General features: G+C 39.6%; 4 protein-coding genes across 7 annotated transcripts; 1 reads left to right on the top strand and 3 right to left on the bottom strand.

Moving 5' to 3' along the window:
- The first annotated feature begins 36,578 nt into the window (after positions 1 to 36,578).
- Positions 36,579 to 41,162, top strand: LOC121799269. 4 transcript variants are annotated; one of them, XR_006050230.1, is made up of 5 exons: positions 36,579 to 36,710; positions 36,853 to 38,543; positions 38,816 to 39,807; positions 40,422 to 40,530; positions 40,850 to 41,162. XR_006050230.1 is itself a non-coding variant. In XM_042198589.1 (4 exons), exons 2-4 carry the CDS (start codon positions 37,053 to 37,055, stop codon positions 40,965 to 40,967), a joined length of 2,601 nt encoding a protein of 866 aa, XP_042054523.1. In that variant the 5' UTR covers positions 36,579 to 36,710; positions 36,853 to 37,052; the 3' UTR covers positions 40,968 to 41,162. The 4 variants fall into 4 exon arrangements, 2 of the variants coding, with proteins under 2 accessions (XP_042054523.1, XP_042054524.1); XR_006050231.1 differs by lacking the exon at positions 40,850 to 41,162 and adding an exon at positions 40,134 to 40,351; XM_042198589.1 differs by lacking the exon at positions 40,422 to 40,530.
- A 679-nt stretch (positions 41,163 to 41,841) lies between these two features.
- LOC121799270 (CBL-interacting protein kinase 2-like) lies at positions 41,842 to 44,180 on the bottom strand. The gene is made up of 2 exons (XM_042198591.1): positions 44,041 to 44,180; positions 41,842 to 43,658 (listed from the first exon to the last, which is right to left on the bottom strand). The coding sequence occupies exon 2, from the start codon at positions 43,332 to 43,334 to the stop codon at positions 41,982 to 41,984; it is 1,353 nt and encodes a 450-aa protein (XP_042054525.1). The 5' UTR covers positions 43,335 to 43,658; positions 44,041 to 44,180; the 3' UTR covers positions 41,842 to 41,981.
- Positions 44,181 to 50,963: 6,783 nt separating this feature from the next.
- Positions 50,964 to 53,255, bottom strand: LOC121798002 (WEB family protein At2g38370-like). The gene is made up of 2 exons (XM_042196811.1): positions 53,006 to 53,255; positions 50,964 to 52,623 (listed from the first exon to the last, which is right to left on the bottom strand). The coding sequence occupies exons 1-2, from the start codon at positions 53,153 to 53,155 to the stop codon at positions 51,187 to 51,189; spliced, it is 1,587 nt and encodes a 528-aa protein (XP_042052745.1). The 5' UTR covers positions 53,156 to 53,255; the 3' UTR covers positions 50,964 to 51,186.
- Positions 53,256 to 62,657: 9,402 nt separating this feature from the next.
- On the bottom strand, positions 62,658 to 63,563 carry LOC121800904. Its single transcript, XM_042200393.1, has 2 exons — positions 63,077 to 63,563; positions 62,658 to 62,980 (listed from the first exon to the last, which is right to left on the bottom strand). Exons 1-2 carry the CDS (start codon positions 63,561 to 63,563, stop codon positions 62,658 to 62,660), a joined length of 810 nt encoding a protein of 269 aa, XP_042056327.1.
- Positions 63,564 to 72,089: the final 8,526 nt, after the last annotated feature.

Here is a 72,089-nt window from a genome sequence, read left to right as displayed (position 1 = left end):
CAACATAATGACATGAAAATCTCAACACAAGTATCAAAAAATATCAATACAGATTTATTGATATTGTACATGCATTATATAGAGATTGTTTAATGCATTTATTGATATAAAATCTGATTATCAACATATACGAAAATTGAAACAAAAATTATAAAATTTCATCATCCAATTATCTTCGGAACATATGCAATTGAGATATCGTTAGAATCCTTATGAAATTACCTTTAATTTGATATATTTTTTACGAAAAATTAATTTAAATCGAATGAGCTATGTAAATTTCATATTTTAAGATGATTTTGGGGAGAAAGAAAGTGCTTAATTTAACTATCATATATAAGAAATTAAGACCAAATCTTAGTCATTAGATTAAGATATATAGTGGTTGAAATAATATGACGTGGATTATATTTTAAATTAAAAAAAATTATTAAATAAACTTAAAGGTTATTAATGTCAATTTTTATATGGTAGTTAAAATTAATCACTTTCTCTCTCCCTCAAAATAATCTTAAAATTTTAAATTTACATAACTCTCTTGATTTAAATTATTTTTTCATAAAAAAATATATCAAATTAAAGGTAATTTCACAGGTATTCTAACGAGATCCCAATTGCATATGTTCCGGCGATGATCGGATGATGAAATTTTATAATTTTTATTTCGTATATGTTGAGAAGCAAATTTTATATCAATAAATGCATCAAACATTCTCAATATAATGCATGTATAATATCAACAAACATGTGTTGATATTTTCTGGTATTTGTATTGAGATTATCATGTCACTGTTATTTGTAATATACTATATTGATATAAAAAAATCATAAAAATTATTATGTTATAACAGATTGACTGTTTCACCATTTTGTTGATATTTTATCTACTATTTATTGAAATACGTGAGCCAATAAAATTGTTGAATGTCATGTACTCCCTCCGTTCCGGCTAAGATGACACATTTCTTGGTCGGCACGGGATTTTAGGAGTTATTGGTTAAAGTGTTTAATTGGAGAGAGAAAAAGTGTGTGTAAGTATTAAAATAGAGAGAGAAAGAAAGATGAATATTTTAATAGGAGTGAGAAAATGTAACACCCCGAGTTTTCGTACACGGATTCGGAGTATAAAAAAAATGGATGAAGAGACGATTGGATTAAGGTGTAAGGAATTTCAAATTTAAGAACTACAATTGTTGGAAAATAGAAATTCCATGTAATCAAATGGAGTACTTTTGTTCATGATACAAAGGAGATATGTTACAACTTGTCAAATCTAAGGAGTACATAATCTAGGATTTGACTCTAGCTAGAAATAGTAATGAGATCTAGGAATGCCTTGGAGCATGATCTCTTCCCCTCTTCTCCTCTCGGTTGGGCAGCAACAGCAGCTGTAGGATTCATCTCCAAACCTGCAAGGAAAATTCACACACCACAAATAGGAATGAGAACAAAAAGGACCAAAGATCTTCTTCCCTATCTCTTTCTCCTTTCTCTTCCTCGTTTCCACAGCCGCAAAACTCCAAACCGCCAACCGAGACGCCTTGGACAGCCACCCCTGTGAAAGGAAATTTACACAAAATTAGAATGAGTTAAAGTACAAAAGGAAAGTCATGAGAGAAGGAGATATGATGAAAGAAGGCAAGGTCTTGAAGTAAGCAACACATAAGCTGCCAAAGGGACGATTTGGGGGCTGCCAAGGATCTCACCAAATGGGAATATAACCTTTTTGCACAAAGTCTCATGACCTCAGCAACAAGCACAATTTTTTCCACAAAGTCTCATGACCTCAGCAACAAGCACAAATAGAGGAACTGTTTGTCCCTTCACAAGAGCCGAGGAAGTAAGGGATTTTGCCAAGGGAGCAGCCCCAGAACTTACACCATTTTGGAGTAAACCACAATATCACAAAGCTTGGAAGCAAGCAAAGATCTTAGCCCAAAATAGGAAGCACAATTTACAAGGAGTAGGTCCTCCAAGGATTTCACCAATTTAGCATGATCACCTTTTTCATCAAACACAAAAGAGGGGATAACCTTTAGCTCAAAATAGAGCTCCAATGTCTGCCAAGAAATGCCACAAGGAGCCAAGGGCTCGGCTATAAATACCAGCCCACCACCACCTCCTTCCTCACACCTCTCTAAATTCACAAATCACAAGAAGTGCAGCAAGAGAGGAAGGAGTGGCAGCGAGCTTTAAGGGCAGTCCGGCGTTCGAAGGAATCATCAAGAAAGAGGTAAAACACTAGCACACCCTCTGCTTATGTTTCGGACATCATACTAGGCCCAAGAACTTAGAATCATAGGCGGCATGCTCACGTAGGGAAAATCATAGCAATAGAATCAACGAATAATCAGTTATCATAGCTACTGCCTTCAAGTAGAACGATAAAATCGGAATAATTAAAGGGAAAAGGGGAAGGAGGACTTAGCTTTAGGTTGAAGGGCTGTCCGACGAAGAGCTCGACGGAAGGAGTTGACGCGGGTGCCGACGTCGATAAGAGTCCGTCGCAGAAGAAGGGCGACGGCACGGGCTGCGAACGCAAGACAACGGAGGGAGCGAGCGAAGAACGACGAGGGGCGCACGGCGGAGGGAGCTGTTGCGCGGAGTAGAGTTCGGCACAAGAGCTGGCTCAGTACCTCGACCACTCCGCCGGCGGAATTGAACGGATGAGAGGATTTTGGCGGAGAAGGAACCTCTGCTGTTCTCGATCGATTTAGGGATTTTTGGATTTGAAAAAAAAGGGGGGGCGAGCTCCAGCGACGCCGGAGAGATAGCGAACTCGCCGGAGAAGAATTTGAGGGGCAAGAGAGAGATGGCCGAGAGCCTTGCTGCTGTTCTTCAATTAAGAATGGAAGAGAATTTGGGGAAGAATTTTACGATGGATGAAGAGGAGTATAATTTGAGGGGATGACTTTTATTTGGGTCATTTTATTTAATTAAAAGGAATTGGGCCTAGAATTGAATTAAGGGAACAAATGGGCTGACTCATTTAATTGATGAAATGGACCATGGGGTCATTTACTTAATTGAGATTTGGGCCGAGAGATTTTGTTGGATTGGGCTACTTAATTAAACTAGTAGACTTGGAAATTAAATATTGTTGGAGTGGAATTAATTTAAGGAATTGAGCTTGGAGCTTAATTATATTAATTCCCGAATAAATTATTGAGTTTCCGAAGATGGAAAATATTAAAGTTGAGACGTGAAGGGCTGACCGGCGTCGCCCCGCGACGCCATGGGCAACCTTAAGAAAAATCCGAAGAAGATGGAATTTAAGGAGGATTTTAAGAATCCACATTTTATTTAAGAGATAATAGAATTTCTCCAAGATAAGTAAAGCGAACAATTAAGTACTGCCGCACAATAAAGCTTAGTTAGGATTTAAGGAAAAATCCTATGAGCCGAGACTAAGAGGTAGATGCGACCCCATAGGATACATGCATTTTTTTTTCAGAAAAATAGTTCGAGTACTAATTAGTGCGTTACGCTGTTTTTGTTAAAAAAGCTATTTTTGGCTAGGAGGCCGACGGGAGAATTTTAATTGGAGATGAGCATACCAGGTGGGCTTTCTTTTAATATCCAGCACTATAGTATGGATATAAAGCAAATATTTTGAAGTTATGAAATACCATTTTTTCTCAAAAATGGAGGTGTGATTTATTTTAAAGCTGTTGTCATGCCATAAAATGTTTGTTTTCGAGACCTGTCTGTGAGGGCAATATGCCGAAAGTTTGGCGATGCCAACAATTTGGTATCGAGTTTGGTTCCCAATAGGACCGCAAATCCTATTCGGAGTTTCGTGCGCGAGCGCTGTGAGCCATCTTAGAGAGAGGTTGGCCGGCGAGGGTGCTTGTGAAGGCGGCCACCTTCCCGGCACACTGGATTCTCAGACATGGAGGAATACATCAAGAACTTAGACTGCAGTCGGACTTTTAAGATCACAAAAGAATTTAGTATGCTCGGGCCTTTTAAGAAAACTCCTATGTGATACTGTTGATGAATGACAACTTATATTTGTATGTTTTATTTTTGGCACGTGTCCACTGAGTACTCATGTACTCAGCCCTGCATGTATTTATAAATGTGCAGATTAAGCAATAGGGTGGAGGCGTGTTGATCAGAGTCGATGCTACTTAAGTAAATAAGGTGGATCTCTCGACGCTTCGTGTCTTCATATGCGAGGTTGTTCTTTGGACTTTTCCGCTGCACTTTGTTAAGAGAGTATAGTGAACTCTCATCATCGAAACTCTGATTCATTTTGATGAAATGTCATTGTTATTCAAATCCTTGTAATCGAATACTTGGATCTTATCTATCATATTGTTTGACTTTTCAATGTGCAAATTCTATCTTCATTTCTTTCATATTTCTTTAAATCCTTTTATTAGTCGCGATTTATCCGCTTTTGCTATCCTTGGCAAAGTGCGGTCGTGACAGAAAAAGTGGTTTGGTGTATTAATTATAGAGAGAAAGTTTCCAAAAAATGAAATATGTCATCTTTGTTGGGACAAACTAAAAAGGAAAACGTGTCATCCTAGGCGGGACGGAGGGAGTATATAAGTAAGGCTTCCTTAGAAGCGCTTTTGTTTGGGGTTCAATTGTTTGTAAGATTATTGAATTGCTTTGTAGTTGTTACAATTCTCTATCTTACATGTTTATGTTTTATTTATTCTCAGCCGTACTTCGATAGTTAGCTTCTACTTGGGATATTGGTTATATTATTCTAAATGGGAGAAGGTGTGAATGTGAATATTTGTAATTTGTGGAATGAAAAATTAATATGGATCCATGGTTGAAAACATCATTGTGACTTTAGTCACTAGATGCTCTATAAAATGTCTATATTACACTTGGGGCAATCTTACGGAAGTTATTATTTCAGTGAGAGCCTTTATTTATTCCTTCCGTCCATAAAAAAATAGTCTCATTTGTGGATGACATGAATTTTAATGAGAAATTGGTAGTGTGAGAGAGAAGAGAAGACCAGGTGGGTAAAGTAATAGAGAGTGTGTGTGAGAGAGAGAAAGTGGGTAGAGTATGAGGGAGAAATTTTCCATTTTTCGAAATGAGACTTTTTTTATGGACATCCAAAAATGGAAAAATGAGACAATTTTTCGTGGATGGGAGGACTATTTTATGTGTTGAAGTGATTTGATGTTTTTAAATCATGTTTTGATAACACGTGCTTTGATTGTGGAATTTTATTCAAATTTCTAGTTATCAAATTTATTAGTACAGTTTTAGAATATCAATATCATTTGATAATGCTTGCATTTTTTAAAAATGAAATTAGAATATTGACTCACTAAAGAAACTACCCATAAGTGTACATGATATTGCAGTGATGACAAGTAATAGTATCGTATCCCACTTAGACTAATTGTATCAACTTAACTTACATAAACCAATTTTAACTACTATCTAGACAATTTAAAAGGAGTTATAGTTGTTAGAAGTAATCGCCAAGTTGATCAAGCTGCGGATGTTAGAAGTAATCGCCAAGTTAATCAAGCTGCGGATGTTGGAAGTCCATCGATGCATGAGAAGAAGATTGGCTTGATCAAGCCATCGATGCATGAGAAGGAGATTAGCATGATCAAGCTATCGATCCAGCCATCAGTGCATGAGAAGGAGATTGGCTTGATCAAGTAATTGATCAAGCCATCGATGCATGAGAAGAAGATTGGTTTGATCAAGCCATCGGCCGATGACTTGATCAAGCGTGTTGAAGGAGGTGGCTTGATCAACCAAGCCTTGTTGCGTGGTTTAAAGAGGAAACATGCTTTGCAGAGTTAGTTTGATTAAGAGTGTAAAAGCATGATTAACATTGTACTATGAAGATTAAGGAGAGATTCTAGATCATTCCAACATTGGACTATATGTAATTGAATCTCGCTGTAAGTTCGATCAATCAATGAATATTCTCTGAGCATTCTCCATAACCCTCGTTTTCGATATGAGCTCGTTTATTCTTCTTCTTGGTTTATTGCAAGTTTTCATGGTATCAGAGCGGGATTAATCTGATCCGGTCTCTCCTACCTCTTGATTTTTTTTTAGTTTGATTTAGAAATGGCATAAGCCAATGAAATGATACCAGTGGTGTCACGACTGTAAAAATCATGGATTAAATATGCCCGGTCAATGGATTTTGACCAAATAATAAATGTGACGAGACATTTAATTTTGTGAAATTAAATGATATAGCGTTGATCTACATTTTACGTAGATAAATGTAGTATATTCACTTTCTCAAATCCGATTTCTGGTGAGTGAGAAATAGTGGATTAAAGTTGGGCATAATTAGCTTTTAATTAAAGCTTGGAGTTTGAGCTTAGGGAATAATTAACTAGTGTTAATTATCCCACATTGGAGAAGTAACACATCTTTTAATGTGTTTAAATTAAGTGACTTTATGCTACTTAATAATTATAGTGGACCAAGATGGGTGAAAGAGCCCACACGCGCGCGCCGCCGCCGCCCGCCCGCCCTAGCCCGACCTCGTGCTCGCGGTCGCGGTCTCGGGCCCGTGCCCGGTCCCGATCTCGATCTCGGACTTGGACTTGGACTTGGATCTTGGTCTTTGGGTGGTCTTTGGGCTTGGGTCTGGACCATTACTAACGATTTTCAAATAAATAGGTAAAAATGCATGCATCCTAAGCGAAGTTATTTATCTCGGTTTTCGATTATTCGGCGGCCGCTTACGCCCCTAATTCCTCCGTTAGCTCCTAGTATCGAAATAAAATCCCCAAAATTATAAAAGTGTGCAATTAAATTACCGCAAGCATTTTCCCCTCGAACTATATTTATTTCGGACTTAGGATATAGTTATTCATTCGTTGAAATATTCTGGAATTAATTAAATAATTCGCCACTATTAATTATCGGCCCAAAGATTTATTCAAAAGCCTCAAGTTTAATTATTTCCCCACCTTATATCTCCAATTTAATTAAGAAGCCCTAACAAATTAAATGAGAGCCCAAAACATCCAATTTTAATTGTTAAGGCCCAATTTCTTTCCTTAAAAAGACACAAGCTCAAACTTAAATTAAATCCCCCAAAATTATAAGGCCCGACTTCTATTAAAGAACAAAAGCCCAAAGATTGAAAAACTACTCCCCACCCCACGTCTGTCACACACTATCTCTCTCTCTCTTCTTCTCTTCTCTCTCGCCCAAATTGTAGACAAATTCTCCATCCGTCGTCGCCTCTACGGTTCACCCCCTCTTCGCCGGCCGCCGCTGCTGTCGGAATCGCGTCGCCGATGCTCCGTCATCGCCGCTACTGTCGCCGTTCGATCCAGCCGGGGGATGCCGCCGCCGGTGGTCGTGCAGCCGTCGCCGGGAGGAGCCGCTGCTGTCGCATACCCGCCGTCGCTGTCGGGAGGTGCCGCCTCCGGTCAATCCCCGATTCCACCCCGATGGTAAGTCCTTTATTTGATTTCGTGAATTAAAATTTGTTTCTTTAGTTTAGTTTGCTTCGATTCATTCGATTAGGAGATATATCGCAGATTGTGGCAACAGTAGGGTGAAATATATATGGATGCAGTAGTATGACATTGGAAATTTGGATGGGAGAGGGGTATACCTTCGATTTGCAGACGGATTTTGAAAGAGTAGATGATGAATCTTTTCCCGATTATAGTTCTGGTTGTTTGTAGAGAAGAGTGAATGAGTTGATTTCAGAGCATGCAGAATAGAGAGAAAAATTCTGCAGAGTTTACCTTGAATTGAAGTTGTGAAGAAGAAGGCTTGGTTTTCTTGTTGCAGAGGGCGTGTAGAATAGGCAGAATGAATTGATTTGGTGATTAAATTAGAGGGATGGGTGGTTTGGATGTGGGAGAGATTTAAGGGAGTGGGGAGAGAGGGGAGAACGGTTTTGACGTGTGTTAAGGGGATGAAGGATTCGAAATTCCCCTTTCTTTTTCTTCTTTGAATTAATTTGAATTTATTTGGTATTTATTTGCAGATCACGGAGGAGGAATATCTTCTCACAGAGGGGGAATATCTTTACAGAATCTTTAATTAAATAAAATTACACCTGATTGATGATCAAATCAACTAGGAAAATAATTCACGGTCCTTTATATTTTATTTTAAATTGTGCAGTCCGTAATTTATTTATCACAGACTGGATTTTTATAATATTTATTTAATTTATCGGATCCAACACGGAATTGAGTCCAATAAATATTCCTCACGGACAAGAATTAATTAAATTCGCGCAGTCATTTATTTCACAAATCTCTAGCTCTAATAATAAATTATCAATTATTCACAAACATTTAATTTCACCCCACATCAATTATTCAAAGCAGCCACGTCACATATTCAACAAAGTTGACCCAGTCAAAATTCCAACTCAAAATTAGGTCACGAAAAGTATCCCACAACAATTCCACTCGACAATTAATCCCCGGACTTCGCGAGATTAAAAGCATTAAATTCAAGTACTTTAGGGTTCGAAATTTAGGGTTCCGAAAAACGGGGCGTTACATCCTACAACCCTTAATAGAAATTTCGTCCCGAAATTTGTTACCCTCAAGTAAAGAGTCTTGGGTACAATTCCATCATTTTATCCTCATTCTCCCACGTGGCTTCTTCATGCCCATGATTTTCCCAAAGTACTTTCACACAAGCAACAGGTTTATTTCTCACATTCTGGATCTTTCGGTCCAAAATAGATTGGGGTCTCTCCTCGTAGCTCAAGTCGAGATTCAACGCGACTTCTTCGAAATGGATCACGTGTTTTGGGTCGAACACGTATTTTCGTAACTGCGACACATGGAAAACGTTGTGCACATTTCCAAGGCTTGGTGGCAGCGCCAATCGGTATGCAACGGGGCCACTCCTTCAAGAATTTCGTAAGGCCCAATAAATCGCGGCTTCAATTTGCCCTTGACGCCAAATCGTGTTATCCCTTTTGACGGGGATACTTTCAGGAAAACTTTGTCGCCATCAGTTCGTCGGACATCCGCGTTTGATTTCTGTCTGTCTTGAGCTTCTTTTATCCTTCCACGAATTTGCCGCACGATTCCCACCATCTCTTCAACCGCATCGGGTCCAAGTATTCTTCTCTCGCCAACTTCGTCCCAGTAGAGCGACGATCTACACTTTCTTCCATATAATGCGTCGTACGGACCCATGTTTATCGTTGCCTGAAAACTGTTGTTGTAGGCGAACTCAATTAGTGGTAGTGCTGCCTTCCAACTTCCTCCTCGGTCGAGTACCACAACCCTGAACATATCCTCGAGAGTTTGGATCGTTCTCTCGGACTGTCCATCGGTTTGTGGGTGAAACGCTGTACTGAAGTTCAATTTGGTTCCAAGCTCTTTTTGTAGACTTACCCAAAATCTTGAGGTGAATTTCGAGTCACGATCAGACGTGATAGTCACTGGAACTCCATGCAATCAAACTATCTCCCTTATGTATATTTGAGCTAGTTTGTTGGACCCATAGCTTATGAGAATCGGTATGAAATTGCACTCTTGGTAAGTCGATCTATAATTACCCAAATGGCGGTGTTCCCTCTCAGAGTCCTTGGCAAACCTGTCACAAAATCCATGGCTATGTGCTCCCATTTCCACTCAGGAATTTCTAGTGGTTGTAACTTTCCATACGGTCGTTGATGTAGAATCTTCACTTGCTGGAAGACTAAACATCTCTCGACGAACGACGCTATATCTCTCTTCATACCATTCCACCAAAAGGATTTCTTCAGATCTTGATACATTTTCGTACTTCCTGGGTGAGCGGTATAAGGAGTCTCATGTGCTTCACTCATAACCTCGTTTTTGAGCCCCTCGTTATCCGGCATGTATAATCTTCCTTCGAAAGTAAGGGCATTGTCACCTTCTTCACTAAAATTCCCTGATTCGCCAGTTCGCACTTCTATACGAATTTCCTCCAATTTAGCATCCATCCGTTGTGCTTCAATAATCCTCGACCTTAGATCAGGTTCGACAGCTAGAGTGGCGATTCGTGCATCCACTGTTTCAGGTGCCCTCACCACATCCAAACGCATCTTGCTGAACTCGCGAATCAGGCTTTCCTCTTTGGTGAGAAAAGTGGCCAGTTGGGAATGGTCCTTCCGGCTCAATGCATCTGCCACCACATTTGCTTTGCCGGGGTGATAATTGATGCCACAATCGTAGTCCTTTACCAACTCGAGCCATCTTCGTTGCCGCATGTTCAAATCTTTCTGCTTGAAGAAATACTTCAGGCTTTTGTGATTCTTGAAGATCTCACATCGGACTCCGTAGAGATGATGTCTCCAAATCTTTAAGGCGTGTACTACCGCTGCTAGCTCCAAGTAGTGGGTTGGGTAGTTCAACTCGTGTGGGCTCAATTATCGTGACGCGTAAGCAATCACCTTGTTATTTTGCATCAATACGCATCCAAGTCCCACCTTCGAAGCGTTAGTGTATACCACGTAGTTCACTCCAGGCTCTGGCACAACTAGAATCGGTGCACTGGTTAGCTTTTCCTTCAACAGTTGAAAACTTGCATCACACTCTGGGGTCCAATTAGCTTTTACCCCCTTCTTGAGTTGTTGGGTCATGGGTCTCGCTATCTTGGAGAATCCCTCTATAAACCTTCGGTAGTATCCTGCCAGGCCTAGGAAACTCCGAATCTCGTTTGGTGTTGAGGGTGCTTTCCATTGCTGTACCGCCTCAACCTTGGCGGGGTCCACTCGGATTCCCCCTGCTGACACAATGTGACCAAGGAAGTTCACCTCCTTAAGCCAAAACTCGCACTTGCTGAATTTGGCATACAGTTTCTCATTCCTCAACGTCTCCAAAGTGGTTCGCAGGTGCTCCTCGTGTTCCTTCTCATTCCTCGAATAGACGAGTACATCATCTATGAATACCAAAACGAATTTATCCAAGTATGGGTGAAATACTCGGTTCATCAAATCCATAATACTGCAGGTGCATTCGTAAATCCAAATGGCATTACCACAAACTCATAGTGTCCATATCTCGTGCGAAAGGCAGTCTTCGGTATGTCTTCTCGTCGGACTCTCAACTGATGGTATCCGGACCTTAAGTCCATCTTTGAGAACACACCAGCTCCTCGAAGTTGATCGAATAGGTCATCTATTCTCGGCAGTGGATATTTGTTCTTGAGAGTCATCTTATTCAACTCTCTATAATCGATACACATTCTCATCGATCCATCATTCTTCTTCACAAAAAGCACAGGCGCGCCCCACGGTGAAACACTGGGTCTAATGAAACCCAAGTCCATTAGCTCCTGTAGTTGTATCTTGAGTTCTTCCAACTCTTTAGGGGCCATTCGATATGGGGCATTGGACACCGGTGCCGACCCCGGCTCTAGGTCGATTGTGAACTCCAACTGTCGATCTGGCGGTGGACCCAGTAACGCTTCAGGAAAGACATCCGGAAATTGTCGTACCACGGCGACATCCTCCACTTTCCTTTCCTCCTTCTCATCTCCTTGTAGATAGACCAGATAGGCAGGACGCCCTTTACTCAACATCGTAGTGGCTTGGAGTGCAGAGATGATAGACGTTTTTCTGTTCATCGTGATTCCATGATACACGATTGGTTCATTTCCAGGGGCTTGTAATGATATTTATCTCTCCTTACATAGAATCGTAGCAAAATTAGCAGTCAACCAATCCATTCCCAAGATTACATCAACATCCTTCATGGCTAAAACTTGTAAGTCGTGCGCGACTAGCCTAAGTTCTCCCATAACAATTTCTACGTTCGAGCATAGTCGAGAAATCTCTACTACCCCTCCCACTGGTGAGGTCACCATCATCTTATGTTCAGATTGAGTAACTGGAAAACTTAATGTGTCCACACATAGTTCTGATATGAAAGAATGCGATGCACCCGTATCAAATAACACAACAATAGGGTATCGAGGAGTTTGCCCATACCTGCCAAATTCCCGTTCTCGTGACTCCCTTGTTAATTAAATAAAATTACAGCTGATTGATGATCAAATCAACTGGGAAAATAATTCACGGTCCTTTATATTTTATTTTAAATTGTGCAGTCCGCAATTTATTTATCACGGACTGGATTTTTATAATATTTATTTAATTTATCGGATCCAACACGGAATTGAGTCCAATAAATATTCCTCACGGACAGGAATTAATTAAATCGCAATCATTTATTTCACAAATCTCTAGCTCTAATAATAAATTATCAATTATTCACAAACATTTAATTTCACCCCACATCAATTATTCAAAGCAGCCACGTCACATATTCAACAAAGTTGACCTAGTCAAAATTCCGACTCAAAATTAGGTCACGAAAAGTATCCAACAACAATTGCACTCGACAATTAATCCACGTACTTCGCGACATTAAAAGCATTAAATGCACTTTAGGGTTCGAAATTTAGGGTTCCGAAAAACGGGGCGTTACAAGTGGCAACACTGCCACCTATTTTCTCTCAACTGCCTCCAATCTCAGTCAAACTAACTGATGTGAACTTCCTCATGTGGCAGCAACAAGTTGATGTTGCAGTTTATGGCTACGGCCTAGAAGGCATTGTCACAGGAGAATCTGAACCTCCACCACAGTTCATCCCAGATAGGGATGGAGAAGCAATGGTGTCAAATCCAGCCTATATAACTTGGCAAAGACAGGATAGGAGAGTGGCCGGTTAACTGTTGTCCTCACTATCAGAAAATGCTCTAACATTGGCTGTAGGGCTCAGATCTGCAAGAGACATTTGGAGTGCGCTAGAAACCAACTTTGCAAGCCGCTTCACATATAAAGTAATGCAATATCGCCAGCAAATGCAGAATCTGAAGAAGGAGGCTTTGTCCATGACTGACTATTTAGGAAGAATGAGAACCTATTTTGATCTGCTGGGGTCTGTAGGTTGTAGAATATAGGAGGCTGAGCAAGTCCTTCAAATCCTGGGAGAACTTGGCCAAGATTATGACCCTGCGGTGTGTGCAGTCACATCTAGATCAGATCCATGGAGCATTGGAGATGTTAGTGCTTTCTTTCTTAGTTTTAAGTCAAGGATGGAAACAACCAGGAGTCACTCCATTAGCTCAGATGGATCTCAACCTTCACTGAATCTGGTCCAGCAGCAGCATGGACAGAAAAGAGAGCAGCCAAACTTCAACAACAACAGATCAAATTTTGGAAGTGGAAGAGGCTTTGGAGGAAGATCTGGTAGAGGAGGCAGAGGAGGAAGAAGTTATGATAGAGGAAACAATATGATTATCTGCCAACTCTGTGAGAAGCCAGGGCATTCTGCTGCTAAGTGTTGGCACAGATTTGAGCAAAACTTTACACTACCTCAAATTCAGTTTAGAAGGAGTGGATTACAACATCAGAATCAAAGATTCTTCAACCCATCAGCTCATTTGACTTAGTTGGTGACCAAGTCTCCATCAGGATCTTTCTCAACTGGAACACCATCAGAGTTCAGTTATGCTTCAAATCCTTCGACAAGCTGGTATCCAGATTCAGGGGCAACTCACCATGTGTCTAATGACCTAAGTGATAAGTCGTATTCTAGGCCTTGGTTACTGGTCAGTATGATGTGCATATTTGAACTTTATCTGCAAAACAAGTTGCTTAAGCGTGCAGGTTGAGTGTTCTAGCCAGTAGGCAAAGCTTCAGATACTTCAGGTGAAAAGGGCGTCAGGACGATTACGTACTGACCAGTATACATGCAAAAATGGCTCGAGATGGAGAAGAAGGATAGCTGGGACTGATCAATCACAATTAAGGGCAAAGAAGTCATCTCACCACAAGGTTTTACCATAAAATCAAGGGTAAGCCTCCCTATAAAAGGAAGCCACTTGGAGAGAGAAAGGAGACATCTATTTTTTCATCATCATCACTCTTAGGTAGAATTCTCTCGGTAGGTCAGTCCTTCAGCCCAGTCCAGAGTCTCGTTCCTCGCCACTGCCATGGTCACTTGAAGATCAAGAAGTTCCCAGAGTTCCAGACGTTCTCATCCAGTCAGCAAGATCGTAGTTAGAAGTTCCATCGCCCGGCGTGGCAAAACACTTTTATTTCGCTTTCGTAGTAAAATTGCTTGTTTTTCCTTACGCTGGTTCTTTGTTTGCTTTTGAATTTCACTGCCTAGAAGTACTTTGTTTGAAGATCCAAACATGTTTTATGCTATGAAGTTGTTTTCTGTTCAGTTTACTTCGCCGATCTCTTTTCCTTCTGCCTAGTTAGCTTAGATCTAGAGTTTCTAGTCGTTTTGAGAATCGAATCGTGTGTTTCCAGTTAGTAGTTTATTTCTTCGAGTTAGCATAATCTGTTTACTTTTATTTCATAGAGGTTTGTTTCATGCAAGGTGCAGTTATGTGTTTCCTGTTTTCTTCCATGCTGATCAGTAGGCGGGATTTCAGTTTCGATGTTTGATTTTCGATTTGGAATTTTTGATTGTAGATCTGTGTTCGTGAGTTATTAATCTGTGTTTTTGTGGTGCTGAATATGGTTTGTTTTCTGATTTTAGTTTGTGTTTGTTGAAGAAGAAGATGTCCATATCCAAGTTTGGGACCACTTTGCCTTTTAGACGCTTTTTGCTTTTTGTCCTTCCCCTTTAGTACACCCTGCAGATCTGTCAGCCTAGTCACCACAACTACCACTTATTCTCTGCTTTTTTGTTTAGTCTTTTATAGAAACCTAATACTTTCCGCATATTTTCTGTTACACCGCATCCACCATAATTCCACGTACACCACTACATGTCGACCACCATTCACCCTTTCTAGTCAGTAGGACACCATCTTAATTTCATGTCTAGGTAGAGACTCAACCCAAGCGTGGTAGCTAATCAAACCATCCAAAATATCACCGCAATCTGTCCAACCGTCACCATCTCTGTGGGATTCGACCCCTACCTTCACTATACTACCCAGTAGAAGAGGGTTGAGGATTCTTTGAAAGCAGGTTCTAGGCTAGTGGGGATTCTTATACTGATCAGTAGGATAGATCCTTGCTTGAGCGACACCTACGCAAACCCTGCTCTTTCAAATGGCGCCGTTGCCGGGGATGGATGTCGTTATTTGAAGCTATTGTGTGTGATACTTTGGCGTATATATTGTGCATAACGTTTTCCTTTTCTTTTTATTTCAGTATATGAGAAGCAGCTCGGCTCCTGACTAGTGGAGGCCGAAGATACTTCAGCGAGGATCTATATTCGTAACCACTCGAACCGGTTTGTCGACGGCTCTGTCTGACTTAGGTTCGAGTAGCGACGAGGAGCAATACACCATAGAAGGACCAATACCAGAAGAGATACCACTGTTGGAAGGCAACCCTGGGGAGATGGCTGCCAACGGAGATGATGATCCAGAGATCAGTACCCTGAACACGCATACCGAGGGGGAACCACCGCAAGCCATTTTAGTCACCCCGGGGCAGACTGCCTATGATGTGAAGCCCCATGCTATCGCAATTCTGCCTACATACTGCGGAAAGAGCTATGAAGGACCTTACGAGTTCCTGCATGAGTTTTGTAAGATTTGTAGGGCGCAAAGGAGGCCAACAGGGGCGACCGAGGATGACTATAGATTGAAGGCTTTGCCGTTTGTTCTAAAAGGGGAAGCCAACACTTGGTTCATGCGTCTGCCACCCAACTCCATTGAGAGTTGGGCCGATTTCAAGTCAGCATTCTTAGGCGAGTTTTTCCCATCGTCGAAGACAAGTGCGCTGAAGAGAGAGATAACTAATGTGAAGCAAGGGTACGATGAGCCTTTAAGTGATTACTGGGCGAAATATATGAGCCTCTTGGATGCGTGCCCCAACCATCGCATGGCGGATATTGAAGTACACCATGTCTTTTATGAAGGGATGAACAAAGCAACCAAGGATCTAGCGAATTCCTCGTCAGGAGGAAGCTTCACGCAGCTAAGGGTCAGCGAAGCTAAAAGGGTCCTAGGGAAACTGTTGAGCGCAAAAAAGAAGTATGACAATTCCAGAGATGGTTACAGCAGAGAAAGGATTGCCAGCGCCTTGTCTACTGACCAGGAGCAGAAGATAGAACAGAAGATGGATTTGAAGATGGACGAATTGAAGAAGACGCTCTTGAGCGCAATCGAGAAAAATGCGCCACCAACTTCCCCAGCTGGAAACTACAAGGGTGCAGAACAAGGGAACCAAGGGCCGAGCTATGATCAGCCCAATGACTTCGTGAATATGGAGCAAGTCAACGCTACTGGGTATTACAATTCTAGTGGGCATTGGATCCAAGGGAGACAACGGGATGCACCATGAAGGGATCATCCGAATTTTCGATGGGGAGATGGGAGCCAAAATCAAAACCAAGGTCAAGGTCAGAACCAATACAACCCCCACCCGAACCAGAATTTCAACCGTGGCCCGGAAAATCCAAACAACCAGTTCAACTGGTCAGGAAGGAACCAACAACCCCACAGTCAACAACCTCAAAAACCAACACCCACAAAACCCAAACCCTGTTTATGTACCACCCCACCGGAGGAACTTTCAAAATTATCAGAGTCAACCTAACCAAGGACCACCACCTCAGCAAAACCCAACCCAGTTCCAAAACCAGAACCAGAACCAATATCATACTGACCAGTACAACCCTCTTGGCCAGTATAACCAATACCCACCTAACCCGAACCAGCAAAATTTCCAAAATTCCCAGTATAACCAGCACTAAGGGCCGAATCAATCCCAATATCCTAGCAGGTCAAGGAGATCTATGGAGGACATGATGGGAGAATTGCTCGCATCGCAGCAAGGTATCAAGGGTGAGTTACAATCCCATAATGAAGTAGTGCAAGGGATGCAAAGTGCCCAGAAGGAGCATAAGGCGAACATGGATATGATGAATAGGCAGTTGGCCCAACTGGCCAGTTCGATGGGTGAAATGAAAGGAAACTCAGGGAAACTCCCGTCCACAGTCCATGTGCCTGAAAAGGCGAATGTGAGCAAAGTCACACTACGATCCGGCACTACCTATGAAGGACCCCAGCCAAAGAAGTCTAGTGGAGAACCAAGTGGAACAACATTATTGGGGGACGTTGTCTCGGAAGAAGAGCTACGCAGACCTCTACCCCAGATGCAGGACCCATTTTTCTTGGGAGAAACGCCATGTGGAAAAGGCGAGCCCGAGAACGTACTGGTCAGGAAGGAACCCCATCAAGAGGTAGAATCCAGAACGAAGGAAACTCAGACCCAGAATCTGCCCAAGGAAGGTCCCAAGAAGGTTGCTGAGGGACCGATAGAGGAGAGAAAGGGGGAGAAACCATTCCCTTACCGTTTCGTAACTAAGAGGAAGAAGGAAAACCCAGTGGATTACTTGTCAATTTTCGGGAAGCTGGATGTTACCATACCATTCCTCCAAGCCGTGAAGATACCCCCACTTGGGAAATTTATTAAGGAGTTCATAGCCGGGAAAGCCCAGGAGGATGGAAAAATTATGGTAGAAGGGATCGCGTCAGCAATAGTGCAGGAGAAGCTACCGCCCAAGAGGGCAGATCCAGGTATGTTCACCCTGCCTATAACTATAGGAGATGTGAAAGTCGAGCATGCAATGTGTGATCTTGGAGCTTCTATTAATGTCATGCCTTTGTCGATCTATAACCAATTGAAGGGGGTTAGATTGTCGAGTACTAGGGTGTTGATCCAACTGGCTGATAGGTCATGCATAAGTCCTGAGGGTGTTTTTGAGAATGTGTTGGTCAGAGTGCATGAGTTTACCTACCCTGCTGACTTTTATGTGATCAAAATGAGTGAGTCTGAGGCTAGGGAATCTAGTGGAATATTGTTAGGGAGGCCATTTTTTAGAACGGCCAAGATGATAGTAGACATGGCTGAGGGAACAATTTGCATTGATTTTCATGGGGAGAAGTTTACTTTTGATATTAATGAGGCCATGAAAAAGCCTATCGATTCTGAAAATTTATTCCATGTTGATGTGATTGACCCCTTAGTCCAAGATTTTCTTGAGACCGAACTATTGCAGGAAAAGCTCCAAGCTTTAGATGTCTATGAGCAAGCTGACTTAGAAGCCGTTGTATGGTGTGATCTGATCAGTAGCCAAGGGCTGACTGATGAAAAGATAGAAGGAGCAATTAAGGACTTCTGCCAGAAATCAGAGTTCATTGGAGCCGCAGGGACTCAGCTACCAGTCAGTATAGAGGAATCTCCAGAGGGAGAATTAGAGAAAGGAGGAGAGGCTGAGAAAAACCCTCTACCCGAAGACACACTTCCACCCCAAGTTGAGCTGAAGCAACTGCCATCGAATTTGAAGTATGCCTTCCTCGGAGAGGAGAACTCACATCCAGTGATCATCAGCAGCAGCCTTACGAAGGAACAAGAGGCTAGGCTACTGACCGTGCTGAGCAAGAACAAGAAGGCGATTGGATGGAGTCTCACAGATTTAGTTGGAATTAGCCCCGACGTCTGCATGCACCACATTAGGTTGGAGGAAGGAGCAAAGGCACATCGAGATGCTCAAAGGAAGGTAAACCCTAACATGCGAGAAGAGATATTGAAGGAAATCTTGAAGTTGTTGTCGCTAGGGATTATCTATTCAGTGCCGGACAGTGAGTGGGTCAGCCCCATTCACATGGTTCCAAAGAAATCAGGGATCCAAGTCGTGAAGAATGAGAAGAATGAGCTAATACCAACGAGGCTAGTCACGGGTTGGCGAATGTGCATCGATTACCGTAAGTTGAACAATGCGACCAGGAAGGACCATTTTCCCTTGCCTTTCATCGACCAAATGTTGGAGAGATTAACTGGGAAGAAGTACTTCTGTTTTCTGGATGGGTACAACGGTTACTTCCAAATTTACGTGGATCCTGAAGACCAGGATAAGACCACCTTCACTTGCCCATTCGGAACCTATGCATACCGACGCATGCCTTTCGGTCTATGCAACGCTCCAGGTACGTTTCAACGATGTATAATGAGCATATTTTCCGATTTGATTGAAGACTGCATAGAGATATTCATGGATGACTTCACGGTCTACGGAGACTCTTTCGATTCTTGCCTTCATCATTTGGATATAGTTCTAGAAAGGTGTCAAGCAAAAAGTCTGGTGTTGAATTTTGAGAAGTGTCATTTTATGGTCACCGAATGGATTGATGTGGTTTCAGAGAGGGGAATCCAGGTGGATCGAGCTAAGGTGGATGTTATATCCAAATTACCGTTCCCTACTGATCAGAAGGGGATAAGGGGTTTTCTGGGGCACGCCGGATTTTATCGAAGATTTATCAAGGATTTCTCCAAGATTGCCCAACCCCTCACCCGACTCGTTCAGCATGAAGTAGAGTTTGTTTTTGATGAGCAATGCAAGGCTGCGTTTAACCTTCTCAAGGAAAAGCTGATATCCGCACCTATCATACGGGCTCCTGACTGGGACTATCCTTTCGAAGTGATGTGCGACGCCAGCGATTATGCAGTGGGAGCCGTACTGGGACAGAAGATCGATGGGAAGAGGTACTTAATTTTTTATGCATCTAAGACTCTGAATCAAGCCCAGCGGAATTATGATACCACTGAGAAAGAGATGCTGGCAGTGGTGTATTCTTTCGAGAAGTTCCGGCCATACTTGTTGGGATCCAAGGTCATCGTTTATACTGACCATGCAGCGATTAAGTATCTGATTGCCAAGAAGGAATCCAAACCCCGCTTGATCCAATGGGTCCTTTTGTTACAAGAATTCGATTGGGACGTGGAAGATAAGAAGGGAGTCGAGAATAAGGTGGCGGACCATTTGAGTAGAATAGTGCAAGAGGGAAACAGCGAAGAAGTGTACGACAAGTTTCCAGAAGAGCATTTATGTGAGGTAAATTTTGAGGCCAGGAAGATTGACTGGGAAGAAGTGATGAAGCTTACTGGCCAGTACGATACTGAAAAAGGAAAAGAAAAGGTAGGGCAAGAGCCATGGTATGCAGACCTGGCCAACTACCTAGTGACTGGAGAACTTCCAGAGGTGCCGAGTATTACCAATGCCCAGAGAATGAAAATCAGGAGTGAGGCAAAATACTACTTTTGGGACGACCCCTATCTGTGGAGAGTTGGATCCGATCAAGTGATAAGGAGGTGCGTTCCTGACTGGGAGCAAAGGGACGTTGTGACACATTGCCACTCTTTGGCATGTGGAGGACACTTCGGTCCTAAGAAGACGGCAAGGAAGATTCTGGACAGCGGCTTTTATTGGCCAACGCTCAACAAGGATGCGTACGAGTTCTGCAGAACTTGTGAGCGCTGTCAACTGACCGGAGGAATATCTGCCCGGGATGAAATGCCGCAGGTACCCGTCATTGTTTGTGAGTTGTTCGACATATGGGGAATGGATTTCATGGGTTCGTTTCCTTCGTCCTATGGCAATTTGTACATTTTAGTTGCAGTGGATTACGTCTCCAAATGGGTGGAGGCCAAGGCCACAAGCACGTGTGAAGCAAGGGAGGTGGCCAAGTTCCTAAAGAGTCATATCTTTAGCCGGTTCGAAGTACCAAGAGCGATCATATCGGACCAAGGTACACATTTCTGTAATCGCACAATTGAAGCATTAATGAAAAAATACGGCGTACACCACAGCCTATCAAGCCCCTACCATCCGCAAACTAACGGTCAAGCGGAGATTTCTAACCGCGAGATAAAGAAGATCTTGGAGAAGACTGTAAATCCTTCTAGGAAGGATTGGAGTGCAAGGGTAGAGGATGCTCTATGGGCATATCGTACAGCCTACAAGACCCCCATAGGAATGTCCCCTTACCGGATCGTTTTTGGGAAGATGTGCCATTTACCGGTTGGAATTGAACACCGGGCATACTGGGCAGTACAGAAAGTGAATATGGATGCTACAACATGTGAAGAGGAAAGGAAGTTGCAGCTGCAGGAGCTTGAGAAACTTAGATTGTAGTCGTTTGATTCAGCTATGTGGTACAAGGAGCGAACCAAATTGTGGCACGACCGGAATCTGAGGACCAAGGATCTCCATGTTGGGCAGAATGTACTACTCTTCCAGTCGAGGCTGAAGCTCATGCCTGGGAAGCTCAAGTCGAAATGGACAGGGCCTTATGTCATCACCTCACTCCGTTCCAATGGAGCAGTGGAAATTTCAGGGAGTTTTCCTAACTCTGAACCTTTCATAGTAAACGGACATAGGCTAAAAATATTTAGGGAGAATAGTGAGGTGGGTGTAGTGGATGAAATTTCACTGCAACCACTTACTACGGTTGTCTACTGATCAGTAAGATAGGAATTTAGAGTTCCACGTGGCTAGTTTCTCTTTTGAAAATAGTTTGCATATACTGGCCAAGTAGAATTCCAAATTGCCTAAGGAAGATGTAAATATTGTAAATACGTAGTTAATCTCTGCATGCAAGATAATTTCTAAAAAAATCCAAAAAAAATTCGGGCCTTAATTTTAATTTGGAATACGTATTGAAAAAATTGCCTATCTGGTGCTATTTCAGATTTTATTTAAGGGCCCATTTGATTTATTTTCCTTATTAGGTAAGTATATGGGGGATTATGGAGGGGACGAAAATTTGAATTAAAGTTGGTGCAGCTTTTGCAGGGTGGCAGCGGCTGGGAGTGGCGCGTGAGCAGAGAGAAGGGACACGCTGACCAATCAGAGGCCAGCAATCTCAACCGCCTCCCATCTGAAGCGTCGCGATCGGCAACCCCTGATAACCGGTTGCAACCACCTACAACTGCTCTCTCTCATCCAAATTAAACTCACCGTCCCAACCCTTTTCCCTCACAAACCCTCATTTACACTTTCTCTCCCAAAAGTTTCTTTCCCATTTCCACCAGTTCAAACCCTACTTTCCACCACCAAATCGTAAATTTCCGATCATGGGGAAGAAAGCGTTCGCCAAGAAAATCAAACCTCGCCGCCAAGAAACCCCGGAGGCACAACCACAGCCAAATCCACCACCACCGGCACCAACTGCTCAGCCGCCACCCATGATTTCCATGGATGCCATGATGGCATTTCTTCGCCAACAAGACCCGACAAGGGACTGGACGACGGCGCTGACCAGTTTCAGCCAAATGGGGGGCGTAGGAACCGCACCCAGTGAAATTCCGCCTGCGCCGGTCAGCCATACAGCAGTACATTCAGAGGAGGGAACTCCCTCGGCGACCGCCCCATTGGAAACCTCAGTACCCCATTCGGCGGAACTTGACGCTGTCGCTGCCCATTACGAATCTAACCCTGAGGAGCGTGAGGCCAGAACGAGTCAGGACAGGGAGACAAAGAAGGAAGCGGTGAGACAAAGAAGACACCGATAGCAGAGCCGGTTCCTCAAGGAGTAGCAAGAGAGACTATAGATCTAAATGAGACGGCCAGGAAGCAGGGCCTTATGACGGATGAAGAATTTCAAGCGATTCTGGAAGGGGTATATCGGCAGGAAGAAGACGCTGCCAGGATGGTTGAGGGACCGGACCTCAAATCCGGGGTAGTAGGAGGAATGGTGGAAGACAAGTCAGAAATTCCCCAGCAAGAAAAAGGGGCAGTTGAGGAGCATACTGCTCAGAAGGAGACGACAGAGAGTTTAGAGGAATCTGAACAAGTAGTACCACCCGTGATAAAACCAAAGGCAGTTAAGAGGAAGTAAGTGTTGAAGGGAGACCAGAAGAAGGTACAACCGAAGCCGCAAAGGGTATCGCAGCGATGCCTGGGCAAATGGGCAGCTAGTAAGGCGAAGCCGAACACAGAGGCAGATCCCATGGAGATCTTGAGTGAAGAAGAAAGGACCACTCCCACAAAACCTGGGGAGGAGCCTTTACCTGTTACCGACCTAGAGGATACTGCAATGGAAACCGGAGCGGTATCTCCAACACTGAGTGGCCAAGGTGAAGAGGCTGACGGGATGGCTGAGGGTCTGGACCTCGCATCCAGGTCAGTAGGCCACAAGGAGACCAGTCCTACTATCCAGGATCCACTTTCAACACAAGCTGAGAAGGAACCCGAAGAAGAGAAAGACAAAGATGACGGAGAGGAAGTTAGATACCGTGAAGAGAGAAAACGAAAGGGGAAGGCCCCAATGAAGAAGAAGCCCAGCAACAAGAAGCCACGTACAGTAAACACTGGCATAGTCATTACTGAGTCAGTTCAGCGAGTCCAGGAACACCGGAAGGAGCGAAGTGATAGCGAATACGCTGCCAGCGAGGAATCAGCCTCCGACAGCGATATCTCTTTGGAGGATGAGGAGTACGCAGAACAACAGCTTCAGAATGATCATTGAGAGTTAGTCCACCCACTAGTAGAGAGACTGAGGTACCGGCGCTAGACAGTGGACCTTACTGATGATCTGGTGGATGAGATGAAGCTTTTCGACTCGAAGGAGCTACAGAAAGCTTTCGATAGCAAGGATGAAGAGAGTAAGCAGGTGAAGAGCGGAAAGTTTTAGGCTATTTGGCGGAGAGATACGGATGAGCTTGATTGAGTGGACCGTGCATCTGGGAATGTGCAGTTTAGAGGAGGCCATAAGGCCTGAGTGGAGAAGTAGGGAGCGGGGAATTCCCCGCAGACATGTGGAATTTGAGCCCCAGGAAGCCTGGGAGGAACTTACTCACCCTGATGCAGGGCAATTCCAGTCCACTATTTCCCGCTCCGTTCATTTCAACAACCTAATTCTGCATCTTGTACAGCTTTACCTGGATTTCAATTTATTGGGGCAGTCGAACTCCGCTGTTAGGACATCGATGACGGAGTTATATCTTCTCTGGTGCGCCAAGCAGGGAATGAAGTTGCATCTGGGTTTTTAGACCGCCTACCAATGCCATCTAATTGCCACCAACCCATCGAGGAACCTCACTCTCTGCCATGTCTTGGGAGTGTTCGTCAGAAACAACATCATCATCACGGAGGCCGAAGACTTATCCGACCAGATCATGGTGGATCCTCCTGGTCTTTTTGATACACCTTTATTCGTCCGAACGAACACCGTTTACATGAGGCAGGGCGCACCCCAATTCTACGCAATGGGAGAAGAAGCTATACCGACTGGGAGATCAGCAGCAGCCCGGGAGGAATCAGCACAACTGCAGCGTCAAGAAAGGATTGAGAAGGCTATAGATGAAATAAGAGTAGAGAACAAACAGATGAGAGCAGAGATGATCCGGTTAGCGTCGGTAATGGAAAGGATCCTAAAGGAGTCTGCGGGACAGCGTATACTGACCCAGAAGCAAGCTACTATGGAGACGATAGTGACCGAGCTAGGAGAGGATAACCAGCGGTTGATAAATGAGATGAACAGGATGGCATCTATGATAGATGAGATATTGTAGGAAGTAACCAGCCAGAGGAAGGAAGAAGCTACAGGAGACAGGGGCCATGAAGCCCAGCATCCCGGACCAAGTGTACCAGTAGAACCCGAGACAGAGAGAGGAGAGGCCGAGGAGCCGGCGGACGTAGATGAGGAGCAAGCTGGGACCGAGAAGGAACAATCTCCTGCACCACCTGCCCCGCGAAGGAGCAGGCGACACAAATAGACCACTCCCCCCGACCACAAGTTAGTTTTTCTTTTCTTTCTCTTTAGTTTTTCGTATTTTTATTGTTTTCTGTGCTTTTAGGTAGTATAATTTCTGTTTGTGCGCAAACCCCATTCATAACACTTAGCCTATTTTATAGTCTAAGTGTGAGAAGTTAAGGGTTTGTCTTTTTGGCGCATGTGTTTGTGTTTTCTGTTTTCTTTTTCGTAAGCATGTTGGCTCACACTTAGCCCATTGCATGGCCTAAGTGTGAGGAGTTTTGTATATATGTGTGTTTTGTTTGTTGGTTTCTGTTTAGATTTTCAAACTCTCCCACTTAGCCCATTCCATAGTCTAAGTGTGAGAAGTTTTAGTTTTAATATGTTGTTTTTGTCTGTTTGTCTATGTGTCCATCATACTGGCCATTACCTTTTCCACTTCACAGCCCTATCTGAGGGCAGACACTTGTGAAGTGGGAGAGGGGACGCAATGACCAGTATGATGAATGTGTATATGTGTGGTCTGTGTTTGTGCTTGTGTTAGTGTCCTGTTAGGTATAGTTTTTTTTATTTTGTGTGTTGATTGGGCTTAAAACTCAACTGTCTTGAGCTGGCGGTGAGGGGAATTGAGGGAAATAAGACATGCTGGAAAACAGAAACCACCCCCCTTAGTACCTCCTAGCCAGGATTGATGATGTGAGTATGAGAGAAAAGCCCATACTTAGAGCCAAACACGAAAGCCATCTTAAAATGTGAGTTATAAGCTTTAAGTGGAATCACTTTCCACATGTTTAGAAAAGAAAAGAGCGGCTGCCACAAATTGCCTAGGGTGAAGTGACTGCGTGTAGCAACACTGAAGGCAGTAGGAACCTCCCCCCAAAAAAAAAAACCACCTTTAGAACCTCTTTTCTAACTCTTTATACCCAGATAAATACCCCTAGCTACTGGGACTGTGTGTGTGCAAGGCATGAAGCGAATGAAGCTTACTGGCTAGAAGGGTGTACAAAAAAACAGAATCCAGCTGGACAAGAAAGTTTGGAAGAAAATCGGTCAGGGAGTCATCCCAGGCCCAAAAAGAAGGTATAAGGGTGGCGAAGCCACGGGGGAAAAAGAAAAAAAGAGAAAAAGAAAGAATATGAAGAAAATGGTCAGAAAAAAAAAACTCGGCCACAAAAAAATTGAAGAAGAAAGGCGAAGCCACAAGAAGCTACTGACTAGTTGGAGATCATAGCCAGAAGCGCCAGCCAAGAGAAGTAACAACCAAGAGCCCAAATGCACACAGTTCCCCCACCTCAATGAAGCAGAAATTTTGAACCTAGAGCCTTAGGAACATCCACCCCAAAACATTACAAGCCAATAGCCCATTTACAAGCTTTTAAGTCCTTCAGTCGCTGCACGTGAGATCTAAGTCCGAAGCATTTTGTGGTCCAGCAATTAGAGAGAACAGTCCTAATACTCCTGGTGAGGTATGAGTGACTGAGTGAACCTAGTGTTCGGCCGAGAGTGTGGGCGATCTTGACAAGCGGATGTACTGACTGGGAAAGAAAAGGGGGGCGGCAGAAGTTCAAGGCTGTCTAAGGCCGGATTGTACCTGATCCCGAGGGGAGGGATGGTTGAAAATATAGCCCGATCTTTGTGTTTTAGTCTTTTTATGTTTGTTTGTGTGTGTTTTCTATGTTTGTTCAAGTGTTTTTCTTTGCGTCGTAGTATAGAGTCTAGTTTAGGTAGAGTCGGTCAGGGGAGTAACCAGGCTAGAATTCGACTTATTTCTTTTTTTTGTTTGTTCTTCACGCTTGAGGACAAGCATGTGGTAAGTGTGAGCAGTTTGATAAGTCGTATTCTAGGCCTTGGTTACTGGTCAGTATGATGTGCATATTTGAACTTTATCTGCAAAACAAGTTGCTTAAGCGTGCAGGTTGAGTGTTCTAGCTAGTAGGCAAAGCTTCAGATACTTCAGGTGAAAAGGGCGTCAGGACGATTACGTACTGACCAGTATACATGCAAAAATGGCTCGAGATGGAGAAGAAGGATAGCTGGGACTGATCAATCATAATTAAGGGCAAAGAAGTCATCGCACCACAAGATTTTACCCTAAAATCAAGGGTAAGCCTCCCTATAAAAGGAAGCCACTTGGAGAGAGAAAGGAGACATCTATTTTTTCATCATCATCACTCTTAGGTAGAATTCTCTCGGTAGTTCAGTCCTTCAGCCCAGTCCAGAGTCTCGTTCCTCGCCACTGCCATGGTCACTTGAAGATCAAGAAGTTCCCAGAGTTCCAGACGTTCTCATCCAGTCAGCAAGATCGTAGTTAGAAGTTCCATCGCCCGGCATGGCAAAACACTTTTATTTCACTTTCGTAGTTAAATTGCTTGTTTTTCCTTACGCTGGATCTTTGTTTGCTTTTGAATTTCACTGCCTAGAAGTACTTTGTTTGAAGATCCAAACATGTTTTATGCTATGAAGTTGTTTTCTGTTCAGTTTACTTCGCCGATCTCTTTTCCTTCTGCCTAGTTAGCTTAGATCTAGAGTTTCTGGTCGTTTTGAGTATCGAATCGTGTGTTTCCAGTTAGTAGTTTATTTCTTCGAGTTAGCATAATCTGTTTACTTTTATTTCATAGAGGTTTGTTTCATGCAAGGTGCAGTTATGTGTTTCCTGTTTTCTTCCATGCTGATCAGTAGGCGGGATTTCAGTTTCGATGTTTGATTTTCGATTTGGAATTTTTGATTGTAGATCTGTGTTCGTGAGTTATTAATCTGTGTTTTTGTGGTGCTGAATCTGGTTTATTTTCTGATTTTAGTTTGTGTTTGTTGAAGAAGATGATGTCCATATCCAAGTTTGGGACCACTTTGCTTTTTAGACGCTTTTTGCTTTTTGTCCTTCACCTTTAGTACACCACAACTACCACTTATTCTCTGCTTTTCTGTTTAGCCTTTTATAGAAACCTAGTACTTTCCGCATATTTTCTGTTACACCGCATCCACCATAATTCCACGTACACCACTACATGTCGACCACCATTCACCCTTCCTAGTCAGTAGGACACCATCTTAATTTCCCGTCTAGGTAGAGACTCAACCCAAGCGTGGTAGCTAACCAAACCATCCAAAATATCACCGCAATCTGTCCAACCGTCACCATCTCTGTGGGATTCGACCCTTACCTTCACTATACTACCCAGTAGAAGAGGGTTGAGGATTCTTTGAAAGCAGGTTCTAGGCTAGCGGGGATTCTTATACTGATCAGTAGGATAGATCCTTGCTTGAGCGACACCTACGCAAACCCTGCTCTTTCACTAAGCAACCTCAACATAAGCACCGAATACACTGGAGGTAAGGCACTCTTGCTTGGAAATGGAAGTGGTGTTAATATTGCAAATATTGGTGAAAGTGTTTTTAAATCTCAGTCAGCTAACTTTTCAAGAAAACTCCGTCTTAAAAGCCTATTACATGTGCCTAACATCACTAAAAATCTCCTGAGTGTCTCTAAGTTTGCACAAGATAATGATGTTTTCTTTGAACTTCATCCAAATTTTTGTTTTGTCAAGGATCTGAACACCAAGGAAATAGTGCTCAAAGGAACTGTTGAGAGAGGCTTATATCACTTTCTAGTACATCATACCTCAATCAAGCGTGGCATAGTCCCCATTTCTTCTTCCAGTCCAGAAAGACCAGCTGTTCATTCTCTGAGTTTGGATAACTCGCAATCCAGCAGTAGTTCCAGTTTATCCTCTTGTCTAGATTTGTCTTTATGGCATTGTAGACTAGGACATCCTACTCTAGATGTAGTGAAACTTGCTCTTAGCAGCTATAATATACCATATTATGCAATGAAAACTTCTTCTCTTTGTTATCCTTACTATGTTTCAAAATCTCACAAACTGCCTTACCCGCAGTCTCTTTCCCAGCACAATTCTCCACTAGAACTTATCCACAGTGATCTATGGGTACCATCTCCAGTTAAGTCTAGAAATGGCTATTCATAATATGTGTCTTTCGTTGACCATTTCACTAGATTTACTTGGATTTTTCTTCTAAAAAACAAGAGTGATCTTCTAACTGTGTTTAAACAGTTTAAGGCCTTTTAAGGGGTGAGTGGAAAATCTTCTGGGTTCAAAACTTAAAACTCTTCAATCTGACTAGGGAGGTGAGTTTCAAGGTTTAGTTCCTTTTCTAAAAGAGTGTGGGATAGTTCATCGCATATCTTGTCCATATACTCCACAGCAAAACGGTATAGTAGAGAGAAAACATAGGCATATTGTTGAAACTGGTCTAGCCTTGCTAGCACAATCCTTCCTTCCCTCCAGGTTTTGGGATGATGCCTTTATTACTGCTGTATACTTGATCAACTTCATGCCATCCAATGTCACCAATAACATTTCTCTATATGAAACCCTTTTTCTTAAGAAACCTGACTATTCAACCTTGAGAGCCTTTTGATGTCTGTGTTACCCTCAAACTAGACCCTATAAAAAACATAAACTTCATTTCAGGTCAGCCAAGGGAACATTCCTAGGATATAGCCTCTCTCACAAAGGATACAAGGTGCTTCTGCCTGATGGAAAAGTGATAGTAACTAGAGATGTGATTTTTGATGAGTCAGTGTTTCCTTTTCAACATTTGCCACCTGCTACTGCCGTATCTGTGCCTGTAACTCCATCTTGTCATCATTCATCTCTACTTCTCATTCCTCCTACTCCAGAACACACTTGTCAGGTGATATTGCCAGGTACAAAGCCAGATTGGTTGCACAGGGTTTTTCTCAGCAACCTGGCTTTGATTTTAATGAGACATTCAGTTCAGTGGTTAAGCCTACTACTATAAGGATCATTCTCAGTCTAGCTGTCTCCATGGGATGGTCTGTTACTCATCTTGATGTCAACAATGCTTTCTTGAATGACACTCTGAAAGAAGACATCTATATGAGGCAGCCTCTGGGATTTGAACAAGGTGGACCTCATTTGGTGTGTAAGCTCAACAAAGCAATTTATGGTCTAAAGCAAGCCTCTAGAGCTTGGTTCTTCACTGTGCATTCAGTTCTATTCAACCTTGGTTTCTCACAATCCAAAGCTGATGCTTCAATGTTTATCAGACAGAGAGGTGGAGAGATAATCTATTTACTCATCTATGTAGATGACATGCTTGTTATAGGAAACTGTCCAGCTTCAATCCACAAGATCATATCTCAACTTAACTCTTCTTTTTCTTTAAAAGATCTTGGGGAGGTGAGCTTGTTTTTAGGAGTTGAAGTAGTCAAGACTAATAATGGAGGTCTCCATCTTTGTCAATCCAACTACATCAAAGATCTTTTAAAGAAAGCTAACATGGTAGGTGCCAAAGGGTGTCCAACTCCTATGGTCTCGAGCTCAGAGCTGAGCAAACACGCTGGAGAACCTGTTTCTGATCCGAGACATTACAGGAGCATTGTGGAAGCATTGTAATATGCAGCCATCACTAGGCCAGACATCAACTTTGCTGTAAACAAAGTGAGTCAATACATGGCATAGCCACTGGATACACATTGGAGGGTTGTTAAAAGGATTTTGAGGTATCTTTCAGGGACACTAGATTATGGTATTCAGATCAGAAAATCCACTAGAGAGATCGTAGCTTTTTCAGACTCAGACTGGGCAGCAGATGTAGATGACATGAGGTCTACCACGGGAGTGTGTGCCTATCATGGAAGAAATCTTGTATTATGGTGTGTGAAGAAGCAAACAGTAGTTGCTAGATCTAGCACAGAAGCATAGTATAGAAGTTTAGCTCAAGCGGCTGCAGAAGTAGCATGGTTGTCTTCGATGCTAAGTGAGTTGAAAATTTAAAGAAAAGGAAGTCCAGTGATTTGGGTTGATAACTTGAGTGCTATTGCGTTAGCATCAAATCCTGTGCTTCATGCAAGGACTAAGCATATTGAACTGGATGTTCACTTTGTGCGTGATAAGGTTTTGGGCAAAGAGATTGAGTTGAGACATGTGCCTACTGCTGATCAGGTGGCAGACATTTTCACCAAGCCATTGAGTCATCAACCCTTCGTGAAGCTAAGAGAGAGATGGGTGTTGTGTCTCTAGCCTCACCCGGTTTGAGGAGGTGTGTTAGAAGTAATCGCCAAGTTGATCAAGCTGCGGATGTTAGAAGTAATCGCCAAGTTTATCAAGCTGCGGATGTTGCAAGTCCATCGATGCATGAGAAGAAGATTGGCTTGATCAAGCCATCGATGCATGAGAAGGAGATTAGCTTGATCAAGCCATCGATCAAGCCATCGGTGCATGAGAAGGAGATTAGCTTGATCAAGTCATCGATCAAGCCATCGATGCATGGGAAGAAGATTGGCTTGATCAAGCCATCGGCCGATGACTTGATCAAGCATGTTGAAGGAGATGGCTTGATCAATCAAGCTTTGTTGCTTGAAAGTCATACATGAGAAAAGACAAGTGACAGCTCCCAGCTAGATGTCGTTGCACAAGCCAGCGCCTCACGAGCTCAGCTTGTGACTGTACCCATGCTCACAGCTAAGATGGAGGACCACACATGTACTTGGCGTGACGTGGTGTTGCGTGGTTTAAAGAGGAAACATGCTCTGCACAGTTAGTTTGATTAAGAGTGTAAAAGCATGATTAACATTGTACTATGGAGATTAAGGAGAGATTCTAGATAATTCCAATATGGAGTATATGTAATTGAATCTCGCTGTAAGTTCGATCAATCAATGAAAATTCTCTGAGCATTCTCCATAATCCTCGTTTTCAATATGAGCTCGTTTATTCTTCTTCTTAGTTTTATTGCAAGTTTTCAATAGTTCTAATAACTACTTTAATGCAAAAGAAATTAAATTTAAATAAAACAATAACAAATAAATATGATAAGATGTGATAATAGAGAGAAATGTAGAGCTCGAGAATCAGAGGCACAAGTTCAAGCTCTTTTTCAATTAAACCATACTCTCTCCGTCCCACTATAAGTGAGACGTATTTCTTTTTGGGTTGACCTATTATGAATGACACATTCCCTTTTATGGCTAAAAAGCTACACTCTCTCTCTCACTTATCTCATATCCTACTTTTACTCTCTACTTTTTTTCACTCCTACTTTATTCTCTTTCCAGTTAACCACTAAACACCACTACCTAAAACATGTGTCCAAAAGAAATGTGCCACATGTAATGGGACAGAGGGAGCATTACCTTTAGACGTCTCTAGGGTTGTTATATCAATCACTTAGCTAGAATAAACCTTCTCCCGATGTGAGAAATCTATAGATTAGGTGTTATGGTCGAAGTACCCTTCTAACACTAACACTTAACTCCAAAAACCTTCAAGATTAAAGACCTCGCACGAAATCTCAACTCTCTTGAGTTCTATTGAATTAAAGTGTGAATTATTCTTATTTCTAGGTTAATTATTTCATCTTCTGATTAATCCAATTAACCCTAACAAAAGAATTAGTCAAACAACCACGGGAGCAAGGTAAGTGCAAAATCAATCTCCCTCCGTCCCAACTAAGTTAAGTCGTATTCCTTTTTAGGATGTCTCAACTAAGTTGAGTCATTTCCTTTTTTTGACAAAAAATAAAACATCCTATCATTCTTACTTTATTTCATCACCTACTTTACTCTATCTTTATATTTCATACTTTATTCATCTCTCATACTTTTCCACAATTTGTTAATTTCTATACCAAAAGTTTTGACTCAACTTAGTTGGGACGGAGGAAGTATGAAATTATTGCATCTTCTCCAAGAATTCTATAATGGAAGTTTAGTTACTCATGTTTATGGTGAAACTCGAAGTTCACTACAAAAGATTCAATAAAAAAACATAAAGAATGCAAACTAGATACTCCAACGTGATGAATAATCAGAGTGAAAATTTCAATCTTCGAGTTAAAGTCTTCAATCTTCAATTCTTGACCAAGAGTATTCTTGAGTGTGTGTAGAAGGTGTAGGAGGCGGTTGGTAGCAAAGTATGAGTAAACCTAGCTTCTTTTTCATTCTTATTCTTCTATCTACGTAAAATCGCGTAAATTGCGCATGTTTTTCGCCCGCCTGAGTGACTTTAAAGCAAAAACTCATTGTTAATTTTTGTACAATTAGATCCATTGATAGTGGTAAACTAAAATTTCTAATAATGATATGATTATGGGGGAGAATGATCAAACAAAAACAACTAGTCCATCAAAGTTCTTGTATGGGTTCTTTATCCATCTTGTGTGTGTATCATGCAAGTTAGATATCACAAACCTACACCAATTATAGCTTTTGATGTTGTCAACATCAAATATGAAATTGACAATTTTAGGTCTCACATTACCATCTAGTGGAGTGTTAATTAATGTCGCCTCTACCAGAATCATGAAGTTCTACATGACCCTCTCACCATCTTTCTTGTTCTTATGTAGCTGCTCTACAATATAAGTTGGCACCATCTCATCCTCTACACCTTGACTGTCTCTAGCAGTTTCAATTTTGATTTAATTTATAAAGGTCCCATTGGGAACCCAAAAGTAATATGAACATCGTCTTCATCTAAAAACAATGGTAATTCATTGTTCACTATAATCGAGGAACTTGCAATGTCAAGTTCCAGAGGAGGTATCGTGTCAATGCTCTTGAAATAATTTTTATTTTGTATTGTACCCATGCACCAAATCCAATCTGTCTGACAGCTGCTATTTGTTTTACTTTTAAAGATTAAAGCATATTAATAAAATAGGTAGGTGATCTCTTCCGGCTAGAGTCTTTGTTTTAAACCTTGGTGAACAACTACTTGTTTTCCTTTCTTAGCTCTTGCTTCAACAGTATCATAATTCTTCTTTTTTTTATTGTTTTTTTATCCATCAACATATCCGCTATTATTTTATTATCATTCTCTACAATTTCCATTACATCTAAACAAAATATTTTACAGTGTGTTGAATGACATATCATTTTATAAACATAATATATCATACTATGTAACAAAAATATTATTTCTTCTATAAAACATAGGAACCACAAATATCATACAAACCATATCATTCTATAAACGCTATATATAATTTTATGCAATCAAACTATCATTTTAACCACTCAAAGTATAATTATATGCAGCAAAAGTATCATTTCTTTAATAAAACAGGTACCACAAACATCATCAAAACCATATCATTTCATAAACGTTGTATATCATTTTAAGCACCCAAACTATCAATTTAACCCCTCAAAGTATCATTTTATGCACCAAAGATATCATTTCACCGATATAACAGTAACCACAAACATCATCAAAACCATTTCATTTTATAAATGATATAGTATCATTTTTATGGACCCAAACTATCATTTTTACCCCTCAAAATATCATCTCATGCAGCAAACTTAACATTTAACAAATGTAACAGGAACCACAAACATCATCAAAATCATATCATTTTATAAATCCTATATCATATCTGTGCACCCAAACTATATCATTTTAACCCCTCGAAGTATCATTTTATGCAGCAAACGTATCATTTCACCAATATAACAGGAACCACAAACATCATCAAAACCATACCATTTTATAAACGTTATATATAATTTTACGCACTCAGAGTATCATTTTAACCCTCAAAGTATCATTTCACCAATAAAACTGGAACCAAACAGATAAGTAATGCTATATCATTTTATAAATGAATTATATCATTATGATTCGGAAAAAATATCATTGTATATTCAAAACAGTAAACAAATACATTTAAAGACGCCATATGAGCTTGTAAACCTTAAATTATGGTAAAAATACATAAATCATTCTCAATATTTTCATTTTTTTGCAAAAATAGTAGAAATATCAACTGAAATAGATGTTTATAGTCATCGAGTCGACATAATATATCATGCAACTTTAAATCTATGATAAAAAAAGCCATGGAATCGAAAAAAATAACCGAGAAATGATAAAATCGAGCAAAAAGATCGATAAATGAGTAAATAACATCTTCTAAGGTGCATACGGTTCAAAAACTGTCGGTTCTGGTTCGGAACCGGCGTTCACGGTTCATGAAATCATTGAACCCAAATTCAAACAATAAGGATGAAAATTGCAATTTTATTGATATAAAGTTAAACAAGGCTAAAAGTTACAACTTATAATGATTACAATTTACTTATAAAAATCAACTGGTCATACTTAAAGTTAGACCTTTTGATTTTTCAAATGCCAACTCTGAGCCTTTGAGTTTGAAGAGAGTGTATTGGATTATTCTCTTTTATAGCTACACATTTTTTGATGTGTTACTCTTTCTTTCAATATGGGATAAAAGTAATTATTTGTAACTACATGATAGATCTTCTTCATTCTTTGTATATATTAGTACTTTATCTTCTATTATTATAATTTAACAACAAATATTGTTACATGGACTATTATTCATTAATTCTTTATAATTATCGATTCGTTTATATGTATAAATTTATGTATAGGTTAACTAATAAATACTATTATACACATTAAGAGAATAATTATTATATAAATTACTAATCCATCGATAATATTATACAAATAATTATTTTTCTAGGAGTATGTACAAATCGTATTACTCAAGGAGTATGTACTAATCATATTACTCAATAATTGCTTATTCTTATCTATCAAGAATATATTCAAATAATAATTATATTTATATATATTATACAAAAAATGAAGAAAGGTAGAAGATAAAAGAAAGTTTTGTATCCCACATTCCACATTAGAAAAAGATGAATGAATGATCTAAACATGTAGTTATAAAAGAAAATACTTCAACATATTTTGTCTCACGTTGAAAGTGAAACATAAAACATTAAGCATGTCTCTATAAAAGAGAAACAACAAAAAATGGTTTCTTAGAATTTATAGGCCCAACAAATAAACATGGGCTATTATGAATTTCTTGTATTCATTTATTTGTAAAAATTGATTTATAAATATAAAAATTAAAATTTATAAATAATAAATATTTTTTTAATTTTATTTGAATCGGCGGTTTGGAATGGCAGTTCCGGTTTCACATTTCAACCACGTGATATTATTTCAACCACTATATATCTTAATCTAATGACTAAGATTTGGTCTTAATTTCTTATATATGATAGTTAAATTAAGCACTTTCTTTCTCCCCAAAATCATCTTAAAATATGAAATTTACATAGCTCATTCGATTTAAATTAATTTTTCGTAAAAAATATATCAAATTAAAGGTAATTTCATAAGGATTCTAACGATATCTCAATTGCATATGTTCCGAAGATAATTGGATGATGAAATTTTATAATTTTTGTTTCAATTTTCGTATATGTTGATAATCAGATTTTATATCAATAAATGCATTAAACAATCTCTATATAATGCATGTACAATATCAATAAATCTGTATTGATATTTTTTGATACTTGTGTTGAGATTTTCATGTCATTATGTTGATATTTGTAATATACTATGTTGGTATTAAAAAATTGTGAAAATTATTATGTTATAGATTGACTATTTTATAATTTTATTGATATTTTATCTACTATTTATTGAAATACGTGATCTTTAGTCTCATCCACTCATTTTAAGATCTAATGGTGTAGGATAAGTCTTAGTTTTTTATTAGATACTATATGCATTTTAACATGATCCTATTTATGCTATTAAATTTGGAAGACTTAATTTTTTTGTAAATTATCATGTAAATTTGTAATATATTAGCTTATTTATTGACTATAAATTTATTTTAAATGTAAAATATCGAAAATGTATAATTAAGTGTATAAAAAATATTAATTTAGTGCATTAAATTTTAAACAAAAATTAACAACGGTGAAATTAAGAGAGATAGAATCTAGTATTTGTAGAGTCAAGAGGATAATCTCATCCTATTCTATAAATTATTTACCATGTTTAGCAATTTACTCATCCAAGCTGAATTTATATTTTGTGATAATTAATGATTGTACATTTGGAGGTACTAATGAAGACTCATAAAAACCTAAGTTTGAAATATTTTACTCCTAATTTAGTAGCCAAGCTAGTCAATGACCAATGAGAATCGGCTTTCATTTCTTAACCACAAAGCGGCCCGCAGAGAATCACTCCTCTCGACGGGCTGACGCCTATAACCCGGTTCAATATGTCCGGTCTGACTCATGAATATATACGATGAGTATTTTCCCTTCCCTGAAATGTTTCTCTCTCTTATCTCTATAAAAAATATTTTCTCTCTCATCCAAAATCATCAAATCATCGCCTGAGAAGTTCGCCGCCAACCTCTTTTTTTTCTGATGGCCGGAACATTGGTACGCGCCGTAGTTCGTTTCTCGTGCTGTGTTGTTTTTCTCTCAAATTTTTAATTGTGATTGATTTTTATTCGTTTCGTGTCATTTAGGGTATAAAAATTCCGAAAAACATGATTGTTTATCTGCTAATTTTTTTAATCAGGTGGTTACACGTAAATTGCGTCGCTAGCGTTTGGAGGAATTGCTGAAATCGGTTGCATTTGAAGCATTTCTGAGTTTCTAGGGTTTTGTGTTAGTGGTTGGGGAAGTTGGGGGATTATTTGAAGTTGCGATTGATTGATTGATTGATATTCTTTCATTGCGTTGAAGACTGGGGAAGAGAGGCGTGGGTTGAGGAGGATAATGTGTATACTTTGCGTGATTCAGAAGTGGTCGCGGAGGATTGCTACCATGTTGCCATGGCTAGTAATACCACTGATTGGGCTATGGGCTCTGTCGCAGCTCTTGCCTCCGGCGTTCCGATTTGAAATCACGTCGCCGAGGCTTGCTTGCTTGTTAGTACTGTTGGTAACACTTTTCTGGTACGAGGTTCTCATGCCTCAGTTGTCAGCGTGGAGGGTCAGGAGGAATGATAGGCTTAGGGAGAGGAAAAGGTTTGAGGCTATTGAAAGGCAAAAGTTGAGGAAGACTGCCACCCGGAGGTGTAGGAATTGCTTAACAGCGTATCGGGATCAGAATCCCGGTGGGAGCAAGTTCATGTGCTCTTATTGTGGCCATATTTCAAAGAGGCCGGTTCTGGATTTGCCTGTCTCTCCAGGAATGGGTAATTCAGGGATATTGAAGGATCTCGTTGGCAAAGGTGGGAAGATATTGAATGGGAAGAATTGGTCGGACAATGGGTGGATATGTGGGCAGGACTGGCTGGAGAACGGTAATTGGGTTGTGGGGCCTTTTGCGGGCAAGTCGAACCGGAAGAGGAATGGCATTGGTGTCGGCTTATTTGGAGGGGATGATGATCATTGTCTGGCTGAAAAATCTTATTCTCGTGTTTTTATTTTTGCTTGCAAAATATTAACTGCTTTTTTATTGAGCATCATGTGGATTTGGAGAAAGATTTTTAGGGTTAGTTCATCCAGTGATGATACATCATCTGATTCAGAACGCAGAGGAATGCTCGATAATCAAAGCGAAAATGGAGGGAACGGTCAGGAGAGTAGAGGAGAGAAAGCTCGAAGAAAAGCTGAGGAGAAGAGGCATGCTAGATTAGAGAAGGAGCTACTGGAAGAGGAGGAAAGAAAGCAGCGCGAAGAGGTCGCAAGACTAGTTGAAGAACAGAGGAGATTACGAGATGAGAAACTGGAAGCTGAAAAAGATCGCAGTAAGGGGTCTCCCCGAGCTAAGGAAAGAGATAGTAGAAAAGAATCCGAAAGAAAGCACCAGGAAAGAAGGAAGGAGAAAGACAGAGGATCAAGTAAAAGCAACTCTGATGTTGAGGAGTTGGAGAAGCGAGTCGGCAAAGAAAGTGACAATAACAAGAGGAGTGACAGTGATAGACGGGACCAACAGAGAAGTACACCTGAAAGTATGAAAGCTCATGGTACAGAACTGGGGCATGGATTTAAGGGTGCTGCAGCAGGCAGTCATAACCGAGGGAATGCTGGAACAAGATATTTGGATCGCATGAAGGGCACATTTTTTTCTTCTTCTAGAGCATTTACCAGAGGTGGTTTTTTTGGAAAGAATACTAACATGCCAATTGTTTTGAGAGAACTGAAACCAAGCCCATTGCTAGAAAATGCTCAAACTGTTGCATATAGAAAAGAAACAGTACAACCTGACCAGGCTTCTGGTAGACCAACTGTACATGTAGATGATAAGGGTTCTAACCGCCCGGTAAGTTGCTTCACATGTTAAGTTTGCTTTTCTTTTGTTTACTGTGTTTTTTTGGGAGGTTTGGGCTTAGTTGATGGGTGGATATGCTGTTGAACGCTAACTGCATTCAGTGACGTATGTATGACCTGTCAAAAGTTTTACGAATCAGTTGTTTGATGTTCTGGGAAACTGAAATTTTGAGCTTGTAGAGAGATTGTGAGGCAGTCATTATCAGCTTAGTTGACTTATTGTTTGACATGAAATTCTCATTTATGCAACTGATTCTTCTACAGGTGCTCATTGAACATCAACCAAGTACAGCTCCTAAAAAGTCGTGGCAGCAACTATTTGCACGTTCACCACCTGTTAGTGCCCCCTCCAACACGAATGTTATAAGCAGACCAACCGGGAATCATAAAGCAGAAGTTCAGAACACCCCCTTTTCTGGTAACCCTCCCCCAACAAAATCAGTTGACAATCCTATCGATTTTGGGCTGCAGTCTCCGTTTAGTCTACCATCATTTCCCTTTGAATCGAGTACTAGCAGTACAGTTCTTCCATTATCTTCCGAACCTATTCAACCTAAAAGGGCAGATAAACAACATCAATTTCTGCTAGAGGAGACAGAGATCTTTGAAGACCCCTGTTATGTTCCAGATCCAATATCCTTGCTTGGACCAGTTTCTGAATCACTCGATAGCTTTCAGCTGGATCTGGGTTTTGTCGATACTGGAATGGAAAAACCATGTGCAGTGAAGACTAAATCTGCACATTCCAAAGTTACCAAGCCATCGCCAATAGAGTCTCCATTATCGCGGTCACGTGTTTCAGAGGATAGCTCCAATGGCTTAAATGGCAATGGCACCTGGCAGATGTGGAATAGCTCTCCTCTTGTTCAGGATGGTCTTGGTTTGGTTGGTGGGCCTATCAACTGGCATTTGCATCCAGAGATGAACTTGTTGAACAAGGAAGATAATATGCGTCATGTACCTCATAAAACTATGGCTTCACTGTTCAAGAAGGATGAACAAACCTCTTCTGGACCTCATCCTCCCCAGCATGTTCTATTTGGGAATTCTCAAAATGGTGGAATAATCAATACATCCGGGCCGCCAATTTCTGATGGTCCGTGGTTGCCAAGAACTTTATTTGGACAAACTTCTGATAATCAAGCTGCAATGAAGCCTAATGGGGAAATGCTTCAGAATGGCCTAATTTATGGAAATACTAGCGGACCTCCTGCTAACCATCAATTTGACGTTCCTGCTTCTAGTTGTTGGACTAGGTAAGCATAATATGCTGAATTATATTGCCTACTTTTCTCTTGGTTTCTGTTTCCTGGTACGGCATAATCAGTTATAGAGAAATTTACTGGATGGGTGCCACACATTATCTTAATAGATATTGCTATGTGTGTCTTACTTCACATGTCTAATTTTGGGAGTGATATGTGTTTATTCGTATATTTGAATTGGATCATCAACGACATCTGACACTCGTCAGAAAGATATAGCTATTCTAGGAATAGTTGGCCGAAGACTGCATTCTTCTTTTGCTTGCTCATTTGGAGAATTTGGCCCTCCTAATTATGCCTTATTTTTTTTCTTTTAGGGATGTCTTTTATAGGTCAGAGTCATGATGGAAGTTGGAGTAGGATTGGAATTGAGTTGATACTTCTCTACTGGTGCTCTGTATTGTAGTTGTCGAGTGCATGAGAAATCGACATGTCCATGATGTACTATGGGCTATGAAAAACCCCCAGCCTAACTGTGTGAACTTGATAGGTTCAGATTTTGGGGTATCTATGTGCCATGAATGCTATGAACAAAGTTAGTGTGAACTTTGTGAACCCTCAGCCTAACTGTGTGAACTTTTTGTGATGCGCTATTTCTCATTCAGGTGGACCTACTGTATATCAACATTGTCCAACTGAATGTGAAATTGTTATGTGCCTCAAGTATCATAATGCACATGGAGGCCCCAAAGCTCAACTTCACAATTAAGAAATGTACGCAAAGCTAACTATCAGCTGGTTTTCTGATGGATCATTTTCCTATAAAAAATGAATTCATTGCAAGGGCAGTTAATAGTGGAGCATTATAATTGGTCTTGTTAAGAATTCTCATTTTCGATTGGATATTGCAGTCTCTTGTGCCATAGCAGAAACTGATTAGGGCTGTAAAATGGTTCTTTAGGTCAAGTTTAGCCTTCTGTTACAGATATTCTTCAAATTCATTTGTATAAATTGGAGGTAGTTGCATCGACTGTATGCGTATGTCGTTTGAAAAAGCAATGTCTCATTTTTGCTGTGGTGTTTGTGTTTGCAGAAAAGACTGGACAGTGGCGGGTTCACGAGAAAATGTTGGAAGCTCTCCTACGAATAGGCCTCACATCGGAGGCCTCTACTCACCGCCGGATGTACAGTCTCTTTGGTCGTACGAGTAGAGATAGGAAAGGACAAAAGAAAAAGAAGGAACAATGAAAGACAAATAGGCTCTTTGTGGACTCGAATTCCTCCTGTGTGAAGAGGCAAATAGCCTCTTTTCTGGAGATCTATATAATACAGGATTCCAATTGTATCTTCCTTCTTTTCTATACAAGGGAGATTTTAATTTTAGAAAAAAAAAACTTGTGATCATATATGCATGCGGGCGTTTCCAGGTATAATTACTTCAATTTATATGTTTTTCTAGTTGGACTTGTTATATACTCCCTACCTCTCATAAAAACAGGTCATTTAGGGTTGACATGTGTTTTTAATTTATAATTGGTAAAATAAGAGAATGAGAAAGTGGATTATGGGGTCCATAAATGATTAAGTAAAAGAGAAAAAAAGGTTGTCGTAAATGGAAATGGACTATGTATGTAACGGATAAAAAAGAAAATATGATCTATTTTTATGGGATGGATGGAGAGATCCTTATAATAAACTAGTGTAGGTTCTTTTTCTTTTGGAGAAAGAGGGAGAAGCTTGATCACCTTGGTTTAAGTAATTAGTGCTCGTGAGAAAATTTAGTATTCCCTCTGTCCCATAATAGATGACACATTTGGAGAATATGCGAGATTTTAGGAGATGTTTTGTGTGTTAGGTGAAAAGAGAATATATTTATATTAATGTGAGAGTGAGAAAAGACATCTTTTTATGGGACAAAACTAAAAAGGAAAGTTAGACATCTATTATTATGGGGCGGATGGAGTTATAGAATTTTGAAATATATTTGGATTGGGATCGTGGTAGTGTTTGAATTTTGATTGTCTAGTTGTGAAATAGTATATCACTTAGTTATACACCACTTAAGAAGATCCTACTAACCAACTGTTAAAATTAACAAGCTCTTTATTCCTAACAAATGTCAGAATAACTCCATAGGATATAACAATGTCATACAAATGCCTAACAAATCAGATGGAATTCAAATCTTGCCTAACGAATACGATGACAATCATAAAAAATAAAAGCTAGGCTTGTGAATCTTGACATGTCTGAAACTCTGCTTGCCCAGTTTGGTGTGGTGGTGAAGGCTCCTCCCCTTGCCATGTCCAAACAATATCCTTCAGAGATGGCCTCATCTCTTTCTTCACCACCTTCTGAAACTCCAACGTGTCTCCGTTCGCCTTCTTCATTTCGACCAAATGAAAGTTCGGGGCAACCTCAAAGATCTCTGCATCAATGGACAGCGCCCCTTTTCTCCCTTCCCTCGATCCTTCAAATTTGAGACGTCCTCCATCCTTCTTCATCATCTTCAGCTTCAGACGCGTGGCTACTTCCTCTAGCTTCGAGGTGATGATCTTGGCTGTCTTGTTGGACGTGAACTTGATCTCTTTCTTCTGCTCAGCGCCCTCGAACAAGCCAGAGAGGTCGAATCCAGCCGAGAGGGAGATTATTTCAAAGGCATTCAGATTCACGGGTTCAGACTTCGTGTCTATATCAAGAATTGCTTTTTTCGTGTTGTTGGTGCATCCGCTTGGGTCAGCAGCAGCGTGTTTCAAGGATCTTGATTTCAGACCTTTACGAAACCAAGAATTCTCCATGATCTTGGATATGGAGATCCTTGTGTTCGGATTTGGACACAAAATCTTGGAAATCAGCCTACGCGCATCAGGTGGGATCCAGTTCGGATATTTGAACTCCGCCTTGCCAATTTTCCTGTACATCTCCATCAAGTTCGAATCCTGGAATGGAAGATGACCGGATAGCAACACAAATAAGATCACACCACAAGACCATATGTCGGCCTTTGCACCATCATACCCTCGTCTGCTGATGACCTCAGGTGCAACGTAGGCAGGTGTTCCACACATTGTGTGAAGCAGCCCGTCTTGCTGCCTTGTTTCCGCTAGAGCACTCAATCCAAAGTCAGAGATTTTCAAGTTCCCGTGTTCATCCAGCAGTAAGTTCTCAGGCTTCAGATCCCGGTGATAAACACCCCTACTATGGCAGAAATCAACAGCACTGATCAGCTGTTGAAAAAGTTTCCTCGCAGCATCCTCTTTCATCTTCCCCTTCGTCACCTTGTTGAAAAGCTCGCCTCCTCTTACATGCTCCATTACGAAATAGATCTTCCCCTTGGTGGCCATAACCTCGTAAAGCTGCACAACGTTCGGATGCCTAACAAGTTTCATCACAGAAATCTCTCTCTTGATCTGTTCCACCATCCCAACCTTGACAATCTTCTCTTTGTCAATCACTTTAATGGCCACACTTTCACCGTTCTTGACATCCCTCGCGTGGTAGACCTTCGCAAAGGTACCTTGCCCGAGCAACTTCCCAAACTCATACCTTTGCATCAAGACACCTCCTTTATTATCCATTCGACTCAACACCTACTTTACAAACTAAACTTCAAGAAAGCAACAACTCAACCGTCTTCGTCTTCACAAACATCATCATAACAATGCCTAGCAAGCTTTGCCTTCTCACAGAAGATATAGACGGAAGGAGGACTTAACTGACCAATCTCATCGAAGACAAAGAAGGGCGGCTCGGATAGAGCTTCCACCTCATCAAAGATGGAGAAAGACTGTCTCGCCGGAAGACACATCTTTCAGCATTCCCCGGTCTTTTTTCTTCAACTAGAGAATACTGAGTGATGAAATATTTCAAGTATAATTAACCTTAGATAGGAACAATCCTACCTGAAATAATCACAAATCATATGATTAGAATTCATGAAGAGTATAAAACCAATTTTGTAAAACTATTTTTTCACCAATCTATTAGATTCAACAAAATCAAAGCTTAAAAATACAATCTTTGGTGTGAGTTAGTTCCACATATCAAAAACATACATACAATAATTCAACAAGACCAAAGCTTAAAAATTCAATCTTTAATGTGAGTTTGTTCACATATAAAAAACACACATACAGTAATTCAAGAACCCTAAAAAAGGGAAATCCCAGAATCATAAACCGTGAATGGATCTGATAAACAGAATAAAAAAAGAATCTTTGAAACAACACACCAAAAAATAGCAAGAAAATAACAGGAAACGAATTAATCTGCAAATTCAGGTACCTCTTTCAATTGGAAAACCAGGGTGGGAAGAGACGTAGGGCAATTGATTCAAGAAAGAGGTGAGTGGATTGGTTTGGTTTGGTTTTAGTGTGAGAAGAAATTAGGATGCGAGTGTTAAATATACCAACTCCGAGTATACAGCTAATCATTATTAGACTATTAACTAAATAAAAGTATTAAGTCTAATGATTATTATTTGAAACCAAATTCGAGAAGAGTCGTCACTAGTCGGTTACGACTACCTTTTTCTAAATAATATTCTGAAATAGGAGTATATTCTATATATGCTCTGTTTTGTGGTAATATGCCAGAGCAGTTTACACCACAGGACCTTCTACCTCCTTTTACAAAATTACCCTTTCGATCAACTATTTGCCCGTTAGAGTGAGACAAAAAAATATATTCCGTCCCATAAAAATAGAGGTTTTGGGGCACGGGTTTTAATGAGATATTAGTAAAGTATGAGAGATCTAGAAAAAAAAAAGTGATTGAAGTATTGTTAGTGGAGAATGAGCTATAGAAATAAAGTATTATTATGAGACGGACTAAAATGAAAAAAGAAAACTATTTTTATAGGACGGAAAGAGTATACTCCCTCCGTTCCACAATAGTGGAGTTATTTTGCTATTTTGATATGTTCCATAATAGTGGTATCATTCCATTTTTAGTATAAGTCAACACATTTCTTCTCATATACTTTACTCCCTCCGCTAAAAAATGAAACTCCTAATGACAGACGGAGAAAATACTTATTATTGGTCATTTAAATTTATACATATATATGAAATAAAAGTTTTGAGTATATTTATAAAATTGTAATTTTAAGTTAAGGATATTTATAAATTGTTATTTTAAGTTAAAACTATGTTATCCGTTTCTTTTTCTTGTTAATTGATACTCCCTCATTTCCTTGTTAATAGATGTATTTTTTTGGCACGATGTTTAAAAATAGTGTGTTAAATGGATGGTGAATAAAATAAGAAAGAATAAAGTAATAGAGGGAGTTACTTATTGTCAAAAATAGAAATGACTCAATTATTTTGGAAATTTCTAAAATAGATAAATGACTCTATTAACATGGAACGGAGAAGAGAATGAAAGTTAATGGATAGTGAGAGCCACATAATTATTAATGTTTAAAGATGAGTCTTAGTGGTATAAATTATAAATAACTTGATGTACATAAGAAATGAGTTGAGGAGAATTTTCCATAAATGGATGAGCTATTTTACGGGTACTGACGAAAAAGGAAAGTGTCCATATTTTTATGGGAATAAGTGGGTATTAATTTTATAATAAAATGTGAGTGGAATGAGTAAGTTGAATGTGAGATCCATTACCAAAAGTAGTACTATCTGTCTCAGATGTCCCATTTCTTTTTTGCACTTGTTTTTGAAAAATGACAATAAATAATTAAAGTAGAGATAACTTAAAATAAAAGAGAGAATAATATAGAAGTGACTATCTTTTACTTTACTTTCTCTCTACTTAAACTATTTTCTTCACTACTTTACTTTTTCTCTAATTTAACTATCAATAATATGCACAAAAATAAAGGCAGCAAATCGTTAATCAAAATTTTAATTTTATCCTAAGTGAGAATGTGAAAGATAATAGAAGAGTCTCGTAGTTATTTTTTGGCCTATAAATATGATATTTGGAGACTTACTATCTACATATTCCTACTTATTACCTTATACAATAAAATTCAAGTTTGATATTTTTGTTCTTCCCATAAGAAGAAAAGTTAACACTATGATTTGGTGTCTTCCACCATTTTTATTCCATATTTTGCTCAATGATTTGGTGTCTTCCACCATTTATTCAGTTATCAAAGTTTGTTGCATTCATGTTTACAAAGTTATCGCTCATGAAGCCTGTTGAATAAGATCACATAATATCAGGAGAATATTATGGGAATATATCATGCCTAAATTAAAGTAGCAATTATTGTAAATTTAGGTTTACCATATATGTAGAATACCTAGTCTATAAACATGTAATCTGTGTACCTCATTATTCATTCAATATACACGAAGAAATCTTCTCCCACCAATCTTAACATGGCCTCAGAGCAGAAACGATCCCGGCTCAGAAAAATTTCATCATAGCCGACGGCAGCGCCGATTCATCATTTGGGGGTGAAATCGGACATGGATTCGCGGCGCACCACCGCGCCCCCCGCCACCAACCGATCGGGAAGCCAGCGACCCGACACCTCAAAATTGTGGTGTTCCCACTGTGGGAAACAGAAGCATACATGGGAGAATTGCTTCAAAAGGTTGGGATACCCGGAGTGGTGGGAAGAGCGACAAAAGGCGAGGGCCGCTCAGGCCAAACTCGTCGTCGCAGTAAACGGGGATGGAGCACAACGACAATTTTCTTTAATTAGCTCCACCAAATTATAATACTAGTAGTAATTGATAAGTTAGCATTTGAACGTTCGACTAAGGAAGCACTTCACCATATTAGTATCAAAAATTTTGAATTCAAATTCAAATTTCAATTCCAATTCTAATTTAAATTCCAATCTTAGACCTTTAGAAGTATCTATACATATTATATTTATATTTCCTCCGTCCCAAAAAAAAATATTTGATTTTTGGCACTAGATTTTATGAAGTACTTCTTCCGTCCCATAAAAGATGTCACATTTGTGAGACGACACATGATTTTAGGAGATTTTATTTTGTATGTTAGGTGGAATGAGAAAATATAATATTTATATTGTTGTGAGAGAAATTTTTTTCTAAAAATGAAAATGTGACATCTTTAATGAGATAAACTAAAAAAGGAAAGTGAGATATCTTTTATGAGACGGAAGGAGTATTATTTTGTGAGTTAATGATGAGAGAATAAAATAAGAAAGATAAAAAAGTAGAGATGGTAATATTTTATTTTAAGAAACACTTCATTTTTAATGGGATAATTAAAAAAAACGTTTCAATTTTAATAGGAAGAGTATATATTTATAATAAGTGAAATTTAAGAGAGAGAGAAAAAAACTATTATCCTTAATGAATGCTATAGAGGTATAGATGTTTACATCATAATATGTGAAACTGAAGTTTTATATGTCCAAATTCATGCAGCATAGTGTGTTAAAGTGTTGTTTTATCTGTCCAAATTCATGTACATTGGGTCAATGCATGTTACTGCTATTGCTATGAAGGTGGGCCGTGACTAACGCATGTGAAACATGCTTTGATACCAATTTTTATGAAAAATTGTATTATTACAATTTCGTTTGAGGCTTTATCCGTTAATTGAATTATGTTTCGATTTTGGAAAGTTCTAATATAATTGAGTCATTTTTTTTGGCACAAAGTAATCTCTGACTTAATTTATTCTCTCTTACTTTATGCACCGTCCCCTTAACATACTGTTGGAAATATTGAAGTCTTTTAGACGGGCAAACTCTTGCTATTACAAAAGAACCAAAAACTGGAAGGTAAGTAAAACAAAGTAAATACAATAAAAGGAACAAGATGCAAACTATATTCTTCTTCAAGTCGAGTCGAGGTATCCCTCTCTCCGCAAGACGAAATACGCCCCGGCTAGTGCTCACGGATTGGCGTAGTGTCCCCAAAGATGAAACGACTTTCCTCCTATCGAGTTGAAGCACCTCAAACTCGTAGGCTCCGGCGAACTTGAATTGGAGGCGAGAACCGAGCTAGACAATGCTCCTAGAATGCCCACTAGAATGCTTGAGTGATGAAGAGAGAATGCTTGTTGGTTGTGTGTTCTCTTCTTCCAAATCCTACCTATTTATAGGATATGAAAGGCTACATGAAGAGTCTTGGTATTAAGACACCTCATAATGCATTTGGAGGAGAAAGGCCAAAGGCCTAGCCTTTTGGCATTTCACACGTTTTTCTTACAATCCCCCACATTGGTTAGAGCGCTGCAAGCTCAAATCAACACCAGACGCAAATGCATGTATGCAGACTCTTTGCTCAGTTCTCGAGAAACAGTACTGTATTTGGAGAGGTAACTTGTGGTTTTGAACTTTCCATAGTCAACACTATCGGACATACCGGCGGGCTAGTGGACGCGATGCCTTGAACTATTCCTCCTTAATGTATGCCTAGTCAATAGCATCAACACAATATAGTCTCAACTCCATCAGTTCTCACGTTTGTGTCCGTTTCGGCCGTGGAACACCTCTTTGGAATTCATAAGTGACTCACACACACGAAGCGGCCTCACTTCTCACTTACATAAGTGATTCTTTCATGAGTATCCTGCCATACTGCATCTCCTTGAGATTTCAAGAATCATTAAAAGTCAAAAGACTTAACCTCTTACCACGTGCAGGTTACAACACTCAATGCTTTCTAAAGAATGAGCGAAGATTAAAGTCTTCTGAGTGTTACAACTAGATTTGTATAGCTTCGTTTTCCCATTGAACCAATCCCATGGGATCTCCAATCGTATGGTTGGGTTACCACTATACTCATCTTTTAAGATGTGGTTTTCAGTCCCATTCCTTTTAGCAATTTATGCATTTGATCACGGTTTAAACCTTTTGTTAACGGATCCGCTAAGTTATCCACTGACTTTACATAGTCAACTGAGATAATGCCACTTGTGATCAACTGCCTTACGGTATTATGTCGCCGACGAATATGTCGAGACTTACCATTATAAAAGTCACTTTGTGCTCTACCTATAGCTGCTTTGCTATCACAATGTATCAATACTGCGGGCACTGGCTTCTTCCAACATGGAATACATTCTAGGAAATTTCTGAGCCACTTGGCTTCTTCCCCTGCTTTATCCAATGCGATAAACAAAGATTTCATGGTGGAACGAGCAATACACGTCTGTTTCGTTGATTTCCACGAGACAACACCACCCCCCACAGTGAACACATACCCACTTGTCGAAAATGAGTCTTTTGAATCAGAGATCCAATTTGCATCACAGTACCCTTCAAGTACTTGGGGATATCTTGTGTAATGCAACCAAAGTTAATAGTATACTTCAAGTATCTCAAAATTCACTAGGTGACCTTCACCTATGAACTTTTCATACTTGGTCAGTATAACCTTTTCACACTCAAATTCTAGTGAAAATCCATGATTTACTAGAAGTGAGCCTGACACCAAATTATTTCGGATGTCTGGGACATGCAGCACATCTTTAAGGGTAAGAATTTTTCAGATCCTAATTTTAGGAATACATTACCCACACCAACCACCTTAGAAGAGGCTAGGTTTCCCATGCGTACTTTTCTACCTCCAACAGATTTGTAAGTAGAAAAAAAACGCTTCTCTCGGAGCACACATGACATGTGGCACCCGTATCAACCAACCATTCATTTGGATTATTACCATGGTCCACGTCGGAGACCATTGCGATCACCTCGTGATCTTTGTTGTTTATAACAACACGTTCAAATAATTTGCACAGTATTGTTTCCAACAATAAGTACACAATTATATTGAACCAAATGTGCATTGATATATTCATCAACTCATGAATGCCAATTACTACTGCCAAATCTAAATTGGTCTTGCTTGTCAAATGACAAACGATAAACATCATTCTCAAGAGAATAGATCTCAAGGAATTAACCACTCCATAGCGCATCGACATTGCGACCGTTCGTTGCTTTATTCCAGCTTTGAATTTCATGTTTCCTCCAGCTTCGGTCGACATGATTTCAACAAGAGTACAACATTTCGTTTTGCGATTGTTGGAAATATTGAAGCCTTTTAGACGGGCAAACTCTTGCTATTACAAAAGAACCAAAAACTGGAAGGTAAGTAAAACAAAGTAAATACAATAAAAGGAACAAAATGCAAACTATATTCTTCTTCAAGTCGAGTCGAGGTATCCCTCTCTCCGCAAGACGAAATACGCCCCGGCTAGTGCTCACGGATTGGCGTAATGTCCCCAAAGATGAAACGACTTTCCTCCTATCGAGTTGAAGCACCTCAAACTCGTAGGCTCCGGCGAACTTGAATTGGAGGCGAGAACCGAGCTAGACAATGCTCCTAGAATGCCCACTAGAATGCTTGAGTGATGAAGAGAGAATGCTTGTTGGTTGTGTGTTCTCTTCTTCCAAATCCTACCTATTTATAGGATATGAAAGGCTACATGAAGAGTCTTGGTATTAAGACACCTCATAATGCATTTGGAGGAGAAAGGCCAAAGGCCTAGCCTTTTGGCATTTCACACGTTTTTCTTACACATACTATTTTTGAACTCCATGCCGAAAAGAAATGCATCTATTAATAAAGAACGGAGGGAGTATTATTTAAGCTTAAGTTAAGTTATATTGCTATCCGCAACCTATTCCTTTCGTTGTACCCTAATTTTGTCATACTCCCCTCGTCCCATAAAAATAATAACACTTTCCTTTTTCATTCATCCCACAAAATTATCTCATTTCCATTTATAGAAAGTTCCCCCAAACTTATTATCAATATACATCAATTTAATTACAACTTATACCACTAGGACCCACCATTAAACACTAATAATAATATGAGTTCCACTATCCACTAACATTATTTTAACTACCATTCTTCCCATCTTTCTCTTACTTTACAATTATGCATTAATTCTCATACCGTCCCAATTGTCCTTATTTTTTTTTGAGACGGAGGGAGTATCATTATTTTCCTTAATCATTTTGTATTTAAACTACTACTCCTACAACCTCATACTTCTTATACCACAACATTTTTTAAAGGAAGATGATCCCTTCTTTGGACGGCACAAGATTTTATGCAGTTTTATTTTGTGTGTTAGGTAGAGAAAATAAAGTAATATAGAGAATAAAATAGAGATAAAGAGATTTTCATTTATAGTAATAGGTCATCTTGGATTGAACAAACTAAAATAAAAAGTGAGTCATCTTCGGTGGGACAGAAGGAGTACTAAACTATTGTTTTTCCAAAGTACAACAAAAATAACGAAAAAAATATATGTTCACTAGGAATATAAGAATCAGTGATGCCATAAAAAATTACGTTGGTCGTAGTACAACTAGCGCACATAAATACATACAATCAAAGATTCAACCACAGATTACCTAAAAAATCACATACTTTCCCTCCTTCCCAACATATCTCTAACTATTTCATACATATCAATAGCCACACTAAGTTAGTTGGTCGGCCATGATCATCGCGTTCACACGCAGCCTTGAAGCATCGAACCTGCAGCTCCGTTGCCCTTCTTCTTCTTGCTTTGCTTGGCCACTAGGAGGGAGATCCGAGCAAACCCAAACTTCTTCCTCTTTGTAGCCACTTCTTTGTTTTCCTTCCCACATTTCCTTGAAGAACTCTGATCACTACTTGGCTTGCTCAGCATTTGCCCCAGCGAAACCTTGCGTTTCCCGGCTTGCGCTCCATTGTTGTAGTCCTCGGTCAGCAGCAGTTTCCTGCTCAGTATCTGACCGATTGAGGGAGTCGGCCTCAGCACGTGCTTGAGCCCATTGCTGACTAGTCCCGTGCCATTGACATCAAGACGGTAGGAGTCTTTCCTCCTCAGCGACGGATTCTTGAACTTGGTGGAGTTGTGGACAGAGCGCTGTTTGAGGCCTTGCTCTGATCTCAACAAGCGAAGTGCCTCGTCCAGTGCTAGCTTCCCTTGATTGGCTGTCTCCACTCGGTTCAGTGCCTCTTCCAAAGCCTTCTTGCTTGTCTTCACTTCCTCTGTTGCTTCCTCGACTTTTTTCAAGATTTCTGTCTTCGACGCGTATGTTTCCTCAACCAGGAGCGTTTTTCCCGCGACACTGCCCTTGCTGGCCGAGTCAGCTTCTTGTACTTTGGAGATCAAGGAGGAGTATTCCTCGAACGTGAGGGTTACATCAGAGCAGGAGAGTGCCTTCATTTCAGCAAAAGCAACGGCTTCAGACGCTCGTGCAGCTTGTTTCATCTTCTTGGCCGCTATCAGCCTGACCTCTGCTGTCCTAATCCGAGCCTTGGTTTGCTCGATCTCGGACAACGCCCTTTGGATTTGCGTCCTAGCAGCCTCCCCAACCTTCTTGAACTGATCCGTCTCCGAACTCAGCTTCTGCGTGATGTTTATGGGGTCATGAACGTCGCCATCTATGACCTCCTCGAGCTTCTGCCTCTTCTGGTTTAGCTCCTCCTCAAAACACGAGATTTTCAAAGTGTTTGAAGACAGCCTCTGACGGGTCCTCTCAAGGGACGCCCTCTCCCTCTCGATTTTCTTGCTGTATGCATCAACTGCGGCTCTGATGTCAGCAAGATCAGTAGTCGTCCGCATTAGGTTCAGCTTTGCCTGTTTCAGCTCCAAGAGAATGAAACCGGGAGCTTCCGAGGGGCACAAGCCCACACCACCAATGCCAATCTCATCCTTTTTGTGTCTTCCTTCGTGTCCAGTCACTTCAACAGCTCGATTCTTCGCTTCACTTGCTGATTCTGCGTTGATCCAGGACGTCTCCTTCTGCAGCTTCAGTTTCAACTCCTCAACTACGTTCTTGGTCGATTCGAGTTCCTTCAAGACATCGAGCGTCTCCCACTCCTTCATAAAAAGATCTCTTTCGAGTTGTGCAGTTTGTTCCTCCAGATTGACAACATCAACAACCACTTCTCTCTCATGCTGCCATTCACAAAACTTAAATCAATCAACATTGCAAGAACCAAATTGGAAACTAGACTTGAAGATTTTTTTTATGACATTCAAAAATAGCAACAGAATGGAAGCATCACCCTATTACTAAAGCATAGTGCAAAGAATTTAGTCATAAGTTGGTGAAGCAAATTAATCCTACTTTAAAAATGGAAAAAAGTGGAAAAGGGGCTCAACTTTCTCAGAAAAAGTTGAAATCTTTGACCTGCATTTGTTATTTCAAATGGTATTTTACCCAAACAAGATCATTAATTTCAGAATAATGGTTCGTGAACAAACAAAAAAAATGAGTTGCATTTGTCAATTTATGAAATATAATTGCTACAAAAAGAAGAATAAAGAAATGAAGAACCTGGGAGGAATGTTGAGAATTGGGATTCCAAAATCCCATGCCGCCGAAGCGGTTCACCGCCTCCTTCACCGATTCGAACGGAGCAGAAGTGTCGATTTCGGCCCGGCCCGAATTATAGGCTTCTGGAATCTGTGGATTTTCGGTGGCCATTTCGACGTAATTCAATTGTTTATGGGGATTTAGGCGTTGTTTGCAATGTGTTTGAGTATTTGCAAGAGTGAGAGAGAGAGGAGAAGGAGTGGAGTGAGTTTTTAACTTTAGAGAAAGAGTATAACGTTAGAATGGTACTACTATAAAAAGCAATAGTTTATTATTACTACAACGTTGGGATTCTTGCCATATCAGGACAAAAAATGATTAATTAAATATTTGAATTTAGAGTATCGTAGGAGAGCGTAAAAAAATATATAATGAGTATTACATAATTATTTTATGTTGATATAAAATATTTTAACATTGTTTCGTATCGATACAAAAATTTTTATTATTATTTTATGATTTGTGCATCACATAACTAAACAGTTAAACGCCGTTTAGATACATATGCTGGAATGTATTAAAATAAAACACGAATAAAACTATATGATGGAATGTATTAAAATAAAACACGAATAAAACTTTTTGCATGATTTATATAATTGAAACATTTTGAATGAATACTTTTATAGTCGACATTAATTTTGTTATAAGGGCATAGCATGAATTTTGTTGGGCAACGTAATAACTGTTAAACTCTTAAATTTTGTCCCACATCTACTTGTTGATAATCCTAGCTCATCTATATAATTATAGGTAAACCTCTCTCTTATAAGAGGTCTTTTAAGGGGTGAGTGATCTATTATTAATATGGTATCAGAGCCGGCTCAAGTCAATGATGGATTTTATCTCTTTATCTCTTCTCTTGCATACCCACGTGATGAAATTCCGATGTGTCATTGCAATCCACACGTGAGAGGGAGTGTTAAAACTCTTAAATCTTGTCCCACATCGACTTGGTGATGATCCTAGCTCATCTATATAAATATGGATAACTCTCCATTTAATAAGGCCTTTTAAGAGGTGAATGACCTATTTCTAATAAGAGTGAACTACAAAAATGGTCCTTAACTATAAGTTTATCTCGTCAATAGTCTCAGACTTTAAAAATATTTACAGTAGGCCATGGACTAAGGGTTTATTTCAAAATCGGTCATTTTCCCCCCTTTTACCTGAAATTGCCCTTTTGGACTTCTAGGCAATTTCGTCTTTTTACATTTTTAACCTTTTCAATCTGATATTATTTCAATGATGTACTAAAATTTTATTTCAAAATTATCTTCTTGGCTTTGCCATCCTTCATTTTGTAAATATCAGATTTATTTATAAAATTAAATTTAAAATTTAGAATTTTAAATATTAATAAATTATTTTAATTAAATTATTAATTTATTTATTTTATTATAAAAAAGTTTTGTGTGAGCTGGGCATAGCGTGCGATATATGTTTAAACTAGTCATAGGAAAATGCAAGATCAATACAATACTGATTATTATAGGATGATTGCAACCCACCAGCTACAAGTATACTGAAAAAATGTGGAATACAAAGAGAAGCATTTGCTAACAAGCATGCTCCTAACTTTGTGGAACTTGATTATCACTAGTAAAACTACCACAAAGTGGGGGAGCACCACCACATAAAGCTCCACAATATTAGTTAAATTAGACACACAGAAAACAAAATGAAGTAAGAGACAGGTAGCATGCAAGTGTGTCAAATATCAATTAGGATACAGATAATTGAAAAAACTGCATTTTGATGAACCAGTAGGTGAAGAAAGTATCACTGGTTTTATTTCTATATATAAAGAGCTGTGAGTCGAGAATACATAAATTCATAGTTTTTATTAAAATAATTGATTGATATTTAAAAATCTAAATTTTAAATTTAATTTTATAAAATTAAATCTGATATTTAAAAAATAAATAAAATGAAGGATGACAAAGAGAACAAGAAGATAATTTTAAAATAATATCAAATTTCGTACATCAATTAAATAATAGTATGAGATTGAAAAAGTTAAAAATGTGAAAATTTGAAATTGCACAACAACCCAAAAGAGCATTTTCGGGTGAAAAAAGGGTAAAATGACTGATTTTGAAATAAACCTTTAGTCCAAGGATTACTGTAGATATTTTTAAAGTTCAGGAACTACTGGCGAGATAAACCTATAGTTTATGGTCCATTTTTTCAGTTCACTCTTCTAATAATAACACTTGCGTTTTTAAACTAACAATTCTAATTTTTTCTTCATTGATTGCATAGAGAAAAGCAAAATACGACATTAATTCATAAATTAAAATTAATTCAATAAGACAGTGTCATAATTATTCAATCCAACAACATTAACAATATTAATAAAAATAATATTGTCGTCCAACAAATAGCCAATAGGACATATATTGGTGGATAAATGAAATGGTAAATTGATTAGTGGATAAATGAAATGATAAATTGAGATGTTTATTAGTGGACGGAGTAATTCTTTTAGTTGTTTTCTTGTTTTTAAAACGTAACGAAAAGTTGCTTATAAGCATATTTAGAGTATATTATTTAAATACAAACTGTAAGGAGCACTCAAATTTGAATTGTCTTATGAATTTGTCTGAATGAAACAATATTTGCTGTAGTCAAATTTGGAAATTTGGTCCTCTTAAAGGTATTCAATTTCATTTTCCAAATGTATTATCTCAATTTTCAGCCCAAAAAAGCTAACACTTTCATCTTTTAAAATGTATTATTTCAATTTTCAGCCCAAAAAAGTTAACACTGTAGTATAGCCGTTTGCCCAAAATGTTTTTATTCAAATTGATTTTATGCGAGCCTAAACTAAAAACAAAATAATTAAATAAATGATAGTATCATTTTTTCTTAATTCTTTTCTGAAAAAATGCTACTAGCTAATTATTTTGCCTCCCAAATGATCGGATTACTAATAATTTCACTTTTGGGACTTTTAAGGTTGCTTAATATGTAGGATTGTGATTATAATATAATTTTATGTACTATTATTATTAAGTTTTTATAAAAGCAAAAGCTTGAGCCATCAACCGTCGAGCAAAAGTCCAGAAAAGACAAAAACACATAGCAAATGTATCAAAGAGAACAAGAAGCCAAAATGTTGAGCACCAGCTCTACCAACAAACTATGAGATTTAAATTACAACAAATATAGTAAGGAAGAATAAAAAAAAACTTGGTTTCAACATCCAATTCGGAGAGTCTATGTGATAGGAGAAGATAGAGAAAGTCGCAGAGAAACCTTACTCTGCGATAATCGGTAATTTGTGAGATTCTAAAGAAAAAGTAAATACAATAAAAGATAAAATAGATTATTTCATTGCTTGATTGAAAAGAATAAGAGTAGCCCTATTTATAATACTAATACTAACTTAACTAGCAAGACAACAAGATATGGAAAAGGTATGCAATTCCTAAATTATCTAACTAAATAATGCAACTAAATAATAATGCAAGATATGAAAGAGATATGGAATAATGAATGTATCAGAAATTCACCTTATCTCAAGATGGAAGCCACGAAACAATGGACAAAGTCGATGATAACAAGCGCTTAGAGATTTCCCCTCTCGGATCAAATGCGATTACCAACAAGGATTCAAGAATTCATTCCAACCCCCTGATACGATCTCTATATCTTAGTATTTAGTTATCTTTTGATTCACTATATCTTTCTCATATATTGTTTTCTTGTTCCATAAGCTATTATTCTAGTATTATAAATAGGATAGAGTGTTATCATCTTATTCAATCAATTAATGAAATCATTATAGTTTGCCCACTTGTGGAGTATCAAGAATCCCTAATTATCTATCGCTGCAGACGAGATTCATTCTTGCGCCCAGCTCTATCTCCGGAGATCATCGCCGACCCAAGACTTGGGCGCCAGATTAATCAACTGATCTAAACTCTCAACGCTGCCGATGGAGACTCCTCCGCGCCAGCCCTATCGTTTGTCCGCCGACCCTTAAACGAGGGCGCTGGAATTGTGGTGTTACAATTGTGAATTTGGATGGAATTCTCACGTTAGGAGCAGGAGGCTCTTAACAACTGGTGCTTTCATTGTGATCTCTCCCTCCACATCCGTAGAAGAAGGCTCTTAACACCCCCTCTCTTGATACCTCCTCAACTTCCTCACAATGCACTTTTCACCCCTCATTTGCTACTTCGTCTTCCTAGCTACTATTTCTTCTACAATCTGCTCAACCAGTTTGTCCATGAAGTGCGTAAATTAGTGCGTGCGTAGGTATATCTCAATCAAACAGACCTAGAGGATTCTCTAAACCACAAGGTCTAGCAAACCATAAATCCATCAGAAATGGTCGTTGGGTGCACTTTTTACCGCTTCAAAACCTTAACCCATCATACTATTGGCTAGTATATGAAAGTAAGGATCGATCGCACAGAGTCAAAGGTGTTAACAAGTATTTAGAGGACTTAGGAATGGTCGGCTGCTGCCACGCAACTCACAAATTAAGATTTCTTTAAACTACTAGACTCGAGAGAGTTAAAAGCACGTGACTAACTACTGGACCTAGGAAACGAGAAAAACACGTACGCATGCATGACTAAAGAGACGTAAAATTAACTAAGAACTGTTTAAGCGAACTATCAGGTCAAGTAAAATATTTCCCAAAACAGTCAGACAAATACGTAAGAAAAAAAAGCAGTAGGAACGATTTTTCGATTTAGCTACTACGACAGAAAAAGCTGCAAAAGAAAACAAACAACAGATCTGACTCTAACTACCAACGATCTTTATCTTCTTCAGCAATATGACATGAACACAAACAAAACAGAGCATCAAGCACATAGAAACAGAGCAAACACAGATCGGACTTCAAACATTACGATTAAGCAGAAAAACTACCGGATCTACAATACCGGGTCGAGCAAATAGAAATAAACAGTAAACAGCCATAACCATGAAGATTCAAACCACTACGTATCAGATCCACACTCCAAACCACGATTCACAATGGATCAATCCGATCCCATCTCAACCACGTTCAGATCCATATCTACTCAATTTCAATTCAACCGATTCAACAACAAACAACCCCGATTCAACCGATCTCAGGTTCAACTCAACAACCAATTGCGAAAAGCATCCAAATCAGTAAAAACCAACATCAAGCCTCAGAAACCAGATAAAACAGAAAACATAAACTTCCATAGCAACTGGAATAAGATCTGAACAGAAATATCAGTCGCCGAGCTTCAAACGAAGAAGCTCACAACGAGACAAAACAACATAAATATAAAACAATTGTATCTTAGCCCCCTTGGGGATGGTGTTGCACCACAGAAACAAAGCTAAGTCGACACAAATGCCCAGAAGTACCCCAATGATCCTAAATGCGCAAGATGTGTGAAGTGAAGTAAGCTAAAACTAAGTCAAAACTAAGGACTCCTCGAACTTGAGATGAAGCCCCCTTTTATAGCTAAGGAATGGATCTCTAGGGCTCTCCTTCTTTATGATTTGTCATTCTTGCTCTCCAAAAAGATCCTTTAGAAAATGCTCCCCGTCTCACTTTTGCTTTCTGCCAACGTCATCGTCATTTTCCCAGGTTAGGTATATTGCTGGTGCTTTTTACTTCACTATTCCCCACTTTCATCTGCCCGATTGACTTGTATACATTTCCAGGATCCGGCAGATTTTTACGCACCTGAACTTACAAACACTTGTTAGTTCACTGAAAACACTAAATTTAACCCCATAACCAATGCATGAAATGAGCCTTATCAGTCCATTTCGCGCCTAGTAGCTTGTTGCTCCCTCACCAACACTGTTGATCTGAGAGTGTGCGTGATCTAACTCCCTTTGTGGTGCCTTACTTTCATGATTATCATCTAGATGATTTTGATTCATCAATCTCATCAAGAAAACTAGTACTCATCGTGTTCAAGGAATCATTTTTTTTCATTGTTTGATGAGCAGTCGTTTCTTGATGAATCAATTCGATTTCAGAACAAAATTCTTCATCTACCCTTTTCCCTTTAGGCCCCAAACACCTTCCAAATAAATATTTACCATTTCCGATGAACATTCTGGCTTTGCGAAGAAAGAAGGATTCTTGCGTTTGAAGTAAAAGGGCGAGGTGAAGTTTGACTCTTGTTCAAAATCCTCTTTTTTTTTTCCTGAATCTTGATTATATTCCTCTGCCTCAGGTTCATATGGAGGCAGAAGTAGATACCTGTCCGGTCCCAACAGGAAATTTGACATTCCCGCGGCTGGTCATCAGGCCGTAATCCCGATAGTGGTCCCAGCAAGACGGTTGATGCTACTTTCTGTGAAGCTGGAAAGAGTTCTGCGGTGGCGGACATCATCATGAATAGTGATTCACAGCTTAACGATTGTAGTGCGATTGATTATTTGCTTCAGCGTCGCGGTAGTGATGCACTTTTTATTAGAACTATAAATACCTGCAAGTATACAAAGTAGGAATAATATAGCTAAAGGTTAGTACCGAATATCGATCATGGGGAAATCAAACACAGACTTTCTATCCTCTACTAAAACTCAATTACTATTTGGAAAACCGAAAGTTTTGGAGATCTTTTGAAAACAAAGAACTTTTGAAAGCAAAGAAACAACTAATTGGAAATAAACACGAAGATAAAAGTATAGAGATAAGGGAATTCCAGGGATGTGCTTTCACAGTTATGGTTATACAAATTCCAACTACAACACCCAAGCACAGTTCTTACTTTGATAGAACGAGTCACCTAGTTTATGCTCATGCGATACAAACATTGATTACAAACGTTAGGGTTGTCAATCCTATATACGTAAGTCCTAAAAGCTCCTAAGACTATTAAAAAGTCCCCACTCTCAATTAACAGTGCCGTTTTAAAGGGAACTAATTGTAGTGTCTATTAAGTGGATCTAACACGCCAACCTCATCTCACGATTATGTAGCAATGTATATTAAATCATCACTGAATGTGCCACCCAAGCATGAAGCATTATCCATTAACCTAAGGAAGAAACAAAGTAAGAACAAACGGATGTTAAATAGAAATAGGAATTGTATAAACCAATAAAAGTTACTAACACATCCCTAGAATCCTATGAGTTTAGTTACACATGATAGAATAAGCTAAAAAACATAGATTGAAGGGAAGACAATGAAAACATAAGAACTAAAGCAATAAAACCCAAATGTTGAATCCTTGTAGCCTTGATGATCTTGAATCCTTCTTCAACTCCTTGCACAATGAAGCACTCTAACTTTTAAGCTCTGGAAATATTTGGCAAAGAGAAGATCTATTTTTGATGAAGGTTTGGGGGCTATTTATAGGGGAAAAATCGTCCTTTTTCAAATAAGGAAAATGGTTGTAAAATATGGTAATCTTGGAGAGAAAGTAGGGCAGATTCTGCTCACCGCTATTTCCCAGCGGGCCGCTGCACCTTGGCCAGCGGTCGCTGTGGGTTGTTCCGAGGCTTCTGTCTCTTAGCTGGCGGGCCGCTGCACTTGTTTCAATGGTTGCTAGCCATCATTCCGTAACTCTCTGGACTCTCGGTAGCGGTCGCCACGCATTCTCCAGCGGTCACTGGGCGTGTCTTGACTTCATGCATAACATTCCCGAAGCGGACCGCTACTAGCTTAGCGGTCGTTGGGCGCCAGCAGTCGCCGGTTGTGTTGCAGCGGACCGCTGGACATGCAGAACAGCTCCAGATTTCTAACTTCGCATTTTGACTCCCTTTTTAGGCTCAAATATGCACAATTCTCAGAAAACATGTCAAAATACCAAAATAGATAAAATATGCAAATAATGGACATGTAATGCAACTTTGACATTGAAAACGGACCAAAAGATGGCCTTAAAACCGTGCAAAATCCGAGCGTATCAACTCCCCCAAACTTACATTTTTGTTTGTCCTCGAACAAAACATAGAAGACACAAGAATAGACGCACGGAATGCACAAGGACTAGACGTCATAATTGCCTCAAAGTATGGAATAGATAGATCAAATTAACGCAATCAAATCAAACAAGGATTATTAGTGTATTTTCATTACTAACTCGTGGAACACCTTGAATTCATGTACTCACATGTGGCAAACTTCCAAGATGGGAAGTGTTCTCTCATTCACAAAGTGTATAAGGTAAAGTATTTAAGCACTCAAATCATGCAAAGTTTACCATAGGCTTGCTTAAAGTCCAATCTCTCCTCTACTAGATGTGATTAAGCATCAAAAGTCCGAAAGGTCTTTATTTTTGGTTATAATGTAGGCTCTTTGATAGATGAGGAATATTTGGCTAAAAAGTGGCTAGAAATAAAAATCCCAAGTAGATTAAAGTAGACTCCACTTTTCATATAAACCCAAGACACTTTTGATAACTATTCATCCTTCAACTCTCATTCCCAAACCTTTGATATTTCTTTTCTTCACAACCTTTCTTTCTCTTTTTCTATCATTTCTTTCTTTTTCTTTTCTTTCATAGGCATCCTTTCTAGAATAAGCACACTTTTGTATTTTTCTATTTCACAACATGTACTTTTATAACATTAAGCACACTACTTTTCACTTTTCACAATTTCCCCTTATCTATTCAATTCCTTTACAAAAGATAACTATACTAATCCAAGGAATTGTCTCCATTGATTAGGCTTCCAAAGAATAGGCTTAAAGGCTCAAAATTGGCTCCAAACGTATAAAAGAGAATTTTTGAAAATGGTCAAAATTTTGGATATAAAAGTAGGTATGAAAAGATGGCCTAACATCCTCCTTAATCAACTTAAACACTATGTAAACTTAGGCAGACTAGGAGCAAGTTCTAGAAACATATACATGAATGCAGATAAATCACACATGAAATAAATTAAGGCTCAAATCTCACAAGGGTAAAAGCATGATTCAAGGCGAACACGCAATTCTCTAATTATGCACTTTTTTTATCAAACCATCAAGTCAAAACGTCAAGCCATACTTAATCAAAGATGAAAGAACTTCATATCATTGGCAACTCAGTCTAATGTGTCCCTAAGCATGCGTGTTTCTAAGTTCGTCATGCTATGTTCATGACATGGATTCAACTTTGGGAATTTTCAAAAACAAAAACAAAAACAAAAACCTAACTCACGGTCCTCCACTTCATCCCCCCAAACTTATTTTCAAAAACAAAAACAAAAACAAACACAAAAATCTAAAATAAGTTTGTAGAGTCGGTAGGGACGTGAGTAAACTAAAGAAAGCAGTACAGGTACCTTGAGATTTTTCGCGTAGAGGTTGGACGGGCGAAATTTCAAAAAATCCAAAAAATTTGCTTCTAGAATACTGTGGTTGGCCAGCGGACCGCTGCGGAACCGCCAGGGGTCGCTGGGCAGAGTCCAGAGACTTTCTGTGGGTTCCCAGCTGGCCGCTGCGCAAGCGCCAGCAGTCGCTGGGAAGAGTCTAGTACCTGCAAAAAATTCCAATACAACAGAAAATGAAAATCACACAAAAACAACTTAAAAACTGGAAGAAGCGTTGGGTTGCCTCCCAAAAAGCGCTCTTTTAAAGTCATTAGCTTGACTTTTACCCCTTCCTTATTCCTTGGGAGGTTCTTCAAGTGCCACTTTTTCCTCCATCACCTTGTCCCAGCTATAGTATTTCTTCACTCGGTGGCCATTGGCTTGAAACAACGTCCCAATCCGGAGCCAGCAACTCAACCGTCCCACTATCATAGATTTTCTTGATCATGTAAGGGCCAGTCCATTTGGACTTCAACTTTCTAGGGAAAAGAGAGAGTCTAGAATTGTGCAACAAAACTACATCCCCCAAGGTGAGCTCTCGTGGGCTAATCATCCTATCGTGGTAAGCCTTAATCCTTTCCTTGTAAGTAGACGAGCTATCATATGCTTCCATTCGAAACTCGTCCATCTTATTGAGGAAGAGGCGCCTCTCCTCACCGGCCTTTTGGAAATCTTGATTCAACTTCTTTACCGTTCAAAAGGACCTATATTCCAACTCAAAAGGCAAATGGCATGATTTCCCAAAAACTAATTGATAAGGAGACATACCTATAGGAGATTTGTATGCGGTACGATATGCCCACAACACATCATCTGAACGGAGTGCCCATTCCTTTCTATTAGTGCTCACTGTTTTTTGTAGGAAGGACTTGATTTCCCTATTTTCAAGCTCGGTCTGCCCATTGACTTGGGGGTGGTAAGGTGAGGTGACTCTATGCTTGACTCCATACTTATCCAATATGTTGTCTAGCCACCTATTGTTGAAGTGAGATCCTCCATCGCTTATGAGAGCGCGACGTGTACCAAACCTGCTAAAAATGTTTTTCCTAACAAAGGCAGTTACAACTTTAGAATCATTAGTTTTGGTAGGAATTGCTTCCACCCATCTAGACACATATTCAACTGCAAGTAAAATATATTGGTACTCCCCTGATTTTGGGAATGGCCCTATAAAATCTATCCCCCATACATCAAACAATTTTACCTCAATGATGGTGTTCATAGGCATCTCCTTCTTCTTAGATATACCCCCCATGCGCTGGCATTCATTGCATTGGAGCACAAAACTGGCGGAGTCACGGTAGATGGTTGGCCAATAGAAGCCACTTTGTAGGATTTTGATGGCGGTCCTTTGCACACCAAAGTGTCCTCCGGTTGGCGACGAGTGGTATCTGTCAACTATGGCTGCCCAATCTTCTCGCGGTACACACCTCCTAAGTATAATATCTGCACACCTTTTAAACAAGTAGGGCTCGTCCCATAAATAAGATCTAACATCTCTATAAAATTTCTTCCTTTGGTAAGGAGTGAGATCGAAAGGGTGTACCTTGACTGCTAAATAATTTACAATGTCGGCATACCATGGAATAGTGGCTTGAGTGAAGAACAAATGCTCGTCGGGGAATTCCTCATTGATTTCTCATGATAGATCTTCTCCCTCCACCAGGTGCTCCAACCGAGACAAGTGATCCGCTACTACATTCTTACACCCTTTTCTATCTCTTATCTCCACATTGAATTCTTGAAGTAGTAGGATCCACCGAATGAGTCTTGGTTTTGCGTCCTTCTTTGCGAACAAGTGCCTAGTAGCTGTATGGTCAGTGTAAACAATAGTCTTAGTCCCAACAAGATAACCTCGAAATTTATCAAAAGAATAAACTATAGCAAGAATCTCCCTTTCTGTGGTCGTATAATTAGCTTGTGCAGAATCTAAAGTTCTACTAGCATAATAAATGACTCTAAAATTTATCTCTCTTCAGCCCCAATGCGGAACCAACGGCAATGTCACTTGCATCACACATGATTTCAAATGGTTGGCTCCAATCGGGGGTGATGAGAATGTGAGCACTCACTAAAGCCTTCTTCAAGTTCTCAAAAGTCTGCAAACAGTCAGAAGTAAAATTAAATTTCACATCTTTTTCAAGTAATTTACAAAGAGGCTTAGAGATTTTCAAGAAATCCTTGATGAATCTCCTATAGAATCCCGCGTTCCCCAAGTAGCTTCTCATGGCCATCTCGTTGGATGGGGGCGGTAGTCTCTCAATGGCTGTAATCTTGGCTCTATCAAATTCTATCCCAGCAGAAGATACTTTGTGACCTAGAACTATACCTTCTTTCACCATGAAGTGACATTTCTCCCGATTAAAAACAAGATTAGTTTCTAAACGTCTCTGCAAAACCTTAGCCAAATTTTCAAGACAATGATCATAAGACTTCCCAAAAACAGAAAAATCATCCATAAAGACCTCCATCACATTCTCAATCAAATCATGAAAAATGACCATCATGCATCTTTGGAAAGTAGCAGGAGCATTACATAAGCCAAAAGACATCTTTCTATAAGCATATATCCCATAAGGGCAAGTAAAGGGAGACTTATGTTGATCCTCGAGAGAAATTGCAATTTGATTATAACCAGAATAACCATCCAAGAAACAATAGAAATCATATCCCCCTAGTCTATCAAGCATTTGATCAATAAAAGGCAAATGGAAGTTATCTTTCCTAGTGGCTGCATTTAACATCCTATAATCAATGCAAACTCTCCAACCCGTGGCTACTCTCGTGGCAATCATCTCACCATCCTTCCCGGGCACTACGGTCATCCCCCCTTTCTTAGCTACCACTTGTGTAGGACTCACCCATTCACTATCTGATATGGCATAAATAATTTCTGCATATAGAAACTTGATTACTTCTTTCCTCACTACATCTTGCATAATAGGGTTAAGTCTACGTTGGTTTTGCACACAAGGATTATGCCCTTCTTCAAGTAAGATCCTATGCATGTATGTGGTTGGGCTAATCCCCTTCAAGTCACCAATAGACCATCCTATAGTAGACCTATACTTGTTTAACACACACAACAACTTTTCACATTTTTTTCACACAAGGCAGCGGAAATGACAACGTGGTAAGTGTTATCTTTTCCTAGAAATGCGTACCTGAGGTGTTCTGGGAGTGGCTTCAACTCCACCTTAAACGGTCCTCGTGGTTTCCCCAATGCTTTCTACCTTTCTTCCTCTTCTTCGGGGGTGCACAAGGGCAAGAATGCGTTCCCCTTTTAAGGGTTTCTTTCGGGAAGGACCTCGAGTTCTGCAATCATAGGACACATTAGCATCACATGTAGATAAATCAGTAGTAGGAGTGAAAGAATTTATGAGACGAGATTCTAAAGGGTCCCGAGTTTGGTGGTAAGTGACTTCCACTTCCCCCACACAATCCGTGACCACTTGGATGACGTTACACTGTTGATAGCCTTATGCTCATTCCTTCCCATGGAATTTCAAAGCGTCATAGTGAAGGGGTTGGCAGCGGAAGCGTGCATCAATAAAACCGATCACATGAATTTGATCTATTTAGCAGATTATTTAGACAAATTCTATTCGCATAATTATCCCACGTATCATGCTCATAACTTGAATTATAATCATGATTTAGAATAAATAAATCCTAAAACATGTATACTACGTAGTTAGCCAGAGTACCTCGTTGATTCACTGAAGAATCGAAGATGGCTTGCGTCTTCTCCACGTGAAGATCTTCAGAACTCGACCTTAGATCTTCTGACTGGTGGCCCGGACTGTAGACTGATATTTGTGTGGGCAAATCTCACCAGTGTACTAGGACTTGAATAACGAAGACAGAACTCTGCTCACGGAAGAAAGCAATTTTCGATCTCTCTCTCTCAAAAGGAGTGGACGAAAATTTTGAAGAGAAAAAGTGTTGTTTTCTGTCTCCTTTATTCTCCTATTTATATTAAGTCACATATTGGGCCCAGTCAAGGATCTAAGGAAGAATTTGGACATGACCTCACCCAACTAGCTTTTTACTAATTAAATTGAACCCACAATTTAATACAAGCTTATATTACAATATTACAAGCAGCCACTACAGAAGTAATATTGCACTGCCTTTCAAATCCGAAATTACAAGTATTCCGGGTTTCCTTTAATTTGTTTAATTTTATTTCCCGCGCTTAAGATAGAAACATCAATGAATTAATCAATGTCTGCTATGGACTTAATTAATTAACATATTTTAATTTCCAAGAGTGGACCTAGCAAGAAACTCTTATTTATTATTCATAGAGTAATCAAACTCTAACTAGCTAGGTTCCGAATAATAAAACCTTGTTTCGAGCTCCTCTTGTGGATGTTATAAAATGAGACTCTCCTCGCGCACGATTCAACATAATAGCAATCCTAGCACCGCCAGATAATGATCACCACTACCCAATATACCTGGATCGTTGGGTGACGAAAAACCCGCACCTTTGGTAAGTCAAAGTAGTAGATACTCAATATCGTATGCTCAATGCTAACGTACATTGATTAAGAAATTAATTATCAAGACCTCATCTTTCAGTAGATAGCATAAAGACTCGTCTTGCTGTTAGATCCATTCAGTGCTATACCACAACAACGTCATCATATTTCAATAAGGTTTAGAAATAATCGGACTGACATTGCAACCTTTCATGATAGGTAGTCTAGGCCTATCTAAGTTGTGAAATTCTTATTTTTCTTTGTTCAGGACTGACTGCGTACCTTAAATTGAGCGCAACCCACAACCGGTCTACTAAAACAAAGACTTAGACTTTGTTATGTTCACTTATACATTTAAATATGCAATAAACATCCATTAAATGTAAAACATAACAACATTCCTACAAAAATAATCTGTTGCATTCATTGGAAAATAATAATTAGAGTTTTACAGTATTCAATCACTCGAAATGTGATTTCTAGTATACAAACCCTAACAATCTCCCACTTATACTCAAAACAGCTTTCGAGTATACAAAACAGTAGTGCACACGTCTAAATTTCTCCCACTTATACTGAAAGCGAGTTGAGGTCTTGAATGAGTCAAACTCTCATCCCTTCAACGTGGCTCTCGAACGGTTTCACCGCCAATGCCTTAGTGAAAGGATCTGCCAGGTTGTTCTCTGACTCAATCTTGACCACTTGTATGTCTCATCTCTGCACTATATCCCTTATGATATGATACTTCCGCTCTATGTGTTTGCTCGCTTTGTGAGCTCTTGATTCTTTCGAATTTGCCACAGCACCAGAGTTGTCACAATAAACGGTGATGCTCTTGGGCAGATTCGTAACCACACCTAAATTCATAAGGAAGTTCTTGAACCATACAACCTCTTTTGCAGCCTCTGAAGCGGCCACATACTCGACTTCCATGGTCGAGTCCGCGATGCATTTCTGCTTCACACTCTTCCAAATTACGGCTCCACCTCCTAAGGTGAACACATATCCTGAAGAAGATTTTCTCGAGTCCTGATCAGCTTGAAAGTCTGAGTCAGTATATCCCAAAGGACAGAGCTCGATCGCATTGTAAACTAGAGCATAGTCCTTAGTCCGTTTAAGGTACTTGAGTATGTTCTTTACGGCAGTCCAATGTCCTTGGCCCGGATTCGACTGATATTTTGCCACCATGCCAACAGCAAAGCAAATATCAAGCCTCGTACAAAGCATAGCATACATGAGACTTCCAAGTACCGAAGCATATGGAATCCTTCTCATTGCTTGTATCTCAAACGACGTTTTAGGGCACATCTCTTGAGATAGATGGATGCCATGTCTAAAAGGTAAGAAACCTTTCTTGGCGTCCTGCATGCTAAAACGACTAAGTACTGTGTCGATGTAAGGTTCTTGAGATAAGCACAACATCTTCCTTTCTCGATTCCGAAGAACCTTGATTCCGAGGATGTGTCCCGCGTCTCCCATATCCTTTATCTCGAACTGGTTTGACAACCATGTTCTTACTGATGACAACATCTTTTTATTGTTTCCAATTAGAAGAATGTCATCTACATATAAAACTAAGAACACTACATTCCCCTTTTCAACCTTCTTATACACGCAGCTTTCATTTGGGCACTTTTCGAATCCAAACATTGTTGTCCGAGGAGTGATCCATGGATTCCCCCAAACCAATGTATCTGTCGGGTTCATGCGAGACCCTCCCACTGCGGCGCGGTACTACAATACTTGGAGTAGAAGTTAAAGTTTCGGGAATAGTTTGTACACCTGGTACTTGTTCTTGGTTAATGGAACTTGTGACAGAAGTTAGCTCTTCTAGAGCCACTTCACTGCTGGGTCTATGATTCATTACAAAGTCTTCCTCTAAGAATGTGGCGTGAGTGCTCACAATAACTTTCTTATCTCGGAGACTAAAGAATTCATAACCTTTCGTCCCTTTGGGGTACCCTATAAACATACACACCTCCGTCCTAGATCCTAGCTTAGTTGGATCATTTTCCAATACATGAGCCGGGCAACCCCAAATCTTGAGATGTGCTAGATTGGGCTTGCGCCCAGTCCACAACTCATAAGGAGTAGTAGGTACGGATTTTGACTGTAAATTGTCTAATATATGGCTTGCAGAAAGCAAGACATGTCCCCAAAACGAAATAGGTAGCCGTGCATAACTCATCATCGATCGGACCAGGTTTAACAAGGTCCTGTTCCTTCTTTCAGCCACGCCGTTCTGCTGGGGCGTCCCCGGCGCAGTCAATTGGGATTGGATTCCCGACTCCGACAAGTAGTCCAAAAACTCGGCACTGAGGTATTCGCCTCCACGATCAGATCGCATGCATTTGATATTCTTACCATGATGCTTTTTCACTTGAGCCTTAAATTCCTTGAATTTGTTAAAGGACTCTGACTTGTGGGTCATCAAATAGACGTATCCAATTTTCGAGAAGTCATCAATGAATGTGATGAAATATTGAAAACCACCTCTTGCTTCAGTAGACATTGGTCCACATACATCGGAATGAACGAGCTCAAGTACTTCCTTGGCCCTATTGCCCTTAGCCTGAAAAGACCTCTTGGTCATCTTGCCTTCTAAGCATGACTCACACTTATGAAAATGTTCCTCCTCTAGACCTTTAATAAGATCTTGTTTAACAAGAGAATGGATCATCCTTTCATTGGCATGACCAAGTCTAAGGTGCCATAAGTACGTTTCGTTCATTGAACTTGAAGGTTCCTTTTGTTTCTTTGAAATTTTCGATGTTGTATTGAGTTCTAATTTGCGATTATTAAATCGTGTAGATGTGATTGTGTACAGATCGTTTTCCATGATACCACGACAGATATAAGAACCATCTTTCTTAATAAGAAATCAAATATCCATCAAAAACTAATTTAGAAACTGAAATTAAATTTCTTCTAAAAGAAGGTATCAACAAAACATTCTTCAAAATCAAAAATCTATCACTACTAAAATGCAAATAAACGTCTCCCACTGCAACGGCCACCACTTTTGTAGCGTCGCCCAGCTGGACTTCGATCTCATGATCACGCAGCCGTCTTGCCACCTGCATTAAGTCAGGATCAAAACAAATATGATCATAGGCTCCAGTGTCAATAACCCAAGTGAAAGTAGATTTCGAAGCCAAACATGACTCGACTACTAAAGCTTGGTGCATACCTGTAGCCTTTCCCTTTTTAGGACAGTCTGGCTTCCAATGCCCCTTTTCTCCACACTTTAAGCACTTCCCCGTGGGCTTCTTGTTTGACCTCCTCTTTTTCTTTCCCTTAGCTACTTTGCCCGATTCTGAGTTCGGTGCCTGCCTTTTTCCTTTGCTAGGCTTAAAGCCAGAGGGACGGGGCGCCGAAGTCATCATGACCACCTTAGCCTGGACCATAAGGTCCTCTGCCGACTGAAGTTCAGTCAACAGTTCTGCCAAGGTGTAGTTTCTTTTGTTCATCATGAAGTTGAGCTTGAACTGTTGGAAGCTAGGGGGAAGACTCTGAAGGATAATTGTCACCTGGGACTCGGGATCGATCGTCCCTCCCAAGACCTCAATCTGGTTGAGGTGGCCCATCATCTCGAGGACATGGTCCCTCACAGACGAGCCCTCGTTCATTGTGTTCGTCATGATACTCCGAAAGGCTTGAGACTTAGCCGTTCGATTCTGAGTACCAAAGAGATTCTTGAGATTCTGCATGATCTCGGCGAAAGTTTCCATGGCTGAATGCTAATGCTTGAGAACTGATGACATAGATGCCAACATGTAGCACTTAGCCATCTCATTTTCCTTATGCCACCGTCTGTGTACATCTCTGACTCCTGTCGTTGCGTTGGCCGGCGGCACTAGAGGTCGCGGGGTTGTGAGTACGAAGGTGTACTCTTCTGCTGTAAGAACGATGTCCAAGTTTTGTTTCCATTCTATGTAATTTTGGCCCTCAAGTTTGTTTTCTTTAAGAATTGCACAAAGAGGATTAAACGACATATTGACGATTTGATTTGCACTGCAAAACAGAGTATTTACTATTTGTCATAAACTTATGTAAGAAGTTTGATTAGATTAACCATAAAACTTTTCAAAATTTTACAACTGCAAGATTAAAATTTTGTATCCTCCAGAGGAGGTCAATACGCATTAAAATCTTACTATTTTACTGGTCACAATCATCGTCGAATAGTCCAGAGACCACACGTGTGGCATGGCCGCCTAATGTTGCCTAAGCAAGACCACCAAATTTAGCATTACAGAGTCTCATTTCTATAACACACTCCCATAACAATGCTCATGTGCTGCTAACAAGATCAAGCTATCCCATAAATTCTGTGTGAACTTCTGAATCTCGTAGTTTTTTAGGATTATTGCCCCCACAGTGCAGGTGGCGATAATATTGGAAACCACAATCTATTTCATACTATTTATATTTGAGAAGTCCGCCTTATGAACTCGCTATTTCTTAGTATTATTGTTCCCACAGAGCAGGTGTCGATAATATTAGAAAAAAGCTTCATAAATTACAGACCAATTGATGGAGACCATATACAAACTTTGAGTTCGTAATTATAGCTTAGATATTTTGGGTTATGGTTTTTATTTAATTATCCTTAGCCTTGAGGCAGATTAAGGCTTCATTAAATTATGTTGGTATTTAATATGCTGGATAATTAAATATTTTATTCATAATTGGCGTCTTCCATTAGGAAAATAATGTTCTAGTATTTAATTCTTATTCATGTCTACTATAAGATATATCTAAAATAATTAAGTTATTTAATTCTTAATAAGACATGAAAAATTAAATTCAAATTATTTCCATGTTCAAGATTAGGAAGAGAAGATTTATTATTTAATGTATCCATACATATCTATCCTAATTAGGATTCTAGATATATAAATATTAGGAAACTCTTAAATTATTCTCATCCATATCATCTAGGAATGAAATAATATTATTTATTTTCATAGATATAGATAATAATAAAATATTCCTAAACTCTAGGTAAATCTTCCAAAAAGATTTTATTTCCATTAAATAATAATATTTCAATGATATCTTTAAATTAAAAAAAATAAATAATCATTAAAATAATCTTTCATCGTTATCTCATCGCACGAGGTTCCCACGAACGATGAACGACGAAAATCTGTCGAGTTCATCGCCGGATCATCACGAATTTGCCGTCTCGGCCAGCAGCGCGCACGTCGCGCGCCTTCTCTCGGCCAGGTGACGCGTCGGTTACCTCGTTGGGCGTCGCATCCTCTCAGTCAGGAGCGTGCACGGTGGTG

The sequence above is a fragment of the Salvia splendens genome, chromosome 4 (assembly GCF_004379255.2).
Source record: "Salvia splendens isolate huo1 chromosome 4, SspV2, whole genome shotgun sequence".
Lineage (NCBI taxonomy): Eukaryota > Viridiplantae > Streptophyta > Magnoliopsida > Lamiales > Lamiaceae > Salvia > Salvia splendens.
The sequence above is the reverse complement of the archived record's forward strand: the minus strand, read 5'-3'. Positions and strand labels throughout refer to the sequence as shown.

What these genes read in the sequence shown, in the direction of transcription:
- LOC121798002 (XM_042196811.1), bottom strand. Translation starts at nt 53,155, where the DNA reads ATGGCCACCGAAAATCCACAGATTCCAGAAGCCTATAATTCGGGCCGG. An exon ending in ATTCTCAACATTCCTCCCAG is followed by an intron (nt 52,624 to 53,005) that starts GTTCTTCATTTC and finishes TGTGAATGGCAG; the next exon opens with CATGAGAGAGAAGTGGTTGT.
- LOC121800904 (XM_042200393.1), bottom strand. Translation starts at nt 63,563, where the DNA reads ATGGGGGGTATATCTAAGAAGAAGGAGATGCCTATGAACACCATCATT. An exon ending in CGCATACAAATCTCCTATAG is followed by an intron (nt 62,981 to 63,076) that starts GTATGTCTCCTT and finishes AGTTGAATCAAG; the next exon opens with ATTTCCAAAAGGCCGGTGAG.
- LOC121799269 (XM_042198589.1), top strand. Translation starts at nt 37,053, where the DNA reads ATGTGTATACTTTGCGTGATTCAGAAGTGGTCGCGGAGGATTGCTACC. An exon ending in ATAAGGGTTCTAACCGCCCG is followed by an intron (nt 38,544 to 38,815) that starts GTAAGTTGCTTC and finishes ATTCTTCTACAG; the next exon opens with GTGCTCATTGAACATCAACC. An exon ending in GCTTCTAGTTGTTGGACTAG is followed by an intron (nt 39,808 to 40,849) that starts GTAAGCATAATA and finishes TTGTGTTTGCAG; the next exon opens with AAAAGACTGGACAGTGGCGG.
- LOC121799270 (XM_042198591.1), bottom strand. Translation starts at nt 43,334, where the DNA reads ATGGATAATAAAGGAGGTGTCTTGATGCAAAGGTATGAGTTTGGGAAG.